Source organism: Plectrocnemia conspersa, unplaced genomic scaffold (assembly GCF_051122295.1).
Source record: "Plectrocnemia conspersa isolate PC_06_02 unplaced genomic scaffold, ASM5112229v1 ptg000013l, whole genome shotgun sequence".
NCBI lineage: Eukaryota > Metazoa > Arthropoda > Insecta > Trichoptera > Polycentropodidae > Plectrocnemia > Plectrocnemia conspersa.
The window spans coordinates 31,541,521-31,605,000 of record NW_028277177.1 but is presented as its reverse complement, the minus strand read 5'-3'; the positions used below and the strand labels follow the sequence as shown (position 1 = coordinate 31,605,000).

Sequence of the window (63,480 nt, the reverse complement as noted above, 5' to 3'; positions counted from 1 at the left end):
GAACGCTAAGCAAAACATTTATCTTATTACTCTTCGTTAAATCTTTCAGTGCGATTAAACAATCTAAAAAAACCTCTGACGTACATGTGTTCGGGCAGGGCTCGTCGTCGGCGGTTCGCGCGATCTCAACCGGGCGCGGGAGACGGGGGACCGCGCGCTGCGGTTGGAGAGGCCCTCGGCGCTATTAGGCGCAGTAGGTAGTAGCCGTTTGTAAGTCTGTGTTTACCTTAGCGCTGATTTGATTGCCTTCCTCCGCTGATGGACTGCTCCTCCGTTACCTAAACTGTTTACGCTGTCCATTAAAACGAATTATGGACTGCGAGATCGCTTTCTACCTAAGCGAAAACAACCCAAATTATGCCATTCTTATTTCGGTCGTCCGCTGCTACTTTACGGCCAGATCTCCGCTGTAAACATCGCTTTTTATCGTACCTCCTCTGCCAGATCCGCTTCTGGTCGACTTTTTCGGAAGTTTACGCCTTTATGGGACCGCAGATCGAAATGTTGACTCTCAGCTAAGTACTTCGGTTCACAGATCTGTTTTATCGCTGAAATCGATCAAAGAAGTATCGAAACGGACGATCGTTCCCGTATACTTGACGCACAACAATGCGGTTGATTTTATTTGTTTTAAAATTTTTCGATCGCATCGTAAAAAAATAAAAACCGTGGATTTCATTAGTAGTGTAGTTTAAAATAACAAGTTCCGGAACGCTACCCCCTTTTGGATGATCAATGATATTTTCAGGGCTGTGGAGTCGGAGTCGGAGTCGGAGTTGGAGTCGTGGAGTCGTGGTGTTTTGGCCGGAGTTGGAGTCGGAGTCGGAGTCGTGAAAAATGAGCTACTCCAAGCATTTTTTAAATTATGAAATTTATGAATTTTTAATTGCGTAATAATGAATGTGTATAGCGTATGAATATTAAACGTATAGAAAAACACCAAAAATACCTGATAAGATTAAACTTTTTTGAGTCGGAGTCGGAGTGGAGTCGTGTTGTTGGTAAATATCGGAATCGGAGTCGGAGTCGGAGTCGTGTTTTTTTTTAACGACTCCACAGCCCTGGATATTTTAGTCAATGTGAACCCTGTTTATTTTGTTTGTTGCGTTGTAGTTATATTTGGGTTGAGCAGTGTATAAGATATTTCAAACTTAAATAAATAGTATATTCACTCACCCCTAGATTTACTTTTAGTTCCAGAAAATATCGCGTAAATCGAGGCAATGAATGAAAATTGTAATAAAACTATAGAATAGTATTCACATTCATTTTTACCGTTCCTTTAACTTAAAATCTTCAGCGACACGCGTGCACCCCAAAAATAAACTCAAGACATACTGCATGAGCAGTGAAAGAGGTTCCAGATGTAGGTCAAGTGCAAGAAATGACAGTAAGCTATTGCATTTAGAATCTAATATGTATGATTTGAAGTTTTTAAAAAAAAACGCTTATTGTTTTTTGCGCTCTTGTATTGGTCAAAATTCGGTTTTGAAGTCCTGGCCGCGACAAGTAACAATAAGGGACGCAATCGTAAATCTTTAAGGAAGTGGCGCCCAAACTTTTATCATATAAAACTTTGTGCTTATGCTTCTGGGTTGTTAGAGATCTAAATAAATTTTTATTTATGCACTTGGGTATGATTATTTTTTTATATAAAATTATACGAATGAAAAGCGACGGTGATGACATAATTTTATTGCTTTTGACGTAGATTTTTGACTTCTGAGAAGGGATAATTGTTTTTTGCGCTCTTCTATTGGTCAAAATACGGTTTTGATATACCCGGAGCGTTCTTAATAAAAAATTCGATTATTCCTGATTTTCAACTATATGAATATTCGAATATTTGAATCTGAAGATAAAACAATTTGTATACTTGAGCAGCACATAGTCGTTTTTTCTCCAATATACTTGAATGACTAGTAACGCTCTAAAATCCATAGTCCTTTATGCGCCTTTATTTATTTTCGTAATGCGAGACAATGAGACGCTTCTTTTCAATAAATAAAATGGTTTTACGCCTTCGTGAATAGAATGTTTTTCGGCCGTGTCTACTATAACCGAAATTCACAGGAATAGTTCGTTAAATAAATCAAAGTATTGGAAAGGCCCAAGCTTTATTATATTTTAACGCGTCGCAAATTTTTGTAATGTTCGTGTTACGTTTTTGTATTTGTTATTTTAATAGGCAAAGATTTTATTTCAATCAGTTCAAAGCTTTAAAGTAATCAATGTTTTTACGGTAATCAATGAGATCTCAGTTTATGTGAACCCTATACTCTATTTGCGTTAACACAGCCAGTTCGAGAGCTATCCGTTTCATTATTATTCATAAGTTTGGGTTTACGCCCCTACTATTACATCTAAAGCAGACGATACGGCTATACGTTTAATGTACTTATCATTACTCCGGCTATATTTATGAACACATTTATAGAAAAAAATTCTATGAATGTGCTTAACAGTATATTCAAACAGAGTTTGTAGCAAATCTTTGTAAGAAGATCTGATTTTTCTTTTGCAAGAAGATTTTTTTGATTTTATCAAGTCTACTATTAAATTGTAAATTGAAAATTCGGTCCCATTACAACATTGGATTCGATGGCTTGCGATATTTATATATATATTATTATGCATTTTCTTTGTAGTTTCAATAAAATAAATGTTTTTAATTTATTTTATTAAAATATCATTTTATAATATACAACATAAAACTTTAAAGAAATAGCTTTCAATAAACCAAATATATGAATTTGTATAATATTATTTTTAAAACAATCAATCATAAAAAAAACAGTATTTTTTCAAAGAAAATATACAAAAAAATACATTTGCTCGATAAAAAATATCGATGATATTTAAAAAAGTTGGCTATAATCCACGCTTATGACAGAAACTTTGCTAATTATAGTTTTGAGATATGAATTAAAAATGTTTTGACAGCAAAACATTGAACCTTCCTCAAATATAAATTGTTGCTTATATTTATATTTATATAGAAAAGTCATCGACTTCTAAGTAAAAAATAATATTATTTTTATAATTTATGACAGGTAAGAATTTAAAATATTTATTTAAGAGTTTTCCGACCTTCGTAAATGTTCAGAATCCGCATCGTTGACTGGACAGAGGGACGCTTAAATAAAAGTGGAGGGAGGAAGGGTGACCGTTTTGATAGGAGAGTCTGTTAGATTTTTTACGACTCGCGTTCGAGGAAAGGTTCCAGGAAAAAAGAGCGATCCGAAAACCGGCAATGAAACTCTGTCTAAATAGCTCGTGGCCATTGTTACTCCAAATAGAAAAACGTTTTAGCGTCTGTCCATCTCCCGGCTTACAGATCACGTCTCGGCTAAATTGCTTCCACGAATATATCTCGCTCTATACCGCTAGTACCCGTGTAAGAAAGACAGATACTTTTACGTCGACACATGATTTAAATTATTATTTACAAATTTCGATACTGACAACTTTGTGATACGGTATTTTATAATTTTTTCGCTTACGAATTATACCTAGAAGTATTAACTTTTGCAACTACCCTTAGTCCCTGTTTAAAAATATAATTTATATAAATAATGTACCAAAAAATAAAGCGGATTTTTATTATGTCATTATTAAAAATAATTTGAGAAACTTTAGGACCTTTTTCTTATCGAAACAAAAATCAGTTCATGATAAATTTTTAGCGTTGAAAATCGAACAACATCGAAAACCGAAAACTTATTTTCGGGACAATAGAAACAGAATTTTCACTTAATTTTACAGTGAAATCTCTTTGTAATGAATACCGAAATAACTATGATATAAAAATAGTAATGTAATATTTTATATTTACGTATGTTTTTATTGTATTTGCTTAGTATATAAACAATTAGCTAAATAAATTAATAAAATAAATACATTTGTCCATTGGATATTAATTTGTTGCCAGCAAGATTAAGAGAGAGTTTGATGAATATATGTAATGCGGTTTGAACAGGCCTGCGCGAGAAATCCTCTCGACTGAGATAAATAAATAGACTTTCGACTTTCGTTTCCCCGCACTTGCAGAAAGCTTAGAAAGGCCGCGTCGGGGAAAAGGCAATCTCTCGAGCTCCTTTGAATCGCCCCCGACGACAAAAACTTAACCACTAATGAGCTGTGCGCTTCGCACGTGATTCTTTTGAGCGAGCCTTTTTATGCGAAAGCGGCCAATTTGCGAAGAGACTCTAACAAGCCTCGATCGAGCCGCTAAAACAATCGATCGGATCAGCACCTGGCACAATCGCTCGCTAATGAACCTCCTAATGCCCCGTCTATACCCCGGGGTATTGAATTTTAAACCGGACGAGTGGGAAATAATGGAAAAGTAGTTTTCCGGTCGAGCGGGCGGGGGACTCTCGGCCGATTAGCGAATTAACCCCGCCTTTGTGCTCTTCCGCTTTTCTTTCCTTCTCCGGAAATGCCTACTTGTTCGACAATTTCGCAAATTGCTCCGTGAATAATTTCAACGCGTGAAAAACCCACATATACAACTTCCCTCGTCGTCTTATTTTACGAGAAGACTGCACAAAATTTAAAATGTATCACAAATCTTTTTATGTCAGACCGATCTATGCAAGAACAAGCATACAAAACAAAGCTAAATTGTATCTAAAATTTTGTTTTTTAGTTACATATAAAAATAAAATTATTTTTATATCGGTAAGGTCGGCATACCATAGTCCGAATGGTTTTGTAGCGTAGCTTGAGGATGCCAGCTGAATTGCCACCCATCCACAGTCCTAGGGAAGAATTTATTTTCAGTATTTATACTGATTTTTTCTCTGAAATTAATACAATTTTATCACTAGAAATGTTTGCAGTGCTGACCTCGGTAGGTTTAAATTTTAACGAAAAGATCTCTATGTATGAAACGTTTAAAAGCCTAAACTACATCTGAATAAAATATTAAAAAAATAGTTTTTTGCTTCAAAACAAGCGATGTATAAGTTCGATCGGACCCCCATACGAGCCATTTTGAGACTTTCAGATGAGTTAACGCTCTTAACTGCTTGGTTTTGAAGATTAAAAATTAAATTTTTAAATACGTTTTGTATGAAAAAATATATAATTTTTTTTTACAAAATGGCGGCCAATGTAAAAATTAAAAGTGTCATAACTTTGCAAAATGAAATTCTACTGAAAAATGTGGTAAACAAAAAGTGTTTAGAAGCTTAATTTGCATTTAAAAACAATTTTAATTTTTTTTTTTAATAAAAACGAGTATTACGGTATATTGACCGGGCCCCCGAACGAGCTTTTGTGCGACTTGGCATATAGTTAACGGTCGTATTTGGTTTCTTTAAAAGATATAGACTTGAATTTTTGATACGAAATAGAGCTTTTAAATATACTTACGATACCGTTTAAAAATATTAAAAAAAAAAAAAAAAGTATGTTGTTTCCAAAACACGTTTAGTGTTATGAGTCGATCGACCCACCATACATACGATTATAAGACTTGCAATATAGTTAAGGTCAATGTAAGCTTATTTATACATATTTAAAGTTGAATTGTGATGAGAGTATAGAATTTTTAAGGATCCTGTATATGTTTGTTAGCAAAATCCAATGTGTCAATTTTTTGCAAAATGGCGACAAGTATAAAAACTTAAACACTCGTAACTCAGTAGGTTTAAATTTTAATGAAAAGATCGCTATAGATGAAACGTTTAAAAGCTTAAACTACATCCAAATAAAATATAAAAAATTTACATTTTTGCTTCAAAACAAGCGATGTATAAGTTCGATCGGATCCCCATACGAGCCATTTTGAGACTTTCAGAAGAGTTAACGCTCTTAACTGCTTGGTTTTTAAGATTAAGAATTACATTTTTAGTATCGTATAGAACTACCGAGCACTCCCTATACGTTCTGTATGAAAAAAAATATTATTTTTTTTACAAAATGGCAGCCAATGTAAAAATCAAAAGTGTCATAACTTTGGAAAATAAAATCTTACTGAAAAATGTTATACGCAAAAAGTGTTTAAAACCTTAATTTACATTTAAAAAAAAAATTTAATTATTTTTTTGAATAAAAAACGAGTCTTATGGTAAATTAACCCCCATTAGTTAGATACATTTTTTTGCAAAAACCCAACTATGTTACCAATGAAAACTAATCAGAACGCCATTTTTTAAATTATAATAGTTCGGAGTCGGATATCGAAATAAATAGTAAAGATATAGCTGATGATTATTTCATTGATATAAAGTTTAAAATCAAAAATGAGGTAAAAAGAATAAATATACTAAATATACAAATCTTTTATATAAATCTTTACTGACAATTACGCCAGCACTTTGTATATACAATGTGGCCCAGAAGTCGCAAACTAGTTTGTTTACTATAATTTCTAAAATATTGACTTGAATACAAAAATGAAAATTAAACTTTTTTAATTGATCGATAAATATGTCAAATATTACATCACGTAGGTGACCTCCATTTTCTGCTTTGATAAAACTGTTCTTTTTACTGGATTTTCCATTACCTTCCTTAGTATTTCGGGCTGTATTGCTCGTACTTAATGCTTAATGAGTGTTTTTCATTCCATCAGCTCTGCAAGTTTGATTTTTCAAATTTTCAATACGCTAAGCTACTGAAAGATGCGTCAAACTTGTCACAAAGTCTGCAAAAAATATATGCGAACTAAAAAACAGATATTTTACTTTGCTCTCAATATCTACAATATAAAAATTTGAATTTAAAACAACCTTAAATTAACACACCCTAATTGGTTAGATGGTTGGGTAAAATCTGGGTGGAACTTTTACAGCCACCTCCTCGCTTGTGATTTCTGGGTTATTTCATAAAAAAATTGTGAAACGGGTGAAGAGCTGCAAAATTATGTATTGAAATCAAAATATAACGTTTAAAATTACTCACTCAATATAAAACATCACAGTGTGTCTATTTGTAAAATGGTAAAAATCCTAATCTTCACCTAAATTTGTGAGATTTTTTACGTATAAATTTTCTGTCATCAGGTAGCTAAAATTAAGTACACCTAGGCCTCGTATAACACGGTCATATAGCTCCACAAAAACGCCGTGTTATACAAGGTTTGAAGTTCATACAAAAATAGGGTTATTTATTAAATAAACACTTTCTTATTTATCGGTAAAACTTTAATATGTAACATATAATAGATCATTCATTCATCATCACTTACTTAAATTTTTATATGTTCGACTCTTTTTCGAGATCGGTTGTAAGTTTTCATCATCAGACTCTGGAGTATTTTTGGATTTGACCTTTAAAAATCTGTAATAAGCGATTGTTTACTTTAGCATTTCGTTATAAGGGTCTGCTGTAATCCCCTCTTGAACTTCAAACTACTTTCCAATATACGATCATTTTCTATAAAAAAATGTTTTAATTTATCAGCCAATTTCAAGCCGTCATTTGTTGTTTTTAATGTGAAACATTTAGCTACTTCGCTGCAACTGCTCTCTGAGTCATTAACTATGGTAGTTTCATGCAACATTTCGACTAATTCTTCTTTGTTCAACGTCGACCTTCCGATATCTTGAATATCCATATGAAATCCTTCTCCACTAATACCACGACAAATGTTAATTATTCTTTGGTATTCATATTCTATTGGTGGTACAACATTTTCTCCAGGGACTACTTATAGCCACAGCTTTTTCCAACAAGAATTTAAAATCGATTGATTTATTTCTTTAATGGATGCAGAGACTATATCAATACAATTTCGAATATAATTTATTTCCAAGCTTGTGTAACTGTTAAATTCTCATCTTGTCATAGCGCGATCCATATGCGAATAAATCAAACATGTTAAATAATTTTTAATTGTTGTTTTTTTCTGAAACCGTGTTATACAAAAATATGCTACAATTCATCAACCGTGTTGTATAAAACCATGTTATACGAGGCTTTGGTGTACTTGAACGCTATTACGTGTTTTTGTCATTTTTTCAATCTTTATGTCCTTTTCGCGAACTGAAGATCCAACGTATGATTTTCTTCAATATTTTCCCGTTGATTAGCATACAAATACGCAACATTTGATTCGATATCCTATAGAATTAAAAAAAATTTCGACACACCTTATTATAATGCGCTCCTTCAATTCTTGTATAATCTTAGTAGCTTATTACAGTTAAATGAGATCTCGCAATAACAATCAAATCGTGATATTTTCATGGAGAAGCTTGAAGCCTTTGAATTTCGATATAAACAGCTCTGAAGGTTTTATGAATCAAACGTGTAAAAACTGACACGAAGTTTCGAGTGATGATGAAATACTTGGTTGAAATGATGAAAGAGTCATATAAGGCAATCGCCTAATCGTGAGAAGACATGTCCTGGTATAAAATCACATCGAAAGGGCTCGTCCGAAAGAAGTCCTGAACGAGAAGTTAAAACGCAATTAGGGGCCGCTAAAACAGCAGAGCGTTGTAGAATGCGAAGATAAGTGGTTAACGTTATGTAATCTGTGAGTGGCTCTTGACGTCACGCGGTGAAGAGTTTAATCGGAAACAATTTCGGCGATCAATTAAGGAATTACCGAATACTAACCGCACCCAAGTAGCCCTCGGTGCAACCGGGTCAGCCATTTCAGATTCCATTAGCCACTTCACCCACTTTTTTAAGTGGCGGCTCGATGCGAATTATCATAGCTCGATGGGAATTCGATCGGATCTAAACGGCTACACACTACTGACTTCTGGCATCGCTAGGAAACTCATTACGGTAACTGGATTCGGGATCGGAACGTAAACATTGGAAATGTGCTCGACATCCGCGCGCAACGACTATTTTTATCGTCTTCGAAGACACTTCTCACCGACACCAATTACCGCATAATCTTTATCGGTTCGCACGCATTATGGGAGACCGCTGTGATTTAAAGAGATGCTGACTAATCTATTTTTTTTTGTGTACGTTAAGTACTCGTATCAAATTTTAATTACTAACATTAAATCTATGAATGAATACTTTATTGCGTTAGACACAAAAATAAATTATAATAATTTGTTTATATTTTGAGGCATACAATAACACTATTACTTCTAGAAACAATGTATAAAACTACGATAACTTGAATTACATTGAGCATGAGCTCGAATAAAAATTAGAGGAATTAACGTATAATATTCACCCGACGGTAAACGGCCCTAGAAGCCAATAAATGTACCGCATTGATTAGATGTTTTTGTATATATATTATTATTTTTAAATACTCGATCGTATAGAGTGGCTCGCAAACTATTTTCATTTCCGACCCCCCCCCCCCCTCCGTTTTCTTTAAAATTATGTCGCGCCCCATGGATTACGCCCCATGGTTTTTTAATCGTCATCGCAGTTGAAGTAAAATTATTTGTGGGACTTACGCTTATGATCCTAGCTCGTTATAGGTATGAAAAAAACATATAATTTGATGAAACAATATTTTTATCAATGGGTATAAATATTTTTTTATTTAAAATATTTTAATACGAATTAAATGTGAGGTATGCGCTTGTAAACAACTCATTTAATCTGTATTCGAAACATTTAGTCATCCTCTGAATACGTCCCACATCTCACTCATCACGTGTTATTTGTCTGGCAGTCGGTAAGAGACTGAGAGAGTACGCGATCTGCGTTGCGTCGCTTGGTACTCCATCTGCGGGCTGTCACAGTTAAGACGTCTATGCTCGAGAACACTTCTCTTATACGAGCTATCTGACTTCTCAAAAAGCTTACTAGATACTATGATATTTTCGGTGATAGTTGCAAATTTTTATTTTTTTATTTTTTAATGGCATACTTCAAAACGTCATTTCGTAGAGTACGCTCGGGATAAGGATGCCGGTTTGTTATTGTGTGCGTGTACATGTATATGAGAGGGAGAAGCGATGTAGCGTGTACTTCGTTGTCTCGCTTTCTCTTTTAAGGACAGTCGCTGATTCGTCAACGCTGGTATTCGTCATTAAAGTGCAGTGTGGCACAGAAGTTCGATCTTCTCTAGTGATTTATTTTAAATAATTTTGTGTTGATATTGGTTTAATCCAGATATGCCCACTGTCCCATGGGTAAGTCACTAAATCGTGCCACTGTTTTTTATTTATAAATGAAATTTTAAGAGAACAAAATTTCTTGGGCATATCTGGGTTAATTGATATCAAGGCTTTAAATATACACTGTCAGTTATTCATTCTCATACCCGTGGATTAAAATATTTTAATTATTTTTCCATTAATCCGTACGTTGTTGGTTTTTTTACACTATTCTCTGCAAGGCTTAAAAAAGTTATTATTCTTATCGTTGCGCCAATGATAATTTTTTAATTTATTCAATGGATTCTAATGATTTAATAGAGTCGTTGAGCCATTAAACAATCTGCGAATAATTTCATTCTCCATTTTGTATCTTTTTGCTTTTGAAGAATAGCTAAAGACTTCATTAATTTTTTGACTAGTGAAAGATTTTGAATTTTGCAAATATTAATTAGTGACATCAATGTCTGGTTTCTTCGATTATATAATATATTTTTAATTGTCCGTTGAAATTTCCAACTTAGCTCAGATGTATGTATGTTAAATAAACATATATTTTCTTTTAAAATAAAAAAATTAAATATTCTGAGCGAAATTGTTTTGAGCCACACAGTTCACGCACACAATAACAAACCGGAATCCTTATCCCGAGCGTACTCCAACTGTTTAAATTTATATTAAATTTTATAGGTATGTTTTGAGTATATTTATTTAATGTGTAAACAATTAGCTAAATTAGCTAAATAAATTAGTAAAACAAATAAATATATTTATATTAATATTATATTATTATTATGTTATCATATATATTGATATTAATATTAATTGTAATTCATAATTATCGGTTAAAAAGTATTGCGTGAATTTAAATTCAGATAAAATAAATATTATACTATGAAAGTCTTACATATTCATAATAATATTTAATTTATGACTTTATCTTATGTATAATAAACATCGTAATGAATGCATAGATATTGCTCATGTGAACTAATTTATATATAAACTAATAAATACACTTTGTACATTTTAAATTATTTAAAAATTTAAAAGTTTTGATTAAGTCTATCTATATGTTACAATATCTCCTCTGATCCGTTTACTGTAGCGACGTGACATTTGCACATGCTATTTCTATGTCAACTTTGCTACTTTCAACTTTTAATTTTTATTTGTTAAAGAAGAGTATATGCTACTAGGCGCTAGAATATCTATACAAAAAATATATTTATAGAAAATTTGGTTTTGAATCTTCTCCAACACTGCATTTAAAATGCATATATCCTCGTCCTGGGTTCATAGGTTGATCTATACGCACTGCGTTCACATTCACGAGAGTTAAAATTTGGGCAAACGCAAAGAGGAAGTAGCCGAGTTTAATTACGAAAGCTCGGTATGCGTATATGGAGCGAAGGATCCTTTCAGGCTCGGAAAGGACCACCGCGGTGCGGCGCCCGCGGTTTATGTGTCATGCGATGTTTGTTTGGTTTCGAGACAGAAGGCGTTAAGTTACCTCGTTGAAATAACACAGGGTCGAAACGAGCCCCCGCTTTATACATTCGTCGTCGAAAATTAAAAGCTGCTCGCTTATCTCTCTAACGAGACACTCTCGTCCTAATTGTCTGAAGTAGCCGTGTGAACGGGTCACTCTAATCGGTCGTAACTGCGCGAGTGTAAACACGACAGATAAAATCCCTCACTGCACTCGAACTTTCCGAAGGTAAAAGTCGACAAAACTCGAAAAGTGAGTACGATTTACATTTGAATGAGAACCGTAGCGAGCGCCGGGAAATTGGGCATTCAACGTTTCTAAGAAGTCCTATTATGAATTCAGATTATAACCCCGAGAACACTCTCACGGAAAGATTCGCCTTTCGTCGAAACTTTTACGTAATAATAACGAGCGCAAATCATTTCTATAACGATTTATTACTTTGGTGAAATTACACAGTACTACGTGTGACGATTTAACAATAAATACACGCACTTAACTATTACAGTATATCATACACAACTTCTTAATCTAGTGAGATGAAACGATCGAATCGGTGCTTCGATAGCGAGCTTGTATTATATTAAGATTTTGCACTTTTCTTACAACAAAGATAAAATAACTCGATCTATTATATATGTATAATTATTGATTTTATAAAATTCTGTAAAATTTAACATGCAAAATACTCATTGTTAAAGTTATACATTTTTACGACTATATGTTGTAACATACTCTAGATTTTTAAGTACAAAAGTTAAATTATTCATAACGCTACAAAACAGATTTGATATGATTTCACAAAATCAGATTCTGAAACTTGTATTAATAATAATAAAAAAATTAAAACCAGCATTTAATTTTACATATAAATAACATTATTAAATCTTTGTGACAAGAAATTCAAATAAGGAAATGACATATATATAATTTTAACAGAATAATGATATGTAATAGCTTATAACTGTAAGCAACAATAAACTAAAATATATTCATTACTACAACAAAAAAATCTATTTACAAAATTATAATTCAGGAATAAAAAATCGCAGAATTCAGCTTTAAATTAATTATAATTTGTACGCGTTTTGTCTAAGCAAAAGTGCTCTGAAAATTAAAAGCGATTCACTAGGAAAATAACCAATGATTCGATCAAAATCGAGCTATTTTATCTTTGTAGAAAATTTATTATTGCAATTTATTCAACGTCAGTGAATGTGCATTTTATATTTAAATTATTGCAAACGAAGCTTTCTCCGCAATTGCCGATTCGTTCTTAAAAAAACACTTGTTCGAATCCTAATGCTGCGTTCACACCCACGCCGAATAATTCTAAAAATACAACTATGCCTAACGAATGGCAAATTATATTGAATAAAAATGCTAATATTACATTGAATAATTCTATGAAAAATAACAATGTAGAAAAATGCTTTTATTCCATATTTTTAGATCAGCGTTTTTTATTTATTTCAGGTTGTTCCATAAAACTTTGCGTTTTAAAAGATGCGAGTTAAGTGAGTTAAAAATTAAAATATGTAATACTTTTACTAAATAAAATAAATTATTTTTTATATCTGATTCGAAAAATAATATATTTTTGAAAGTTTTTTATATCTGTTTCTGTAAAATATATTTTTTCATATAGAAACTGTTGCAGAAATATAAACAATGTCTGAAGAATACGGTGGGTCAAAAAGGAGTTCCAAAAAAATCCATTCATTTCTTATCATATTTTTGGATACATGATAGCGAGCTCTGTTTTGTTATAAAATTACCCTTCTTTAATTTATAAGGAAATGTATTATCAAATTAGCTGAGCACAATATGTGTCTGTCGTAATTGTCTGACTTATAATAAATTATGCCATATACATAACATTATCTTATTGGAGTGTAATTCTGTTCTTGGGGCTAGAATTATGGGTTCACGTGTGTTAACCCTTTGAGTGGTATCGCCGTACATGTACGGAGATCTATCTTTCACTGTTTTGAGGCATCCCAGATCACATACACAACTGAAGAAATAACAAATATTTTTTTAAATTTGATTTAATAGCAGTAAATTAAAGAGTACGAAATAAATGGGTATAATAAAAAATAATTTATATTAATTTTATAATAAATAATGAGAGCTTCTGAATTGATAAAAAAAAATATTCTATAAAAAATATGTAAAATAAATTATCAAAATTTAATAATAGAAAAGTGTTAAATTAAAATGTTGAGAATCACAAATTTCTTTCTATAATTTACTGCAATATAAAATAACAACATGGATAATTATGAAAAAATACGTAAAATTAACTCGCTCCCACAAACAAATTAACAGATGTGTATAAATTAGCTCACTACTCAAAGGGTTAAAGACTATCTGACTCAAAAATAAATCTTTCTGTTCTAGGATCATTTATTTTTAGCATAGCGAGGTTTTCCTCAGCCTTGTGAGATATTCTGCAAATAAAAACACATGCTCAACCTTTTAAATATCTTTGAACTGATGTAAGCAACACATTGAGCTATTGTGCTAGTTTATGTATCGGTAATATCAGCAGCCCTAATATCCTCACTAACAACCCCTAAGGACTACTTATGTAGATATTCAATTACAAAATTTTTAGATTCACTTTTAACACTTTCTAAATTTAATGGCATTTAACTGTTATTGTCACATTATAACAGAGTTAAAACTCACACTTAAGCAAAGATTATTTTATCTTTTCTGCCATTGTTCGATTTAGTTTTGAATATATTGAAATAAAAAATATTCCGTTATTAAATAGCATTATTGATACAACTACTGTTAATAACATAGAAAGTATGGGGAAATTTTCGTTAATTTATAAATGCAAATGTAAAAAAAATAATTATGGAATAACCTGATACAATTTGCTTCTAAATATTCTTTACATCATATTTTAGTGACTTTTTTAGACAATATTTAAAAATTTGCACAGCGCAGCTTAAAAGTTTTAATAAATAAAAGGCAATTTAAAATAATTGCATTACGCTACCTGCTTCTAGTTTATGCAAGCTTCACAACATCTGTTTTATTTGGAAATATAATGATTCTGAAACTTATGGATGTTTTTTAAGACCACAACAAAAATATATATATATGATAATTTAAATTTGGTATAACGGCTATAATATCTACTTAATATAAATGTATTTTTTTTTCAAACATTGTTGCGACGCAACAAAATTATTTATTAATTTAATTTCATTTGTTCGAAAATATTTCAATGTTATTAAAATTATTAAATTTAATTATTGTCTTTTTGATGGACTTGAAATGTAAATAAAGGGGATCAAATACGAATTTAGAAGTGCGAAGCGCAAAAGTAAGGCAATCTAGGATCAGATTTTTAACATCTCGCGCGTAACAGCCGCCGGCGGGTTTAGATGCCGTGCGAAATTTTTTTAAATGTCTGTTTTAATTTTAAAAAGCGTAAAAAATAAATAATTCGGGCAGTGCAAATTTTTCGACATTTTTTCAAAAACATATTTCTGCGAATCACAAAATATTACACTGTGTAATGGCTGTGTAGCGCAAAATTTTAAGATACTCATTGGGTGCTTGGCAGCGTGTGCAATTTAATTAAGAGGTGCGAATTAATTTTCTCAAAATAATATTATCAGAAAAATATAATATTGCTTTTTTATCCAATAATCCGCATTGGTGTAAACGCAGCATAACATTCTTTAAAATTACATCTAAGCTTAATCTTCTATCTCGATATCGTTGCAGCTACTGGCTCTACTGGACGCACTTTTGCACTCTTCCGGCACTTTATCGCGTTTTCTTCTCGTACTGTCTTTTGATTCAAACGTTTTTCTTCTAGCGATGTCCTGCAACTCTCGCTGCACTTCGACGTCGTCTTCTTCCCTCGGCGCCTCGCCGGCGGCGGATGGTGCTCCGGAATTGAAGAAAGACCCCGAGGGATAGTAGAAGTAAGACAAGGGAAGGCTCGGGTAACCGTTCAAGTGTTGGCCATAGATGGACTGCATCATCGCGTGATTGTACGATTCTTGCAGCAGGCTCTTGTATTGTCCCTTGGGAAAGTCGCCGTTGTTGTACATTCCAGCGAAGTGTTTCAAGATGGGTGCTTGAGAAGACTGTGGGCCGGCGAACGGAGATTTGGACTGATTCTGTTCTGGGAACTGCTCCAACTGCCGATTGTCCCTCACCAGGACCTTGACTGCTACTTTTCTCGCGTGATGGTTTGCGGCCACAGCGGCCGCCGCGGCCAGCAGTCCGTTCTCCTGCATCTGGATCTGCTTCCTCTTGGTCTTATACCTCCTGTTCTGGAACCAGATCTTCACTTGCGTCTCCGTCAGTTTGAGGCTCGCGGCCAAGTCGGCTCTCTCTGGTCCGGACAGATACCGCTGCTGGTTGAACCTCCTCTCTAGCTCGTAGACCTGAGCGTGGGAGAAGGCGGCCCTTGACCGCTTCTTCCTGTTCTGACTGTGTCCCGGAGAGAACTGTCCTATGAGAGGGGTGGACATGTTCAAGGCGCCGGGTGTCGAGACCTTTTGCTGCCCTCCATAATGGTGGTGGAGCGTCCTCGGATAGCGCTCGGTGGAATCGTACGGATGAGTCCTGGGGAAGTTTTCTGTCTCGCCTTGCAAATAGGGCGGAGAAGCGATAGCCGAGGAAGATCGAGAGTCACATTCGTCTGAAATAAGAGATGTTTTAAAATTATTTAATTAAAGCGACACTTAACGATCTAGTGATTTTAGTTTGGATCGTCGCCCACCCTCAACCCCAGCTCGCGCCCTAATTGAGGAAATCTGTACTGTCGGTGCCAGGCTACGAATCGCATTCGATATTACACTTAGCGTTATTGCCCTTAATGACGCATTATACGTTCGTATTAATATGAAATATTATAAAATTAATATTATAATTTGTGGGGTATATATTAACAAAAATAAACATTATTACATTATGTTTATTTCTTTAAATATATACTCATTTTAAATTTGAATGCATCGACTATCATTTAGATGGGGGCAGGGGGGGGCGTTTGACCAGATAAATGTATGTCATTTAATGAAACATCCCTGATTCTAAATCATAAATTTTTGGGTTATCCCTAAAAAAAAATCTAAAAAATATTATTGAGTCTATCTCAAAAATATTTTTAAAATGCATCATTTCAGTGAAATCATATCGAAATACATTTTCACCAGTAGATATATATTTTTACCAGTGAAAATAAAATGTATCTGACATGTGTTAGTAAAATTAATCCATATGTATCATTATTTATTTACGTGCGATGTATAACTGTTACATTGAATGTGTATATTTTCACTAGTGAGGTTCAAAAATATTTTTACCAGTAGATATATTCCAGTTGCGAGAATATTAATTTTAATATTTTCGCAATAACATTAAAAATCTTTGAAAGAAAATATGTAATGCAGTTAAAAAAGTTTTGTAATAAAAATAAGAATAGATTTTCATTAACATAAAAATATTTTTTAAAAATATTTAAAAATGGTGTTTAAATTAATTCTGAAAAAAAAGGAAATTTCTACGATTTTTTAAAATAAAATGACATTATAAAAATGTAAATTTATTTTTGTGACAGCAGAGGTGAACAGAAAACAGCTTTAATAACCGCGCCAAGATGTATCTCGCGTACTGTCTCAGTCTCTTAGTGACTGCCGGACAATCAATATGATGAGAATGGCGTGTGACGTGTCCAGAGGATGATTTATGACTTGCGATTTTGAACAACAGATCGAATACCTTGGACACATGATACGAGATTAAAAATGTGAGTGTCTTTATACTTTTAATAATAGGAATATTTTAAGGAAAAATAAATCGAATCGACGAATTCGATCCCTAGTGAAAAATGTATTGATAATGCGCTGCATGGATTCTTATAGTTAAGTTTATTTAAATGTAGAACTCTACTTATACATATAATTAAAAATATATATGTCTTACGTATTTGATAAATAAAATAAACATTGGTCAAAAAATATATTTTATCTAATTAAAAGAGACCCATGGTGTGCTAAACAGCGGTTAGTGTGCACAAATTTAACGAACAAAGCATCTTTGCCCTCCTCCTCCGCTCCTTGCTTCTCGCCAAGATTTGAAATGTATATTTAGCATATTTTTTTCAATATCAACATAATCTATTAAATTCTAATAGCAATATTGAAATATTGCTATTATTATTTAAAAGGTTATGTAAATACCGGCCATTGAAAAAGTCCACAGCATCTCAATTTTAACAAGAACATATGTGTAATTTCTGGAATTTCGGCAAATAAAACAAATAATGTTTTTCCTATTTGTTATGTTTATATATAGCTCTGAAGGGCTAATATATTTATAAATTCTGACTATATGGATATAATCGCGATTTAATCAAATTATTAAAAATATTATACTTTGAGAAGCAACTTAAAAAAAAAAAAAAAAAATTTGAATCAGTGCGCAATTTTTCATATATAGATTTAAAATTTATCGCTTAGTTTTTTATTGAAAAAAGTTAAATAAAATATAATCCTAATATTTGCTTTTATAAAAATATGAAAATATTGCTAGAGCAGCGTCGCATCGCGATTTATTATTTTACAATGAAAAAGGTTTACCTCATTAGGTAATTTTATGTGCAAATACTATATCGAATCGAAGCTACTACGATGTAATAGTTGTTTTATTCAATACACTTAACACTCGCACACGCGCATCGAAAATTATTCGATATCTGCCGCGTCATAGGGTTACTTAATTTACTTAATGTATCCTTTGTTAAGTTTATTACTTATTTACGTGCACGATACTGTGCCGCGCGCCGTTTAAGTAAAAAGCCTTTTTCTTGCTAAACAAAGTCATTTTTGAAAGCTTTTACGTCGTTTACCAACTTTATGCCTTTAACGAGTGTGTGCTATATTCGGCGATAAATAATATCATACATTACACTGACTAATATTTTTAATGGCTATAATATCAACACTGAACGTTATATATTACGGCAAAGCTTAATACGAAATTCTAATATAGGATAATATTCTTCAAATTTCACGTTTAATATAGTTGCATTATATCCGATAATTGAATCGAGAATTAATTTTATCGAGCGTATTATATATATATAAAACATATTTAATTATAATATTTTTAAGTATTATTCTTAATGTTTACTAATAAATTTATGCATTATATTATTAAAAACATTTTTTAATGAAATAATATATTATTTTAAATTTAAAATGTACTGTGCTTGACAATTTTCAATTGCAGCGCAAAAAGAAATTTTATATAAATAAAATACTGTACGTATTATTAAATATTATACAACATTATACAAATGCAATTAAAGTGTGAAAAAACTATGAATTTTGCGTAATTGAAATTATTGTATATCATAAAAATGCGACTTTATTATGATATCTTAAGACAGACATCAGCAACTTTTTTTATCTTAATGGCAGAAAAAAAATTAAAACGCTGTTTAATGTAAGCTAGCAGAATCAAATCTAACGGATCGTATTGAATCTGATTGTCTTATTAGTCATATTGATATTTAAATCCGCCGGAAATTTTATGGATTGATTCCATCTGACAAAATAATGTCGAATAATGTAAACGAATATCAAACAATAAATAAATATGAATTAATTAAATAAATATCTGATTCTAACTTCATGAAAAACCAATGAGAAGCACCGCTTTTATTATTAAATATATTTTTTATTAAAAAAATATATTACTTAAAAATAAGAAAGATATAGTATATATATCATATATATTAATATACATATAATAAATTATTATATTTAATATTTATTATAAAATTTGATTTTAATCCTATGATTACATAACTCTCACTAATAAATTATAGCATTGTAATTAATAAATTAATGTATATATTTCTTAGTAAATCTGCGACAGTAATAATTAAAAAAAATTGCTTGCTTATGATCAACGAAATATATTGCCTAAATATAGTATTTAAAATATACTGATAAGGAACAATTTAATGGTGCATTAAATACATATTTTATTAATTTGCTATTTATTACCAAACTAATATTAATATAATTTATCAGTTAGGCTATGCGATAATGTTCCATATTAATAATCAGTTGACAATATAATTAATACAGCGTCTCTATATTTTTTTGTATATTTATTACTCTCATTGATTTATTTTTTATTGAATATCAAATTAATACTTTTTTAAAATAGGTATTAAAAATATAGTAGACTCATACTAGAATTAATTAAAATATTATATTAAGCCGTGTACCTGAATCGGTGTCCAATTCGTTCTTTCTGCTCATATCCAGAGCTTCATCGGATTCCTTGACGGAATAGGATTTGTGGTGATTGTCGTACTCCTCGCACGAAGTCTCTCCGTGGTACCAGTCGTCGCAACTCTTTTTTGCCTTATTTTTACAGCCAGCTGCACAAACGATTGTCGATAATTTGCGATGCGACTGTTGACAGCTTTTCCACTCCATCTCCGATTTGCTCTTGTTCTTCGTCAGGATGTCGTCGATCGAAAAAGGCGTGCTGCTGCACTTCTTCGAATCCGACTCCAAATCCATGGTAATTATTCCAATCGACAATCTCGACGAAACATCGATTAGCAATTTGGAATACGACGCCACTGACAATGTACACCGTTCAACTGACAAACCGTAATTGATTCAGCTATTTCAACATTGTTAAAGAACAGCTTTGACGCACGTCGAGAAGCTTTAAGCACGGAAAGCGTCAGGGCTGGCAACTCGCGTCCTTATATATATTTAATAAAAGTCTGTCGCTCATCTGAAATTATTAAATCATAAAATGTTTTGTATCATGTAATTCAATTTTTTTTCGATTAAATTGTAAAGGATTTTGCATATATTTTCACTTTAAATTATAAACTAAAGCGTTTTGTATTATATTCTTATTTTTTATGTTTATTGTTTTAGTATATCTGCAAAATTATTTATATTATAGAAATAAACATAAAAATTCTTTCTATACATATGTATGTATAGAGAAAATATAAAAAAAATATCAGAATTTTATCTGAAGTGTTTCTTGATTAGAAAATTAATAGCAAATGTAAATGTTAATAATTTAATTTAAGAATACTATAAAATCGCATAGTAAAAAGATTTTATTTATTTTGCTTTCAACCACAGTGTGACAAATCACTTCTTGTTGTACTTTTGTAATTTTTACTCTATGAAGCACTATTTGAATTTGATGAAAAGTGAGTGCAATAGAGTTGCGATCGCGTCCCTAATTTTTAAACATTGCAGTCAAAACGTCAGTGAGAATGCTTCTTAAACGTAATATTTTTTTGTATATTTTTATTTAAATTTATTATTTATGGAGTTTTTTTTTTAATTTACTTACAAGTTTTTTGCAGGAATCATACATATTATTATTAGTTATAAATCAGTACTCCTACCAATGCGCTTTTAGTCATTGAAAAATCTAAAGATTAAAATATATATCGTATTCTAGAGCATGCGTTATTGCAGTGAGTCCTTTACTTATCATAACGTACGAATTTTTATTAATATTATTGAATATGTAACTTTTAGACTGTTATTTGATTATAAAACTATACAAGTTTTATTACCTGACTTTGCTCAGGCTAGATTCAAACTCGCTTTTTATTAATTATAATTAATTTTATTCATCCTTTTATTACAAATGTATTTCAATAAACAATATTTTTGTCTCTTGTTTTGCAGTAGCACGTAATCAGTTGGCAACGTGTCGCTGTTCAGCTCAATTTTCTGCCTTAAAGTTGAAAATAAAAATAGCACAGTAACAGCCAGAATGATATGTGCAAATGCCTAATAGCCGCCAGATGGAGTGCCATACAACGCGACGTAGATCGCGTACTCTCTCAGCCTTTTAGCGACTACCGGACATGCAATGCGCGATGTAGGATAACGTGTAACATATCCAGAAGATGACTTACGGTTTGTGATTTCAAATACAGATTCGAACTTAGATCAAATTCATATTGAATTCGTGATTGAATACATTAAAAAAATATGTATGCCTACAAGCATAAATATAACTAATGTTGCATAAATGTGTGTGTTTTATTTAGACTTCTAACAAGCTAGAAGCATAAGCGCAAGTCCGACAAATAATTCAACTTCAAATATGCTGACGATTTAAATTTATGTACTACGACAAAATTTTAAATAAAGTAGGGGAAAGAAATTTAATAAAATGCTGTCTGTTTTTAAAAAATAAAATTATATTTTAAAAGCTTAATAATTATTATGACTAATTTTTAAATTATATTATGTAATAAAAAAAAATTCTACGAATAAAAAATATGTTAAATTTGATTAATAATACTTTTTGGGCTGGTGGGATGCTAACGGTTCGGTGTTTTTTGCTCAAACTAAAATTGCGCACAGATATTTTGATCATCTGATTCTGATCAATATACACATATAATGTATATTTAAGAATACGTTAATACATAATAAAAAAGAATGTCTGTATGTATAACAGATTTATTTACAAATATTTTAGAATTATTTTATTATTTAATTTACATTAGTATGATACACTTACATTTTTTATTATTAAAACACATTTTTTTATTTATAAATAAAGCAGTTCATAATTCAGAATTCATATTAAAATATATTTGCTAATCAAACAATAACATATATTCAGAATTTTCGTATGCGCAATAATCCAGTCACCAATGCTAACAACATAGTATATTTACTTTCAAAAGTCAATGCACAATAACATCGTTCGACGCGTGATCATCCGTGCTTTTTGGAAATGTTTTACTTTGTGATTGATCTGTGTAATTACACAATGCGAAATTGATTAATTGTTTTCATGGTACGATTATTTTATAGCATCTCCTACAGTTCTTAAAATATTATTTGTGTTTTTTATTATAACTCTTGCTCTAATTTGCGTGTCCTTTTATATTTTATTTATTTTTAAAACTATTATTGTTTCATTTATTTTTAAAATTCGTTTCATTTGTTCCATTTTTTTCATTGATCCAACGACTCTTGAACAAAACCTGTCATTTTTAACTTTGCCTTAGACCTTAGACTAAAAATAATGGTTTTAGGTTAAAAACTATTTTAAGTCATTGTTTAATGCATTTTTAATAATACTAAAAATAATCTTCACACCATTTAAAATTGCTTTAATTTTGATTAGTGTCAGCTACGAAGAGCTAGTCAGGTTCGTATCATTTAATTTTAATTATCTTTCTTATTATGTATTATTATTTATTTTTGGGTATTGTAATAATAAATTGTAACGCATTGCATTTAAATAAATAAATATCAGTGCAAATATGAAAATAAATATGATTCCCGAAATCTATTTATTATTGTATTTTTAAACATTTATAAGCTTTAATTTTTATGAGAATGTATTACAATCAGGTTTTGACTTATCTTTTATTTTATTTTTCAGCATGTGGATTGTTTTTGCTCATGCTATCTGTGATTTTGAGTGAGCGATTTACTGTGATGTGTATAACAAATTACGTTTTTCCAAAGCGGTATTTTTTTAATCAACCAGATTTCTCCTGCTCTATCATCTTCATCATAAACATCCGACACCATCATCTATAGGTGTGAAGTGGCAAGAAACAATTTTTTTACTTCAACGCAATTGTTATATATCACGGAAAACAATATTGATCGTGAACGTATTTGGCAACCCTGTCGCTTCAGACACACGTGTTCGAAGTTCTTTCCCTGAGAGCATTAGAAAGAGCGCACTATACGTCGGGGCAATCAAATTAAAACGGAAAAAAAGAGACGAATATATCTATACGTGGGTGGGTTTTCCCCGCGAGAAGCTTTTAAAGTATTCTGTTACGATTCCGAAACTCATTATACTAATATTCAACGTTCGATTCTCTATCGTGTATACGCACATGTGAGCGTTTTTCTTCCAACGCTCGTCAGCATATAACGAGTAAATAATTCATTAAAAAATCTGTCCTCGAGATTAATACGTTAAATGTACAGTCCCTCACCTTGATTACCTCCCATTTGAGAGGTAACGCCCTTCCCCTTATTGCGCAGTTCGCTTCGAAGAGAGCTTGGGTCGTCGCTAGCCTTCTCGCTCTTCTCTTCCCGTTTCTGAGCCACCGTCTTTTTCCCGCGACGACTCTTTAATAACCGCCGACCAATGAGAAGTGCTTCGCCGCGTGTTTATCCAATCGTGCGACGATGTTATTTTTTTAATTACCTTTTTGCGTTAATTAGCCGTCGAGTGTCATAAAATTATGTAGTGCGTCATACGAGGGCGATAATTTGCCGGCATTCAGAGAGAACTTGTTCGCCCAATTTTTCCAGTCGAGCGCTCCTTTGGGGTGCTGCGAATAATTCGTCTATTAGGAACCATTGTTATGCAAACAGGCGCACTTTTCGACTGGGGTAAGATGCGGATCGAAGATTGCGACCTTATAATCTGATATTTCAATCTATCCCGTCTATCGACGAGATATTCCGTTTAACTGATGACCTATCTAAAGAGCTAGGCCAATTTGTGGATTTTTCACATTTTTTACTCGTGTATTTTTAGTGTTTAAATTGTGAACAATATACTATTTTATTGCATTTTTTTTAAATCATCTACGTAGTTGAAATAAATTTCTTGCGACTTGCGCTTATCCCTGTGAACACACAACTTCATGAATCAAAGATTTTATTAATGCATATGGATATAAATATTTTTTAATATAAAATACTTTAATTCACGAATTTAATGTGAGGTATGCGCTTGAGGTATGCGCTTACAAAGTATGGTTCTCTGTTGTAAATTGATTTGGCGGCAATCGCTAAGAGACTGAGACAGTACACGACCCACTTCGCATCGCTTGGCACTGATGGTTATTAAGGTTGTTTTCTGTTCACCTCTACTGCTATCACCGAAATAAATATAAATTTTGATAATATTATTTTATTTCCAAAAATTATCTTAAGCACAAATTTTTTAAATATTTTTTTGTGTGTTTTATTCTCCAATATATTATAAATTAATTTTATTTAAAAACATAATTGCCCCTTCTAAATTAAATAAAAATCGCTTAGCAAAGGCCACACTAGATTTTTGTATATTATGTATGTTACATCGAGTCGGTGAAATCACTTATTGCGTGAAATTGGCAAAAAAGCCTGTTGCGTCATTCATGAATTAAGCGAATTATCTGTAGAATGCACGCATTAATCCAATGAGATAAGCGCTTCGATGCTGCTTTTTGGAAATAAGCCAAATGTAATTTTTCATGAAACGTCACATTGATTGAAGGGACCAATTTGTTTGTTCCTGTCAAGAGTATGAATAGAGAGAGTACGCGATTTGCGTTGCGTTGCTTGGTACTTCATCATAAAATACTGTAACTTCATATTTTTGCGCAAATAAATTTATTTGAATTTCGCGATTGCAAAACGGACTCGTAGTCAAAGGCATAATTTTTGGTATTTGGTATTTGCTCCCCCCTCCCATTGGATTTGACCAGAAAAATATAATTAAATACTATGAATTTTAATGAAATAAAAATATTAAAAAAATAAAACTAAACTTTTGCCCCCCCCCTTCCACCTCCTCTTAAAAAACCTGAATTGACGTACCTGATTCTAAACCAGAAATTTATATAATATGTTGAAGTCATATTGGAATACATTTTCACGGGTAGATATATAATTTGAATATACATTAATGACATATTCAAACCGCTAGTTAGAATTTTAAGTAATCTATGTATTTATTATGGATGCTAAATTAACATATAATATGTTGTTAACGAAAGATTTTGCTATGTGATTAAACGGTAGTAGTAATATTGTGTTTTAAATGAACACATAGGAGTATTAACACTAGACACAGAAAAAGCATTTGACACCGTTAGACGACGACTTAACCTATAAATATTTAAATAAGATATCCGAAATTAAGTATATACATACCTGAAAGAGCTGTATTGTTAAGTCCCGCAGGGTAGTTTTCTCGGTCCGTTTTTTTATTAAATATACTTATGACATTCAGGTTTACAAAATACTGACTTCTAATAAAATAATTATTCAGGTTTAGTAAGATTTTTTTACTTTATTGCAATCGGTTTAAGACCGCAATAACCAATTGTGACGGATGTTGTCAGCGAACACTGGTTCTACATTGACAATTTAAATAATAATATTATATATAAAGCAAGAAGAAACTGAAGCATTAATTTGTATAACACGTAGATAACCCTTCCCTTCACCTCATATAAGTGAAAAACACTCTAATCTAAAATTAGCATTGTAGTCCTAAAACCGATATTTAATAAAAAAAAAAAATATACATAACATACCTTTCTATATGACCTTAAAACATTTTATGGTAGATTTTTAATACTAACAGTTTATGAACATTGCCGTAAATATACAGAAAATTATTATAAAAATGCCTATACATATTATATCATAATCTTGCATAAGAGGCATAATTTTTTTAGTAGCTTCAGGTATCGAATTAAGTATTTTGTAGTTATAAATAATATGTGTATTTTTTATTTTATTTTGCAAAAGATTTTCGTACATTTCATTTCTTTATGTTTATATTACTATAAGTCTTATTTTATGTTTTCAATTTCCTCCTGTGTACTAGGAAATAGTTATAAACCAGCAACTTGTACTGAATTATTTGTATTTCCTGTATTTTTAATCTTATAATAATCGTCGATTTGTCTTAATTGTGGTATATTTAAATATGTCGTTATTTTTGTATTTATTTATTTACTCGTGAATTAGATTGTATTACGGCTAAAACGCTTTCCAAATATTTATCGTGGAGTAAGCTAAGCGTATAATCGGTCATATTTGAGTTGGCTGAGAATAAAGTAAAGTTAAATATTTACGTAATAAACTTGACATCCCCTCTATCGGGGAGCACGTGTGCCACGTGCACCTACGCGGTTATTTCCGAAGACTTTTCGCTCTTTGCTCCGACTCTGTTATAAATAAACAACTTTTTTAAAGCGTTTAAAATTAACGAAAAACCTAAACACGAACGCTAATCGCTGGATTCAATTTCCTATGTGTTTTTCTTGCACTGAATATTGCCGTTTATTTTTACTTCCTGACGTTCTTGTAACAACTTGGCGATTTCTTAAGTGATGACTTTTCATTTTAAATAGTTCGTATTATTGTATTTGCTGAAATTCATTCATTAGGTTTAGTTTTATATATTTAAAAAAATATTTCAGTTCACAGCTATTGAATTTAAATTTTATATACCAATATAAATAATTGTATATGCAATATAATAAGCATTGCTTATTCTTGTGAAATTTTTTTTGAGTATATATTAGTTATACTATATTAAGCTATTAAAATAATATTCCTTACACGTCAAAGAAAAATATTTTGATTTAAGAACTCATATCTAAAAGCTTCTATTATTATAAATAAACTTGCATTACTAAAATTATAAAAAAAATATGGCAAGCACAATACGTTATACGTGATCTTCCGTACTGCCTCCGCTCGAGAGCCTAACTAAAGTTTACTAGACCCATGCGTTTGGTTGGCCCTGAAAGTCTTAAACTTAAACACTTGTGGGTTATCTCATGCATTTATTGAGTTCGTCCCTAAATTTTCATATTTTTTATAACATTTAATTTTCGTAAAGTTGTTCTTAATTGATCATTTATATATTTTATTTTGTTTTTATTAAAAATCTTTTTCTTAATGCGTCATGATGCTTTAACAAGAAATGTTATATTATTGAAATAAATATAAAAAAATAGATAATCACTATCCCATGTTTTTTTTCTAGCTCCTCATAACTATTGCCAAAAAAAAAATTGGGTTTAGCAAGCTCGTTGAGAAGCTGCATGACTCGTGCAAGAGGAACGGTTAAGAATAAGGCCTAATACGCACTGTTTTATAATGTAAGTTTTATGATACATTTTGTTTCGGCAGCTACAAAGCCTCGAAAGTCGCTCCTCGTGTGAAAGCAAATTTTAAATTTAAATATATATATCTCCCACAATTTTTTTAGATGCTAAATTCTCCGGCTATTTAATTTCGCAAAACCCATTTACGGATTAAGTAAGTAGTAAGAGCGGTGCATCGAAAAGGGTCATACATAACAGTCCGAAAGTATTATTTCACAATCTAAGATTTTTTCCTGTAATAGTTAGGACGTTTTACGTATTTTTACGATAAGCAAATTCATATATTACAATTATAACATGCTCACAGACAAAGGGCGATATCATCCATAATAGATTTGTAAAAATCAGTATTCTTAGCCGCCGCTGAAATTAATTTTTAAGTACTTATTTAAATCAAAATTTTAATTTGCCGATTGAAATTTAGGAACACCTCCTCGTCTTCTTACTTATATTTTTTATTAAACCTCCGCTTTTTGTTTCCCAAATGCAATTATAAATGTATCTGTATTATGTTAATAAAATTAATTTAAAGCAAGAAATAATATAATATAATATAATTATACATATTTCACAATAAATTTATTTTCGTTATTAATATTTATATAAAATTATTGTAAACAATTCGGGATTCAATTTCTACGATGAGTTTTTCTGTGTCGTAGCCATTTTGTGCGAATGATAAATAAGTCGCCTCGAAAGTCGCTCTTCGTGTGAATATAGGTTGCGGCAACAAGCAAGTCGCCTGTGCACGCTCGAGCGACTCGGCGCCTGCGGGCGTAAGCACCCATTTAAAACCATATATAGTACAGTCGCCGGCGACTAGTCGACAGTGCGTAATAGGCCTTAGTATCATCGTATAATATATTTTATATCGATCAGAACATTTGTTCTAAGCTTCGGCATACTTTAATTAAAAATCAAGTTTCTCTACTAATTTTATTTATTAATAGAATATAATATAAAAAGCTCTTAAATATTTATAACTTCTGTTTTAAGGGGCGAATTGAATACACACGTGCCGACATGATGCGAGCGAATCAAAATAATGGGGTGTGATTGTAACCGCAATTACAACACTTTTTCTACTCGCATCACCCCCTTTTTTTGATTGTCGCAGATGAACGATTTTTTTAAATATGTAAATTAATATTGTTTTTTACAACTTTTACATATATTAATTGTGTAAATGAATGTCGTGTTGCTATACGTATCGTGTGATAATATCGATAGTATGATACAGCAATATTTTTATCTAAAGGATAAGATTTATATGACTAAATTTTACAATGATTTAATCTATAGAATATTTTTAATCAGTATAATAATTTTATTTACATGATATATATTTAATTAATTTAAATCTATTTTGAGCTCTACGTTATAATTATAAAATTATGAAAGTATATAATTTTTCGTAAAATTATCCTATTACTGTATTATATATATTTATGTTACATTGAATTTGTATTACCAGTTATATTTTCATATTCGAATATATTTACCGGTAGATATATATTTCTACTAGCGAAATTAAAATTTAACCAATAAGGGCTACTGAAATTATATGAGGACAATTTAAATGAGCAACATATAAAATTTCAGGAATAATTATTGAATATATTTAATTGCAGTTTAGATTCAAGACTGTTTTTATATATCTTTATTGCGGGTAAGCCCAAGAATTTCTTGTTCAGAATCAGGGACGTCATTTTATCTTTTTTCAAGGGGGGTGGGGCAATGTTGGTGAGTCGGTGGTCGTTTTTTTTAATATTTTGATTTCACTAAAATTCATAGTATTTCATTAAATGCCATTTTTCTGGCCAAATTCAAGGGGGGGCAAATGCCTCCATCTGTCTAATATTTTTTTTATATATAAAAATATATTTATTTAAAGCTCATTTTTTACCCCCAAATCATTTATTTTAGCGCTTACTACAAATAAAATGTTTTTTATTAAACATATTTATTTAATGCTCATTTTTTATTATTGTAATGCACAAACAATTCAAAGTATTTACTTAAATGAACATATCTCTTAAAATAATACACTGTTTAATTGAACCCAAATTATATACTACACTAAGCTGCGGTTAAAACTTTATTTGACAGTTGCGAAACGTACATTTTCTGTTTAAACCCAAACCTAATCAAAACCAATTTGGTCTAATGAAAGTTTTTATTCATGAAACTAACACTAGTTTTTAAATTTTCATTACGGTTATTAATTTAGGTTAGTTTTTTTTAGATATTGTAGTAATTTGTCAAACTATGTAACGTTACAATTACGTCACAAATAGCTGTTTGTGAACAAATGCTGTTTTACTTACACTGAGCAATGAAATTGTTAATCAATTGTTTGCTACATTACTGTATGAATTAGTAAATTTATATTTATACTAGTGAAAATAACTCTACTGGTAATACAGATTTGCTGTAACATATATAATATACTAATAAATGGTCACATTTTGTTAGAGTATATATTTTTAAAATTATAATCTTGTTTCATCATTTTATACATATTAATAATTCGGCAGATGTGCAATACTATAAATTTTATCATTTAATAAAATCTTTAATGAAAAAACACGTCCTTTCTCAGTCAGTTATTAGTTTTCTTCAAACGCTGCTATTAAGTCAGCACTTAGCTTAACTACATAATATGTAAGTTATAAAAACTATAAATAGTAATCCTAGCTAAATTTAAAAAAAATAACGTTAATATCAATGATAATAGATTACAAATACATGATAGTTTTAGAGTAAAAAAAATAAAATAATAAATAATAATAACTTTTTTACTAACGACATCTGTTATGTATAAATGCAACTTAAATACATTTATTTTGAAATATTTCACCAGGATATTGTATTTGGTTTGAAACTTGACTAAATAATAGTTATTATAATTACCGCTAGATGGTTATATTAGGTGTTAATTAACAATGTTTAATATTTCTTTTTATACAAATAAATGATGATATGGTATGAAACGTGATGTTTACGCTACCGTATTAAACCTAATGCGCGATATATCAATCGCTTTATTGTTTCTGTCCATTAGTTTCGATCTCACGCTCGTGAATAAACAGACAGATCGCATTTCACTTTGGTTTTTGATGATGAACACGACTTCGGGATTACCGGCGCATGAATGACGCAATTGTCTATACGATAATTTTCAATAAACATCCCTCTGTGGGCGCATTTTTCGCGACATCGATATGTTTGCTCGATACACAGTAATCACTGTCACGGGGGTAGATCGCAGAGCCATTAGAGGGACAGTTTGAAACCGATATCCCACACACGCTCACGTTTATAGACAATTTGCATTTAGGGCAGCTTCAACACAAAATCGCTATTAGTTTCACTTAAAAAGTGAGGCAAAAAACTCCGTTGCATTGAACCGCCGATGCGGGGCAAAAAATTAAGTGCGCTCCTGCTAGCTTTTGGAGTTCTCAAAGATCCCTCTCACTTATTCGTCTTCGACTGATTGTTATTAATTACCAAATTTCCGTTTAAAATATTCTAATTAAACGTTATTATTTTTTTATCGGATTATATTCAAAACAGAAATTGAGGCTTTATAAGAAATATTCGTCATAAATCTAATACATGATTGAGAACATTGATTGCATCTTTGTCGAATAACTAAGGAGCGATTGTGAAGCATAAAATTAAAATATGCAATTAAATATTATTTTCACGGCATATTTAGGTTTAATTTAAATTTTATGACCCTATATATTGTACATCTTATTATTGCATCTTTAAAATGGCAAGTGCGATCACGTTAGTTCTGTCTCATGTACATTACTTAAGATTTAAATTAACTTAATGACAAAAATAAATAATAATAAATAAACGACCGATCTATAAGTATATATTTTGTAATGTTGTGTTTGATTAAGACAATATAACATACAATAAGAGTTTGCAGTTTTTCAAAATTATATCATGATTCTATCCAAGAATTTTGATTATAAATTAATTAGTGATGTCATGAATAATCAATATGAAAATGTCATGTTAATTCTTTATTTTTAACAATATCCCACGTATGTATAAGTTTCATAATAAACATTCTAATAAAGTTTGTGATTCTTAATTAAATTGTTTCTCATATGCCTTATGTTTTTTTCGTATTTCTCTCTAAGTATACATTTTTTCTTAATAATTTGATTCGAATTTAATTGGTAATAGTTTTGCAACTTTCTTTATAAATTTTCAATAACTAATATTAAAAAATATTAATATTCATATTTTTTAATCTGAAATAAATAAATATTTGTATGTAGTAATTTAAGAATGAGTGATTTTAGACATGGGGTAAAATGGTGGGTGACATCTGGCTATATATTTACAAGGCGAATATGACAGGTAGTAATATAAAAAGAAAATGGAACAAGCTTGTTCTAGGGTAAGATTTGTACTAATTTATTGTTTACACGTTCGAGTCGGGCGCCACGAAGTTTTTTGAATCGCGGCTCACAACACAACGAATGCGTCACGCCCATAGGCCAGACCACCTTCCTTTACTGATAACCTTAAAAGCTTCCACCAGATCATCACCAGACTACAGCGGCTCCGGAAAGTACAAAATTAATATCTCGCTCGTTAATCACACGCTCGGTTCGTTCGATATTTGCACCGACTCAATTTCTTCTAATTTTAATATAAAATAGTATCAATCACTATAGAGATTAAATTTAAATTATTTTAGGATTAAAAGAATTTGATAAAACATGTATAATAGCGTCGTTGTATATATATGAGATTATCTATCGATTAGTACAATGTTTGGGACCTAAAATTAAATTAGACTGAATCATTGTTGTTTAATGGCTATAGTTCTTAAATGTGCTTTATATATATGTATATGTATATTGAATTTTCAGCTCATAGATTATTATTATTCAACAATAACTTATAATATTGTCTGTGAAAATAAGTTATGTGACTTGTCTGTTTATACTATTGAAAATATAACTTCATTGTTACAGTTGCGAATCGTCCATTTGCTATTCTAATACTAATTATAGTTTTTGCACTTCTATTAGATTAATTCATGTAGGGTTTGAATAGCAAATGGACACTTTGCAACGTATATTGAATTTCATAGACATTTTTAAACCAGCATATAATTTAAAATAGCTCTTGACTTAAAAAAATATTTTTGTAGACTTGCAACATCGTCAATCGAAAAATAAATAAAAGACTTTGTAACACATAGGCGGTAAAATATGCTAGCGATTATTTGTAGGCTATAAATTTGTAATGCGATTAATTTACGCGGCGGTAAACTGATAGCGATTAATTGCTGGCGGTGAATTTCGGGTGATAGTTTTTTCTAGACTCGCGATTATGAGCATTGGTATATAATATATATTTTCTTTATATTTTTAATAATTATTAAAAAATGCGATTTAATATTATTTAAACGTCATTGCGCGAATATATATTATTTTAAGGAGTATCGCCGTACATGTACGGCGGTCGATTTTACTTTTTTAGGTACGCCAAATATACGATATTTTCATATAATATAATTGCTTTATATTTACATATATAACTCAAGAAATATTATATAAAACACATTATAATTATGTAATGATTTCTATACATAATAATATTAATAAATTAAAGAGTACGAAAAAAATATTTTATTTTAATTTTTTAAAAAAGTATTGAAAGCTGTGTTGATATAAAAAAATCCACAAAAGCCGAATAATATATAATAAATATGTAAAATAAATGAACTAAATTTAATGATAGAAAAGTGTTAAATAAATTATTAAAACATACTAAAACAAAAAACTAGTAAAATAAATCAAAGCAATTATAAATAAATAACAACGGAAAATTATGGAAATATACGTAAAATTAACTCACTCTCAGGTGTATACTAACAAATAAATAAATGTTTATATATTAAATCACTACTCAATTAATTACTCACTACTCAATAAATTTGAGGTACTAACTTAAAAAAAATTGCTTTTAAATGACTTTATAGTTATTTTAACTATGTATCAAAATTGAATTTAAAATTTATTTTCTCCAAATAAAGGTTGGACTAATAACTTAGAAGTCACGGGTTCGGGTCCCCACAGCAAACTCTAATTTGTATGTATTAAAATACGCTATGATTAAAAATCGGCTTTAGCTGCAAAGTAACATTTATTGCTTATAAATTATAAATTACAATACATAATAATTTATAATTAATTATATAGATGTTACCTTTTCTTAGACTTTCAGTATGATGATTAAAACTTACCTGTAGATATTGTTTGTGTTTGCCTTGATCCAGTTTCTACTGACTTTAGCCCGCTATAACGCATTAGGTTTATGTTCTAATAAAAGAATAATCCATTCATAGTTATTTCTGCATTATTTAATTTTGCAATCATCCGATTGTTATAATGATGTTTATAGAGATATATATAAAATAAAATGTTTTATTAATGTTATCAAGAAACGATAATTAAACTTAATTACTTATAAATACTTACAATAAATTTTTCATTCTCACTTTTCAATTTAATGAAAATAAAAGTGCTTCGTTTGAATATATTTTTTCATACTATAAAATGAATTTATTATTTAATAAGCATCACTTCATCGCGTAGCCTCTGTGTATGCACAAACAGATGTGAACGGATGCTGTACTAATTGTAGCCAATTCCTGAAATGAATTTATAAAAAGAGCTTATCTTAATCGAGAGCGAGATGGCTCCGGTCGACCCCCGCGCGTTTGGTATATCTCTAACCTTTGGCATATTTCCATCCATCAAATCGAAAAATAAAACTATCGAGAACGATTTACAATTTATAAACTTTATTTTAAAACATAATTGCCGATACATGCTCGTTAAGTAATATAATATCAGTGCGAAATCTTATAAATTAATAATGTTTGGCTTGTCGTTCTTATCTAGATAAATTACACTATATGTACACTCTCAGATTTATACAAAATTTACACTGCAACTATTTTCACGCCTGGTAAAATCCGGCTTCAGGGAAAGCATTAAATTCCAAAGACCCGAAGCTTCGATAAGGGCCTTGATAAGCGCCGCTGTTATAATCGTGCGCTTTTTCGCCCTTGACTGAAATTGGGACAGTTACTTTCCTGCCTCCGTTGGCAAAGTTAAACATCCCCGACTGCAACGGCTTTTTTGAGATCTTGCTGGCGTCGACGGTTTTGCTGACCTTCGACGAATCGTCGGAGGAGACGTCGGAAGTGAGTCTTTTGTTCTTGTATCGCCTGTTTTGGAACCAGATTTTTACTTGGGTCGAAGAGAGCTTCAAGCCTAAAGCCATCTGCTCCCTCTCTGGTGCGGATAGATACTTTTGCTGCTTGAATCGCTTTTCTAATTCGTACACCTGCACTTGAGAGAACAAAACTCTAGGCTTTCTCTTCGAGCGTTGCTTGCCGTTTTTCCTCAATTCGGTCTTTGAGCTTGTCACGTGATTTTCTGAAACAAAAAAAAAACATATTTAAAATTAGTACTTCAAATTTGATTTTGGTGTTCATAATATTCACAGTTGCTCTTCAATCCTTATGTAATCATTAGTTTAATTTAATTTTTAAAAATACATAATTGTAAATATTAAAGATGTAGCTTTAAAATACAGTATAAAATAGATTCATCAATATAATAATTTTAGTTTAGAAAAAAAACTTGATAGTAAATTTATTTTTTAATTTAAACTATGTTTTATATTTATTTTTATGTAGTTATTAAAATATCCAAAATTCAGATTTGTTGGTGATTAAAATCTTATATGTAATTTAATGGTTTTTAGATTTTCATTCTGTTATCATTATCGATTAAATTGTTATTAAAGAACACTAAAGGGTACATGGAAAATATTTTAACCGATGGAGAATCATCTCATATTAACAAGATGAGTTGTCAGCTCTGTGCATATTAATAGAAAAAATATGTACACAAATGTAGCATTAAAATTAATTACAGCATTAAATTTTGGGCCGAATAATAACAACACCCTTAGAATTTTATTAACTTTGCCTTTATCAGTTGCATTGTGGATCTTAAATAGTTTTATCAAATTAAAAATCAACAAACACTATTAAAGTGAATTGGTTATATTGGCTATCAATAAATTGTGATTTAAAGAACAATAACGAGATTTTTCAAAGAAAAAAGCGAAACGAAATTTTTTAGACTAATAATGTTTTATTTATATATTATTCCCAATTGTGTTTTTTTTAACTAAATTTTTATAGATAGACATTATCTTTTAATTGTTTATATTTTTTCATTATTTTTAAAATTATTGTCTATAGTGTATTTTTGCAATAAAAATTTTAAATAAATATTGCATTTTTTTTTATAACTTTTTAACTTTTTTTAATTAATTTTTTTATTGCTTTTTAAATATATTGTCTATGAAAGTTTTTTGAAACCAAATTCATTCTTTTGTTGACCGTTAGGGCTAGGACGTTTGTACTTGCCGCTACCTATGGCTGTCGCCATCCGACTCCTTAATATGCTGGCATTGCACATTGATCTATTATATTTAACCCTTAGATCTTGTTTTCGGTGATAGATCACTGTTTTGAGGTACCCCAGATAGTTAAATATTTACGTATATAACTGAAGAAATAATAAATAAAAAACAGTCTATTTATATAACATTTTTTTACTTTTATATAATGTTAATTATTATTACAGAAAATAATATCAATAAATTAAAGAGTACAAAATGAATGAACATTGAAAAAAAATATTGCGAGTCACTGAATTGCTATAAAAAAATCATAAAAGCTAAATAATAAATATGTATGTATAAAAAAAATTAATAATAGAAAACTATTTAAATGAATTATTAAAACACACTAATACAAAAACGTAGTAAAAAAATCAAAGCAATGAAACGTTGAGAATTATTGATATTTTTATAATTTACTATAAATGCAATATAAATAACAACAAAAATAAGTTATAATGAGTTAATTTATACAAATTAACAAATGTGTATAAATTAACTCACTATTCAAAGGGTTAATGTCAGCTATGACGAGATAGTTCGGTTCGTATCAATTTATTTAAATATGTGTTATTTTTGTGTATTTAAATAATACTATTTATTGTTTTTGACCATAGTGACGCATTGGTCATAATGGTATTAATTTAATTTGAAATAATAAGTAAATATTGTTTATTGTACGATTTTAAAATACATTTTTAAATAGGTACTTATTGTATTTTATTATTATTAGTTAATAACTTTTTATGATTAATTTGTGTTAATATTATTTCATCAATTTGTTTAAAATATTGCTTATTTTAAATAAAATGTTTAAAAGCATATTATATTACTTTTTATATGAATATATTTTATTTTCTATAAAATAAAGTATTTATTTTTTAAAAACACCTACAAAAATTCGCTGTCAAAAAATTATGTTTTAAAAATAATTACCCCAGGGCGGCAAAAAATCAGGATCGGAGCCCATATAGATTAATATAATAAAGAGAACAGTGTGGAACGTTTTTGAAGCATTTATCATCAGTCGCAAGTAAAATTATACATTTTGTAATAGCTGGTTTTAACCTTTTGTGCAGTGAGTTAATTTATACACAAATTAATTTAATAATATACACATGGGGTTATTTTTTATAATTATTTTTGCGGTAATTAAATATTTATTATTTTATATTGCACATATAGTAAATTATAGATAAAATGTGATTATTACTACATTTTTGTATTAATATGTTTTAATACCTTACTATTAAATTTTGGCTATTTACATTACATATTTTTTATATATTATTCGGCTTTTGTGTATTTCGTGGATTCAGAGGTTTTCAACATTTTTAATTTAAATAAAATATTTTTTATTATGTTTATTTACGTGCTCTTTAATTTATTGAATCAAATTTAAAAAAAATATTACATAAACATAATGATTTGAATTAATTATTTCTTCAGTTATATATGTAAATAGATAACTATCTGGGGTACCTCAAGACAGTGAAAGTTCAACTACCGTACATGTATGGCGATACCACTCAAATGGTTAAAGCTGATTAAAAGTATTAACTAATTATTTTTACACATTTTTGTTTATAAATGCAATGTATGTTAAAAAATAAATAAATAAAATTTATGTATGTATATATTAACATACTGTCTGTTTTTTATAAAATACAACAATATTTTTGAGCAGTTAGTAAATATTAAGGATATACTATTTTAAATGTATAAATTTTATTTTATGTAGGAAATAAATATAAATCCTAAAATTATGTTTTTGAATGTGACGTTAAAAGATTTAAATGCAACTTTACTGTGATATCTAAATTGAAAGTACAATATTAGTTAAAACTAATACTTTTTACTACTTCCAATTTATACGTCTTTCATATACCTTTCGTTGGTTTTAAAGGGTACGATACTGGTTTCTGTTTGCATTGTTATTTTTAATAAAATTTCCACGATTATAAGATACAGTTGCACAATATGGATTAGATACTAAATTATTGAACGATCAATGAATAGCAAATGACTTACTTTGCATCGTATCCGGTATTTCCACGTCGTCCTCGTCGATTCTTCTAGGCTCGAAAGGGCTGCACAAAGAATTCAACTGTCTCACGTGCTGAGAAGTCATTCCAGGCGAAACGGTGGCATTCGGAAGGCTCGCTTCCAGATCCTTTCTATCAGAGACGACGGCTACCAGAGGACTGGTTCTAGGTTGATCGTCTCGCACCGTCAGATCCGGCTCCGTCGGTTGGGCGTAAAAATCGCTCTGGTAATATGAACTATTGGCGTTGTAATGAAAGGGTTGCGCGTATTGCTCGTTGATTGGATTCTGAGTCGTATACTCCGGATGATAGTATCCTTCGTACTGATGCAGGTAGTTGGAATTTGCGTAATACATATTGCCCCGCTCATTATATAAATGGTTGCAGCCGTGGTTGTACACGTCTTGGTGCTCGTATTGCGGGTGGAAAGCTTCGCAGTTCTGATAGAAAGTGTCTTGGAGAGGCTCGAACGGCTCCCTGGGAAGGTCCTCTTCGTGGTCGAAGGCCGCCGGAATCTTGGAGAAGCCTTCGCTGCTCTGGTCCACCAGGTTCAGGATGTCCTTGACCGAAAAGGGAGTGTTGGAAGGGTTGGAGGCGTCCGCGTCGCTCTTGAAAGGCTCGTCGACCGAAGGGTAGACGATGTTGTGTCGGTTTCCGTAATACGGCGGAGGTTGCAGCATCTTACAGAGCGTCCATAATGAGCGTCCAAATTAGCGATCAGCCTTTGACAGAGCGTAGGTGCTAACTAATTGGAACGTCAAAGGTCCCAAAAGACGAGCTCGGAGGAGGGTCTGGATAAAAATGTCGGGGTCTCTGTCTCGGTCGAGCGTTTGGCATCCGGCGCTCTCTATCTTGCACGTATTGCAAACAAAGGAGGGTCACTCTAACCTTCCAAACGTCCATATTTTTTTAACATTAATTTAAAATTCATTAATTCAAATATCGTAATACATTTTCACCGGTAGATATATATTTCTACTAGTGAAAATATAATTTGCTGCTCTAATCGTGAAAAATGAACCATAAGTGGTGATTTTAATTATCAGTTGTGAAACAACTTATTAAGTTCTATACGCCACCAGTAAATTTTATTTAAAAAAAATAGATATAAGGCGACACCTAAAAAGAAATCAATTGCTTACAATTTAACTAATGTTTATATTAGTGAAAATATAACTTACAGAATATAAAAATACACATTCACTGTAATAGATGCCAAATGTTCATTTGCTGTTAAAAATGACTAAATTCAAATTGACCTAATGAAAGCTCTTAAACTAACTATAGTTTTTCAACATTAGTTAGAATAATTCGCTTAGGTCAGATTTTTGCTAAAATAGAAAATAGACGTTTCACAATGATTAAATTGAGTTTCGTTGACATTTTAAAGCAATATATAAATTCACTAGCGCCTATCAGTTAAATTATATATTTGCTAGTAAAAACTACCTAGAAAAAAACATATAATACTAGTGAAAATGTTTTCGTATTAATAAAACAGTTAGAGAAACTATATTTATACTATAACTTCACTGAAAATTATTATGTTCCATAAAGATACTAACATATATCTAGTATATTAAGCCTTATGAAATCCAAAGGTTATGAAATCTAACTAACAGCTAATAAATGTAAGATCAAAAATGCTACAAGGTGCAGATAAAATAGAAAATATCGTGCTTAGCCTCTTTTTTAGCAAAAAAAATTAATGCTTGTCTAAACATTAGATAATTTTCCATTTCTTATAAATCCGCCAAGGTATTTCCAATCCAATGATTTTTTCTAGAGTTGCACCCATCAAAGAGATCGGGCTCTAGGGATTTGTCCCCTTTCCTCTCCTCTCTTCTAGGGCCTGAATATTAATTGGTTTGAGTTAACAGGGATTTATTTCAAAGGATAAGTACAATAAAAAATATGTATGTATTTTTGTGTACAAATATCAATAAAATTGAATTAACAGTAATAAAATATAAAAAAGCAAACAGCTATCGAATATTCAAAATGACCAATAATCAACAAATATAAATCAAAAATTATTTTAAATTTAAATAGCTGAAAAACTGTTGATTAGTTACAAGTAAAAAATGGTTTACAAACTATTTTTGCTGACTCGCCAAAATTAGTCATAAAATTGTCACAAAAACTATTTTTAAAAATCTTTTAATTAAAAATAATAGATCCTCAAAAAGTTTTTTCTCAACTTTTTCTCTATGAATAATTTGCCTAGATAAATTTAAGAAAATTAAAATGTACCTAATAAAATAAAAATGTATTACATTCAAAAATCATGTATATTTATTTGCAAATAAAGAACTTGTTAAATTTAAAAAAAATAATCGTATAAGTTGGGTTGGAAAAAGTTTGAAGAAATTTTGCTATAAATATGAGAACAATAACTAAATCCTGCTTAGTTCAAGTTTTTAAATATAATACTTTGCTTTCAATAAATTTAATAAAACTTGTAGTTTTTTAAATAATTTACTTTGAATACTAGAAAATATTTAAATAATTAATTATATTAATATTGTGGTACATTAGTAATTCATTTAAAACTTAGACGTAAGCTCTTCATTATAAAATATTTTAAAAAAAGGAGTTTAAATAGCACATTAGGCAAAAACGCGGTAAATAAAAGTTTCAGGATTTTTTTCAAGTAATATTTTATTTTTAATATATATCATCAATAGTTATTTGGCAACACAGATATTAGTAGCAAAGTTTGTTATACAGTGTAGAATATAATAAAGTATGTATAAAACCTTTAAGGTGACCCTCTATCTGGATTCTTGTTCACTCTGTTTCCTCGCACAAATTGATGATACGTCTCCCTTTCGTTCGATCGTGGAATTGTGGGCGTGTTCACGACCATTCTTTCTACGCATGAAATAATTTTGATTCATAATTATATTTAAAAAAACTATGAGTCAATTACTTTTATTTACTATTTTTATTGTTAAATTAGATGTGTTATATATAATATTTAAGAAATTAGCTAAATTAAAAAAGCTGAATCTGAATTAAATCAAAATTTGATCGATTTTATAATATTTTTAAATATTTTTAAAACAATATGAAAAAATCAAGTGATTTGGAATAAATATAAATAGTGTATTTTGATTGGCAAGGTGCGGACCAATCGGAGGTCCGAACTCAATTTTGATTACTATCTTTCAATTCATGGGACGAACCTTTGTCTCCATTGTTAAAGTCTACATTTATCACAGTGTCAAAAGTTTCGTCTTTTACCTGTTTTAAATTTAAATTATGTTGATTTTAATTATGAATACATAAATATTATTTAATTTTAAATATAAATAATACTTAAAGTAGTTATTCACACTTTGTTAAAATTACTAATTTTCAAATTTAATCTATTCTCAAAATTAAAGAAAGAGCCGATGATTTTAATAATCCAAATACTACGATTACTAAATTAGTATGATTTTAATTTTATTCTGCTATTTCATTAGAGAACTTTAAAACCATATTGTAGTGTTGCATAAAATATGTAGTCACGACACGTTTAATATATTTTCTTCTCGAAAATTAATTATGGAATTCCTCAACATTTAATCGCGTAAAAAAACATTTCACGATTTTCCTTTCAAGCAAGATTTGCAATTTTTCCCTTGAGAAAAATTGAAGTACTTTTTTAAGTACTTTAAAAATTGAATACCTGAAAATTATATATGACTGCAAGGTATTATATAATTAGCCGTCAGATTACATCAAAATCATGCCAGTAAAATAAATATTATAATATAAGGTGTATTTTATTGATATTAATCTATAACTTATATATTCATATATATATACAAAATTAAAATCAATATTTTTGCTATAAATAAATAAAATACTATCGTATCTCCAAGCATAAATAGTTGTGCTTGTAAAAATCTTATTGTTATTTTTTTTTTTATTTTAATTAAATTAAGACCATCGTGATCTAACATATTACCTTAATGCGCCCCGATGGGCAAAACACAATTCAAAATATAAAAAAAAATATTTTGATTCCCATTTTGTGTAAGCTATACTCCAGTAAATTATTAAATGTACTTATTTATTTATTTACAAACTTTTATTCTAGCCATCCGTTAAGTCCAATGCGTTACAACGAGGTAAATTTTTACAACTGGATAAGTCTGCTGCCGTAGCTCGAACCCGCGACCTTTGGGTTATCAGTCTAGATCTTACGGACTACACTAATGCTAAACAATACATATAATATAGGAGTAGATCCAATAATACTTTCAAAATATAGCTAAAACAATACATATTTCCAGTGAAGTAGCTAGGGTATGTGCCACCCAAGGCGATCCTTAAAATTGCCCCCCCCCCCTCCATACATTTTTTGCAGGGTCATAAAATCAGCATTTATTAAAATAATAAATTGATTATTATTAAGCTCTTGTTATTCGTGGAATTATATATGTTTTAGTGCAATAAGAACCACACTAGTCGATACCATCGCGAATATGCCGCCCCCAAGCAAGTGCCGCCCGGGGCGGACCCCCCCCCCCTCCGCCCCCCCGATAGCTACGCCACAACATTTTTCAAATAAAACAGGATCCTAAATATCAGTATTTTTCATATCCAAACTATCTAAGAATCTATAAAAATAGAAGGTGTAATCTAGATCTCCTCATTAGCGGATTTGATCAGGGGCGGGAGGTGAAATACTTTCCCTTCTGAGTGAGAGATAAGAGCATAGATAAGAGCATGCTGACCGCATGCTCTTATCTCTCACTCACTCTCATCACTTAACACGCAAGCGATCGAGAGGAAAAGTATCTCACCGCCCGCGCCTGGATTTTATATATTAAATGATATTACAACAAATCGCTATAAAAAATAAAAACAATTTTATGTAAATTTTCTTTAATAAATATACAAAAACTCTTGTGCATCATGAAAGTTGCACAACTGATTATAATTCAAATTTATATGCTTTTAAATATTCAGTTAACTTTAAAGATTGTGCAAATTAATCGAATGATCTGGTAGAAAAGATACACATAGTTTTATTATAATAAAATATAAAAATCAGTAAAGGCATCGCGATAAACTAAATTTAAATAATTTTCAATTTAAGGGCTTTTTAAGTGTGAGTGAATTTTTCATATCCATGAACTCTTTTTATTTATTTGTAGCTATTTTTTAATAATATTTTTTAACCTACCAAATATGTTAAATTCATTAAAAAAATTTAATATTTTGCGTATTTTGAATTATAAAATATTTTATTTCATTAGTTCTTGAGGGTTTGGGGGTGCATGCGAATTGATGGCAATAAAATAAAATAAATTTGTGGGAACAGTCGTGACGTCCACTGGCGCCGTCTAACGGACGGGTCATAGGAGAGATACAAAACAGATGCCCTTTGCCAGATAAACTCCGGTCCTGCAACCGCACTAAATCATCACGCAGTTTTGCCACGGAAGCTTTTAATGCACGTGATCGATAACATTATCTTTACTCCGAGCTTCTATTACAAACATATAAACTCTATTGTAGTAATATTAAATATGTTTTTGATAGCATCAAACATGGTCCCTAAAAAATAATGCTTTAAGAAATATTCTCAGAATCAAAATCTTTAGCGAGGAAGCTGACTATTTTTTTTCTGTTGAAGTACTCGAAAATTTGCATAAATTATTTGCATACTTCAGTTTGCATAAATAATAAGTTTATTTGAATGTTAAAATAATTAAAAGTATGCAGAATAAGAGAAAGATATGAAATTTGGTTTATGCTAATCAGTATAGAGATAGGTAGAACAATATAAATATATCGTTATAAAAATTTAGCAAGCGAAAATAAAGACATATCAATACATAAAGAGCAGTGAAAATGATTGGTATTGTTAATATTTCATTATTAGAATGATACTTGTATATAATTTAACTATATGGTCTCTAGAAGTCTATAAAAAATTATCGCCCATAATTCACCACCAGCAATTTACTATCAGCAATTAATACATAGCAGTTTACCGCCGCGTCAATTGATCGCGACTTTTACAATCTTTGATAGTCTGAAGTTGGATCGGTTTTCTTTTTAAAAGAATAAATTAAAGAGCTCTTAAAATTATGATGCTTTAAACTCCGAAGCGAATGTTTAAGTGTGGATTTTAAAAGAAGTGTCGAACGAAATATCTTATGAGGCGATTGTTGGTTACCCACGTTAACATATTTTTATCCAGATTTTGTTTTCTGCTCCTTTCGGTGGGACGGCCAATTACAAAGAGGTAGTTTTTTAAAGCAGATTACGAGAGCAATCCTGAATCACGACAAATTATTTTAATCTTGCTGATACATGCCGGGTACTTTGCCATAATTGTCAATAAGGTATACTCATGGTGGTGTCCTATTTTAACAAAGAAGCCCTTTTTGTCTTAGACATCTATAACCCATCTTTGTATATTACATGTCGAAGCTGTCTATGTCACCTGAGATTACCATTTAATATCATAATATTTATATTCTCACCTTTATGTACCTGCTGTTTCATTTCAATTGTTGAAAGGAAGGGTGCTTCGATTGATAAAGCAGACATATCATTAGCTCGATTTTAATTTAATTATTTATCACTTTATTCATCTGTGAGATTAGGAAAATCAATAATGTTCGATTGGAAATATTATTATTAGGTATTAGTCATCTATTATGGTTCTACTTTATTTAATATTACAAATATATCTAATAATACCGTTATACTTTTATTGAAAATTTTAGCTTAAAATGTATCAGTGTCTACTTAAAGTTCCTTTTTTTATGTTTTATTGCAAAGTTCGATATTTAACCTAATGTATATATTTACTTCTTATTATTTTACATCCATCATCACACTTAAATATTTAACAATAGCAACCATCAATTAAGTTTTATAATTCAGTACTTGTATACTCAAATAACAAAATAAAATATCATATGCAGATAAATGGATTTTATATGGGGCCCTTTACTGAACACAAAAAAAACTTAAGAAATACCATAATTCATGTTTTGAATAATCTCTTAATCAATTTATTTAACACTTATATTTATCGCTTGATTAATAAATATAAACGTGAAAATCCAAATTGGCATGTTTGAGAAACTGCAGCGGTCATCCAGACGACAGAAAAAAAATGTTTTGCCAAGGGCGTCCATGAGGGAGTGTGCCACCAAATCGTGCATAAAGTTTGCCAACATTGACACGTAATTTATAGCATTTGTGTCTACATTTCCGTCTGCAAATCATAAATTTCTATATAAAAAAAACGATAAATTGACGAAAGCGCTGTGAGAATTTCACTTCAGCCTGTTACATTTCGTTTGTAGCTAATAACAATTATTGTGACACAAATTGCTCTCGGGTTGGGTAACTTTCGAATATTATAGGGTTTATTTACGCTATGCGTCAAATAATTTCATCCACTTGAACGCGGTGGTTGCTCCGTTACGAATCGTCTATTTATTTGGCTTAAATTATTAGATCTTCCCTGTGAAAGAATTCAATATATTGGTTCTTAAAAAAATGTTAAGTAATTTTGAAGCGTGAGAAAATTAACATTTAATATTTTAATATACAAATATAGATATTTAACATATATTTAAAATAATAAAAATTTATTTTATTTAATTTAATGAAATTAAGAGATTTGCTGAAAAGCTGAAAAAATACATGTTTCATTTCTGAATCGCTTATTTTGTTTTATATAAAAAAAATGTCACAAAAAATCGTAATCTTTTGAAAAATAATTTTAGTTATATATCAGTAGAATTGATTTTATATATACTTTTAGAGCCATGCTATTTAATTATATATTTACACGTATTTATAAACGACAATGGACGATGTATCTTCCTCTTTAGGATGTGTTTTCGTGTTGCTGCATTAGAATTAATCGGAAAAAAGAATGTAGTGTTCGATTATTTTGCTTTCAGACTGAATAAGGGTTGTAGTCACTAATGAACCTTTTGCAACTACTGCGAAAAGTGATCCAATGCTTTAAAATCTACATATAATATATTACACTTAAAAAAATATTGGCTACTATATTTTTGCGTAATTCTATTTTTTCACAATCAATTTATTCTAGCGATCAATAGTGTTATATATGTTGTAGTATATTTCGATAATGCGCACATTATCTAGGCAATGTATGCACTGCCAATTCACTTACAATACACACACAAAATAATTTATGAACTAGATACCAAGTTATTGTATGCTCTCACCGATCGGTGCTTGCCAAAGTATTCAAAATGTTTACCTAGCATACAATGGTGTTGCCATATTAAATATTTTTAATTACATACATTAAAATTAAATAAATAAATTTGAATAAAAAATCATTTTAAACATTGTTTTATTAATTAATTTAGAAAAAACAACTAAAATAGAAAAAATAATATATAATTTTGCAAAATTATTTCAGTGAACATAAAATATACGTATAAATAGATTAATGTTGTCGTTTTTCAACACGTTTATATGTTTTAATAAAAAGTGAGCATTAAATAAATATATCTATGTTCAATAAAAAATATTAGATCGAACAACATTTTATTTGTAGTGTGACCTAAAACGAATAACATGTGCAATGAAATTAATAAGCTGTGCATTAGCGTTGATGTAGCCATTGACCGAAGTTAAGCAGTATTGCGCCTGGTCGTTACTTGGATGGCTGACCGCTTGGTGTCGTTGACTATAATGCGAAATGTTATTATGTAAACGTAACAGTTTTTTATTGAGTGCGAGTGAGCGTTAGTCAGAGCAGTGAACACCCCATGAATAACTCTCTGCAAGGAATATATTTTAAAGGAAGATTATATAAATTGGCAACAACATTTACCTTAGATAAATGGTTTGAAATACCTATTAAATATATAAATTATTTAACTCAAAAATTTTTATTACAATCATTTATTAGGTAAAATATTGCACAACATTTATATATTTAATAGGTATTTTAAACCATTTGTGTAAGGTAAATCTTGCTGTCAATTTTAATGATCCTCCTTTTAAATAGATTTGCTGCAGAAAGAGAGTTATTCATGGAGTGTTCATTGTTCTAACCAACGCTCACTGCAGCTTGCTTGCACTTAGCCTGTTCAACGCTAATTATTTTATTCACACTATAACATTTTTTAGATGGACAGGTCACTTTTATATATTTTTATATTTTCATTTTTACATTCCATTATGACATTTAGAGCAAAAGTAATAAAAAAAAATGTAATTAGAGGAAAAATATAGATTCGGAGAGAATTCCGGGCACGTAAAAACTGTATTTCTTCTCAATCACATGACATCTCTCGACGTAAATATTCATTAGTTACCAGATTATTTTATAAAAAAATTCACAAAACACTAAATTGCGGTTTTCATATTTCGCGATATTTAAAAAATATTGTTTAGTTTTACGACAAAGAAACAATTTGTAAATAAACAGAAAATTAATATAAAATCAGGTAAAAACCATTGAATTAACATTAATTCTATTTTAATTTGTTAAATATAGATCAACATTAATGAATAAATATTTATAATTCACATTAATAACATAATAAAACATCGAGATAGATCTGTTGATAAAAGTCAAAACTATTTTAATATATTTAGCAAAGACTACAACCTTATTTAATTAAATATTTTAAAGAACTGCTTTAAATTTGTATTTCCTTCCATAGATGTCTCTAGTATATTTTAAATTCTCGACTTGTCCTAACTATAGATTAATTTTAAATTGTAAATATTATTTTTATTATGGTTAATAATATTTTTTTAAGAAACGACCATATGAAAATAAAAGCAAAAGGAGGAAATCGAAGCGAATGAATGAGGTATTGATTCTCGATCTCGAGCACAAAAGATCACGATGGGAGTCGCACTTCGGCAAGTCATCCTGTCAGACAAATTTCTCTGTTATCGGCGGCCCCTTTGCTCCGCAGATCTCAAATTAAAATCGTTTGTTTGATTAGGTCGATTCTCCCGGGAGGCTTCGTCAGTCATCTCGTCTCCTTTCAGCGACTCAGTGGCGGCGCAGCGAGCTTTTAAAAGTGAAATATTTCCGAATCGTCTCGCGAGAGAATAAAAACGACCCCGGCGCGAGCCGCCCGCGGCGTCGCTCTCGGTGCACAATAAAGGATTATGATTCGATAATTAAATAATAGTGACAGGTGAGTCATAAAAACAACAATAAAAAGCGGACGCGTGATTAATGGTGGCCGAATGTATACCTAATATTTCGTTGGGTCTATTCAGCGTCGAGCGCGCGCAAGTTTATTCAACTTAGCATTCCAGAGGACCGGATCAAAAAAACCGAAAAATGCCTGTTGTAAATCATGCCATTCGGACACTCGAGGAATGGTCTTTGTTACACACCATCACGTGTTTACTTATCCGCGTTTAATTTTCGATTCATCAGCGCTATAATGCGCGTCCGATTCGACACTCTTATGATATGCCTTTATTTGTCATATTCACGCGTGGGTGGATTATGTTGTTTTGAGCTGAAAGTTCATATTTATTAATAAAAAATATTAACCACAGAATATTACTATCTCTTTCTTCCGATAAATACGTAAAAGATTTATAACAATATAATTTAAAAACTCAGTAGCGGAACTTCGTATTCTGAATCTTAACCCTATGAGGAGTATCGCCGTACATGTACGGTGGAAAATCTTTTACTGTTTTAAGGTACCACAAATATATATATATATCTGAATAAATAATAAATAAAAATCATTATAATCATACAATATTTATTTTAATTTGAATGTAAATGATTTCTATAGAAAATGAAAACAATAAATTTAAGAGTTTTTTTTTATAAAAAAATATTAAAAACCTCTGTATTGATATAAAAAAATCCACAAAAGCCAAATAATATATAATACATATGAAATATAAATTAACAAAATTTAATAATAGAAAAGTATTAAAATAAATCAATAAAACATACTAATACATACTAATATAAAATAATAATAAATAAAAACCAACATTATTAATTATGAAAAAATAGGTAAAATTATAGGTACTAACAAATTAACAAATGTGTATAAATTAACTCACTACTCAAAGGATTAATAACCAGATATTAGTTATCCACAAAGTCACTTACAAAATTATTTACATAAGTAAATATTTTTGTATCACTGGACTGCAAATAGAGTTAAATTTCATTAAAGCAAAAAGAAACATTAAAACCTCGCGCTATACGTCTCTCTGAAATATTTATATTTCGTATGAAATATACCTGAAACAGTCGAGATGCAATTATGCAATGCAATGAGACAATAAAACATGTTACTCATAAACTGACATTTATGTGTAAGAAAATACCAATGTTTAATTGACAGCGCAACGCGAAATCTTTTAATGGCTTATTAATTAATGGTGAGGCGTTTTATTAATTAAATTTTATTAAAGAGCTAATTGATTGAACAGATTTTGAATATATTTTTTGATACATTGAAAATTTGTTAAATATCTTAACCTACAAACTGCCATTTTATGTACAGAAAGCTGATGTTGAGTCACCCTTGCTGTTAAAAAAGTTTTATTAATAAAGAAAAATTTAATACAGTTGTCGTCAAACGTTTCAAATGAATTGCTTTAATTCGCCTACGGAAGAAATAAAATTATAATTTTAACTCCATTCGTTGTTGATATCTACACAATGACAATCTTTACTAGTCTTTTCATCAGTCATAAGCTGGCAGATTTTTTGTAAAGATAAAAAAATATATTATATATCTGATAAGACTGCAAATATTAAATTTCCAAGAGTGGAAATAAGCTGAAACTCTACTGAAAATGGAAAACCATCCCAGATGAAAAATAAACGTTTTATTAATAATATAGCGCCAATTTCTACCTGATGTAAAATGTGTTTTTAACGTATTTTTAAAATGCTGCGAGCATTGAGAATGAAATGAATCATTTATATCTGGATTTTGGAATTTTTATTAAGCATAATAAATAAATAATATTTAATCATTATTACGTTTATTAATTTTAATAATTAATTTATTTATTTTCATAGTTAATTTTACTTTACATAAGGTTTACGTATTTTATTTAAATTTATCTTTATTTTATTACTATTTGACAAGTTTATATCTTTAATTTATTTTTATGAACTAGAAAATAGTTATAAAACAGCAATTTTAACTTAATTTTAATACATGCATTTTCGTGTATTCTTAATCTTATAATAAATGTTTTTATATAAAAAATAGAGGACTACTTTATTCAAATTTAGACTCAACATTGCCATTAACAGTTGACTGAAAATTTATATATATTTCATAAATATAAACAAATGCAGGTACGTCATATGAAGATGGAGGGGGGGGGGGCTGGTGAAGACATTTGCCCCTCCTTAATTTTTTCCAATAAAATTATTGTCAATAAATAAAGTACTATAAATATTAATGAAACTAAAATATTAATAAAAAGCGTAACGACTGGGAAACTTTCCCCCCCCTCCCCAAAATAAGCTTATATGGCATCTCTGCTTCTTAATCGAAAATTATCGGGTTCTCGAAAATCTAAAAAAAACGATAAATATTTTTTTAAATATATCATTTCAGTGATATTGAAATATATTTTCACTGGTAAATAAATATTTTTACCATTGCAAATATAATTTTTTTGGCAGGTGCTAGTAAAATTACATGATTTTAACTTTTCCATGCGTAGTAATATATACTTTTAACAACGTTTTTTTACCTTATGCTTTTTGTCATTGCTCAACCGGGCGTTTGTCCCGAGCAATATTTGCATCGGCGACCTATATGTATAGTATAATTTTAATAACATCTAAATAGTGTTTATTTTTATTTTTATGCCTTGGTAGCACTTCTTCCAGTTTAAATTAATAATATTTTTAATGTAAACTTTTTATTTTTTTTTGAGATATCTAAATATATATTAGTGCATTATACAACAAAACTGCTTTGGTTTAGAAGTCTAAGACTACTTAAAAAAATATTTTTCCTAATAATAAATCTAATTATAATTTTATCTTTTCAGCTGATTTTGCTATTAGAAAAATTTGACAAAAATGGCACCGTCTGACGGGTCTATATCCTCCCACGCGGTACGAATCGATTGTGAGATGCGATCGATATCGGTTGATTAGTGTAGGTTCGGTTCGAATTCCGACGTACGGGTGGTACGGGTAATGATCGAGACCGAGCGCATACCTCCGCACTTTATTTATTATACTTCGATCCACAAGACTCGGATTGAGTCGTCCCGCTGCAACTGCGCTCAATTAATTCCGTCTCACCCCGACTCGTACCCGATATCTTTATAATGAAACCGGCGTTTATTTATTCAGCTTCAGCTGAAAAGGGGCAATTAACAAACAATATCGAAGACTTACTTCTAACATAAACAATCTCCTAAGTTAAAAATTCTATATTTTTATTTATATCATTAATATATATTATAAACAACAATGGTTCTAATCTGAACCCCTGTGGTACACCGTAAGGTATTATATTCTCTTTGGAATAAGCATAATTTATTTTCTCTTTTTCAAATAATTTTCAAACCATCCTAAAACTATTTCACTTATACATCTCTAATTTCTTTAACATTAAAAGCTCTCTTAAAATCAAAGAAAACTGCTCCAATGATTTTGTTAGTCGTTTGTCACTACTTGTAATGCAGTCTTGAAATATTTTTTTCTGAATCCCAATTGTTGTTAGCATAGAATATTTTATGAAATAATATAATCCTTTAATTGTTTGACTACTACTTTTTTCATACAAGTCAACATATTAATTGATCTCATTTCTTCGACCTTTTTATTATTTTTATTTTATTTATAGGTATAATAGTAGCGACCTTTAAATTATCAGTTCTTTATTTACAAAATAGTATAATTTATTTTCCAGGATTTCCCATTTTACTCAAATTGTATTTACATCCAAATCAAAAGCCCCAGCTCCTCTTTTTAATTTAAAAATTAAGTTGTGAAGTTCTTCTCAAAATAATGATTTAAATTCTCCAAATTTTACATTACTGTATTATACTAATTTATTAAACTGTATTGAAAGTATGGAATTTGCAATCTCTTTTAATGTAGTATGTAGGTATTCATTTTTCTGCTATCATATGAAAATCTTTATGTATATTTTCAACAATCTTTATATTTATTATGTTGTCGTTTATTTTTTTTATAATCAATGCTTTGACTGCCATATTGATACATTGTTGGTATTTTATTTTTTTAAATTAAATTAAAACCATCGTGACCTAACAGGTTACCCCAATGCGCCAAGATGGTCGAAAACAAATTTTAAATTTATAAAACAAAAAAAAACATAAATAGAACAATACTTAAAAATAATAAACATAACAAAACATTATAAAATATCAAAATCAAATGATACAAACTGGATCAGCTCCTCGTAGCTAACATTAAGCAGGTCAATATGTAATGCCAGCGTATTAAGGAGCCGGATGGCCACAGCTATAGGCGAGTCGGCAAGTGCGGACGACCTAGCCCTAACGGCCATCAAAAGAGGACGCGATCGTGATTCTGGAAAATGTTCCGGAACCCAAAACTTGAATTCCTTGAGAATAGCTGGATTGCCGACAGCACCTTTTAGTAATTTGAAAAAATGCTTAGCGACATAAAACTTTCTGCGAGAGCTCAGCGAATCGTATCCCAACGCTCCTAAAAGAAAGGCGTTGGATAATAATCAAATATCCTTTTGTAAAGGTATCTTAAATACCTTTTTTGAATTTTTTCCACTAAAAGGGAATATGTGGCTATTCGGGGATTCCAAATTATAGATTCCGATTCAAGAATGCTACGAACTAAGGTGTCATAGAGGATGCGAATAACTGACGGATCGTCAAAGTGAAAGGCATTCCTCATAACAAAGCCGAGCATCTTGGAAGATTTATCACAGACGCCGTATATGTGTAGAGAGAACCTCCATTTGCTCTCGAAAGTGATTCCGAGATCTTTAGTGGAAGTTTCTCTAGTCAAAATGTTACCACCGAGATGGTAAAAATAAGCTGATGATGAATGGGATCGAGAAAATGACAAGGTATGGCACTTTCCGACACTAAAGGGCAGACGGTTAACGGAAGCTCATCTCCACAGAGAGTCTAAATCACTTTGTAGAGAGAATGAGTCCACAGCAGATCGAATGCATTTATATAATTTTAAATCATCTGCGTACAGAAGAAAACTTGAATTTGTAATTGCTGTATTTATGTCATTAATAAATAACACAAAAAGCAGAGGGCACAGATTGGATCATTGAGGAACCCCCGAGGGGTAAAATATTCTTTCGAGAATCGGCCACCATAGGTTACAAACTGTCTACGATTGCTTAAATAATTCGAGAATAACCGAGTTAAATTATCCGAGCAACCGAAGTTCGACAATTTTTTTAATAATAACCTATGACAAACTTTGTCAAAGGCTTTCTAAAAATCTGTATACACGACGTCTACTTGAATTCCCGCATCGAGAGAAGCTGTCACCGTTTTGGTGAACGACAGTGAAACGGGCAGGACGAAACCCGTGCTGTTGGTCTAACAACTTGCCGAAAATGATTATAGAGATATTTATGAATAATTATTTTTAATTATTTAGCAGGAGCTGACAACACTGCGACTGGTCTATAATTATTTATATATAATTTGTCACCCTTTTTATGAATAAGGGTGACTTTTGTGCATTTCCATAGATCAGGAAATGATGATGTCTTGAGAATTAGATCATAAATACATTTTAGAGGAGCAGCGAGACTGACTTCGCAACCCTTCAAAATAAAATCGGAAATTAAATCAGATCCAGAAGAACGCCCTGTCTTTAATTTATTAAATCCGTATTTTAGATCTGAGTGCTCAGTTTCTTTGATGGTCAGTATTGAAGACCAAGAACATGAAGAAGGAAGCGACTGAGCAGAAGGCGAAAAATATTCCTCGAAAACAGAACGAAAATATTGCGCAAAACCGTCAGCAATGTTTTATCGTCGAGGTTCATCACTTTCGACGTGTTTTCCTTTTTTCATTAAAAACTTTTTATATGATTCCTCTCTTCTCTTAAAAGCATTAATGATCATTAAAAGCACGGTTTTGTGTTGAATCGATATTCTGTTTTAAAATTTCATTGACTTTTTATTTTACTATCCACAATATTCTTACAAATATTGTTTCATATAATATTACAAACAAACTGAATAAAACAATATGGAAATAGTTTTAATTTTGTATCGCAAATTACAGTAGAAAAAAATCAACAATTAGAGAGTGCGCGATTGTGTCAATACGTCCGATCGGAATGTTTATATATTTCCATCGGCCTAATGGCGATATTAATTTACATAACAGTCATAAGCGATCGCTTTGGCAGATACGCCTTTTTGTCCGACGTGTTCGGCCCTTGTAAATATAAATGTACATAAAATATAAAATCTTTAAATATTTCATTGGCATCGTTTATCATGCGTCGGCCGACCGTTAGGGTTAGCACAAATTGCTAAATATATTTTTTTTAATTTTTCCTTTGCAATTTTCGTCATATCGCACGAATTGTCTATTAGCGTTTTTCTGTGCAGATGACGCGGACTAGTCCTCTATGCTATTTAGCCGGCGACATTGTCAGGAAGCGAGCGTTTGCGTGTTATGTTAAGTGTCAGCCCTGCGGCTAATAAACGAGCATGGAGTATTTTCATGCGGAGATATCTCTATCGGCCCCACACAATACATTCTTGGGTCGGCTCGGATCGATTATGTCTTCAAACATGGCCGGAACATGTCTGCGGAATCAACATGCCTAATAATCTCGCCCGACTCTCCCAATTAACCGATTGAACGGACCTTCGAATCGAAACTAAAATCGTACGAAAACTACCATTTTCTACAGTGACATTTTAAGAGAAAGTACACTCACTTAATATAAATAATTCTTTAAATATTTAAGCTGCAGAATAACGATTTAGGTTCAAATAACATGCTCTAAGCAAAATAAATAATCTTAAAATTGTAACTTTAAGATTAATTATAATATATTATAGATATTATGTAGAGTACGCTCGGGATAAGGATTCCGGTATGTTATTGTGAGCGTGAACTGTGTGGCTCAAAACAATTTCGCTCAGAATATTTAATTTTTTTATTTTAAAAGAAAATATATGTTTATTTAACATACATACATCTGAGCTAAGTTGGAAATTTCAACGGACAATTAAAAATATATTATATAATCGAAGAAACCAGACATTGATGTCATTAATTAAATATTTGCAAAATTCAAAATCTTTCACTAGTCAAAAAAATAATGAAGTCTTTAGCTATTCTTCAAAAGCAAAAAGATATAAAATGGGGAAAGAAATTATTCGCAGATTATTTAATGGCTCGACGACTCTATTAAATCATTAGAATCCATCGAATAAATAAAAAAATTATCATTGGCGCAACGATAAGAATAATAACTTTTTTAAGCCTTACAGAGAATAGTGTAAAAAGCCAACAACGTACGGATTAATGGAAAAAATATTAAAATATTTTAATCCTCGGGTAAGAGAACGAATAACTTAGTGTATATTTGAAGCCTTGATATCAATTAACCCAGATATGCCAAAAAATGTTGTTCTCTTAAAATTTCATTTATAAATAAAAAACAGTGGCACGAGTTTAGTGACCTACCCATGGGACAGTGGGCATATCTGGGTTAAACCAATATCAACACAAAATTATTTAAAATAAATCACTAGAGAAGATCGAACTTCTGTGCCACACTGCACTTTAATGACGAATACCAGCGTTGACGAATCAGCGACTGTCCTTAAAAGAGAAAGCGAGACAACGAAGTACACGCTACATCGCTTCTCCCTCTCATATACATGTACACGCATACAATAACAAACCGGTATCCTTATCCCGAGCGTACTCTAGTTTATTTTAAATTTATTAAAATGTAGAAGATGTCGATCTCTACGTTATAATTTATATTAAAATTAAAATTAAAAAATAATGTATACATTTTTTTATTTAAATCATGAAAAAATCGTATCATCATATTTCATAACAAATGCTAATGTTATCAAAAAAAAAGAGTTGAAACATTAATGATAATTAATATTGAAAAATTATGATGATGTTCGACGAATATAAATCTTGAAATTAATTTAATTGTGATATTGTGCGGTGTGATTGATGATTGCCGAAATAAATTCATCAATCTTTTGTCGGCGAATGTTTAAGAGTTTGAACGGTCGTCTCCGATAATTGTACGGTTAAATCGTCGTTTTGCGACTCGGTTCTCACAAACGTTAAAAATATAGGTTGTCAAAAGCTAGTTTTAGGGTCTCATCGCATAATTGCTCTAGTCCGCCCACAATATAGTCGAACGCCGTAAATTATAGATTCCGAACGCAAAAAAGTCGAGTAGAATCGTAAAAATGTCAGAAGCGAAATTCTATAATATCCTAATAACTTTTTAAATTGGTTAAACTTAACGGCCGTCGCAACGTACAATTAAGTAAATTGCAAAAATTATACTGCTTCTTGAAAACGCGCCCTTTGTATAATGAAAATACTAGCTATTTATTTTTATTACTTTCAGTGTATGTTTTATTGTAACCTTTAAACATAAACATTAACAAGTAAAATAGCTCAAATCATATACAAAAATAATTAGTGCTTAAAATAAATATTACAATACACTAACCATCCATAACGAATATTAATAAAATACATATGTTCTCATAAATAAAAAGCATAAATAATAGAAATGATATCGCGGTTCGTAAAAATATGAGCATTAAACTGTAAGGGTTTTTGTATATTTTCCCCCTTAATTATAACCATAAACATTTTGTTTTATATTATTATTTTTTTATTGCACTTAGAAACTAATTGTAAACGTCAAAATGGTCCGTAGCATATATATTATATATAAATAAAGGGTTTATATTATTAAAAAAATGAGCATATACCAAAATATGAACATATTTAATCGATCTGTGTTATGCAAAATTATGAGTGCAAAGCGCGAGTTTATGAACACTTCCTTCGATACAAACGCCGACAAGCATAAATGCAAAAATATTATTAATTTTAATAAACTTGAATTAAAAAATATACTGAAGGGGAGTAACAATTTTTTTTATATACATGAAACATTCACATGCATACATATCATATATAAGTATTTTTATTAAACAATTATTGTTTAATAAAAATACTTTGCAATAATTAAAGTCGTGTAAAAAACAACGTGATTTATTTTAATATGTAATTTTAGATAAATTAATTAACGACTCGACGCTTTGAAGTATATTTTTAAAGCACAAACTACAAAGACAAAATAACATATTGTCGAAGACGAGCATCGAAAAATGAAAGACGGAGCGCGGTAAGCGCAAAGAATAATGTTTGCAGATTAATCACGTCCTTTTCTCGGAACGTCTCCGTCGATATGATAATTATTATTGTGAAAAAAGATCTTTCGTCTAAATTATACGCCGAGTAGAGAGACCTTTGTCGAGAGCGATGAGAAATGATAACGAGCGCACAAAGGCGACAATTTGTTGGTCGGCGTTTTTTCACCGAATCGCCGAAAATCCTTCATATTTTTTTGTCACCGCGCACAAAAAAATCCGAGAAGACGCGGGTAATTTATCGATTTTTTCTCGAGACTCGGACAACAATACACAATAAATTCTTTGAAGGCGGCCCGAAAAACGTCATCGGACATTATTTAGGGTGTCGTAGTCTCTGGTCGTTTATTAATTTTTGAGCAGTTCACCTGTCACCAGGTAACCATCTCATATCTACGACCCTGTCGTTGTTTCGCTAACCTTACTATTAAACCTATATGGTATTATATTTTATCGCGTGACGTAACTTTTACAGGTGGTGCGATAATAATAGTAGAGAATTTTCATGGGAACGCTCAACAAATTGTGAAGAATGATGCTGCTTTATCATCTTTGCCCGGTAATATTTCTTCTTATGTTTAATAATTGTTTAAAGTAATTTTGAATTACAATTCAAACTTTTTGTTAAGGCTGTAACAGCGTTTCATAAGTGTTGCATCGCTAAAAACTTTAAGCATCTGGGGAAAAATCCTCATATATATTTTTTTCTCCTTTTGCTGTTTCGCCAAAAATATTATTCGGCATCTTCTGGAAAACAACTTGGATACGCATTGTTGGTCTTACCACAAATTTAATATAAACGACGCGTTTCTTATATATAAAGAACGCAATTCAACGAAACTAGGTGTGCAATATATTGAATGTATATACTACATAAATATTAAATCTACATAAATAGAATCAGAGAAACCTGCAAATTCGAAAATGTCAATAAATATTACACTTCTCATATCACTTTTGGAACACAAATACAGAAGTGTATACTTTAAATTAAACTAAAATAGCAATTTATATGAATATTCAAAATTTTTAATACAGAAATAAAATAATCTAAACTATCAAGTTTGCCAAATTAATTTGGCAAAATAATAGTTTATTAGTTAAAAAAAATGGCTACACATTTTATAAACGTTTTTAAATTTATGTCGTTTTCTTTTTATTAAATTTATCTTAGTCCACGAGTCTGAAATAGTTGAGTTCTATGCGCAGGTGAGTAGATTAACATGAAAATTTTTTGGTGCCTAAGATTTTAATCCTTTTCTAAAAGGTTTATCATGAAGATTTTGATGATCACATATTTATGTAGGTCACCAATATTTATTCTTATACTTTAACATGTATTTATTTATTTGTGACTGGTCTTAAAAATTCAGATGGCTGTATCAAGCGGCAGAGTCGAATTGGAGAGTCTTGAGAGTCCATCAAAAAGTTGTCAGTTCGAGAGTCTTCGTAGTTGTACATAGTAGACGGTCCCCGGGTGCTCCCACCCGCTTCCTCATAATCGAGTCGGCAAGAGAGAGGATTTAGAGGTTAAAACCACAAATATAGATGTATACAGTCGAGTCGGCAAGTCATGAGAATCCATTAAAATGTTGCCAGTTCGAGAGTCTTCGCTGTGGTCGTCGATGATTTGATTGGTGATATGACGTAGTGTCGCAACTTTTATAACGGTCCTTCGAGGAAGCTAGGACGAGTAGCAGATGATGGAAACTGAGAGTTAATATCATTAGGTAATAGCTGCTAGGGTGACCATCCAATAATTACAAAGGACGGTTCAAACAATGTTTTGATTTAAAACTTGTGGTAATAATTGAGAATTTGGTTTTTGGCTCTCGTGTAACATGCTAGAACTGTGATGTAAAAACGATACGTGTGCTAAAAGGTTATTAAAAGTTTTCAAATTAAATTTAGGTTATATACTTTGCTATTTAAAACTATCATTAAGATACTTAAAAATAATATGAAATATATACGCAACAATTTTTTTAAGTTTCAGGAATTTTACTGATTTTAAGAAATTGACAAAATTTTCGGATGGGCTACAAATATTTACGGCACATATACGGGGGGGGGGGGAGACAAAAGATTTCCAGTCAGTCCTTGCTTTTTAATACTGAAATTCAATTAAAATTCATAGTATTTAATTAATTTTTTCTGGACAAATTTATGGGGGGGGGGACAAATGCTTCCACCTGCCCCCCTCAAATGACTCGATTTTGATTAGAAAGACTATGCTATATATTTTTATAAAATATGCTGAGTCACTAATCCATAGAGATGCATCGAAGTTTTTACCTGAGAAAGCACTTATTCGAGTAAACCATAAATTCTATAGGTGTCACATGGCTTGGGCAGTAATTTCAACTTTTAAAATAAGCACAATCATATATTTGAAACATAAATAAAATAATGATTATGGTAGAATCCTAAATATAATATATTCAAGACAATTAAAATATATTTGACGAAAATTATAGAAGAAGCAGTTTAGATTGGCGATTAGCAGCTAATGTGATAGCGCCTCTTTGATCTAAACCAGTTTGTTCAATTCTCTTCTCGTTTCAAAGGCTGCAATCTCCAGATTGAATAATAAAAGCGCGTGCCAATGAAACTATATAATAAAATTATCATATCGCAGCGTTTTCAGAATAAATAATACAATAATAACCGGCAAGATAAATCATAGAGTCGAGGATGACAAACGACCGCCGTGGGAATCGAACCCTAGACCTCTGGATCAGGTAGGACTGTGCCACTTTTTGCCGATCTGATTTATGTCCGGCGAGCAAATTAGAAGAGCCAGGTAAGGTAGTCGGCGGGTGCCATTATCGCTTGACAAATGACCTCTGTTTCGTTTAAGTAATAGCTTTAAGGTCCGAAGATTTTTTTACGCCCCCCGCCGCTGCTAATAAATATAAATTATTGCCGAGGCGCACGATAATATTTGGACCCGACAGACTTAATTGCCGATAATTCAACAAATAAAAATTTGCCTCGCCGAACGCATAATTATCCGCTCGATCATCTTTCATCTTCAGACGATTTTTAATTGAATATTATCAATGCGACATTAGCGTGATCTATGACCCTCGATACATAGACTACTATTTAATAAAGAGTTAGTTAAATAAAACTTATAAGATTAACACTTTATAACAACGTATTCAAAAATCACAAGAAGTAAAATATCATCAAGTTTTCGAGAATGTTTTCTAAAATAAGAATTAAAAAACAACAATATCATATTTGAATACACAAAGATTGATTGTTTTCATCTTAGTAAACCACGGCAAAGACAATATAAAGTAAGGGCATTAGAGCTTTCTTGTGACCCTATAATGTAGCTGAGCAAAATTTGGAACGGATGGCATTCAATTAAATATTTAATGGAGTAGTGCTGAAATCTAAGATAGTCCATTATTATTTTTTATATATAATACACTTTATTTAGTTTCGTAAAAGATAATATGGATGTAGTAGTAAAAATTGTACTTAACATATTTTTCATCCTGGATAATATAAAAAAAAATTATAATGGAATTAATATAATAAAATAGTACTTCTTTAATTGTCGTTTTAAGAATCGCACTATCGACTTAGAAATCACAAGACGCGCGACGGCAGCATCTCAAAGAAGATTCACAGGAAATGAGTATATACAGCCACGCGTCTTCTCTAATGAAGGGGCACTACTTGTGAAATTGACGATTTAACTAAGGTAATTTTGTGGATCGACCTAAATTACATATTATTTAAAAACCGATCGTCAAGGGATAACGACGTGCTATATGCGCAGCGGGCGAGGCAGTAACAGATGGAAATTGAAGAGATAGAGACATTAGCTGGCGGTCCGTTTGTTGTGTGTGTGTGTCGATTTAAAAAGACTTAATCGATCGGAGATTAGAAACGCCGGGAAACCGGCTAGCGTCTCAATGGCCCGGATAATATAGTAATTTAATTGCCAAATCATACGCCGGACCGCGCCGTAAATCACTAATCACCACTATTGCCACAAATGGCCTTTTAATTGTCGGCCGTTACGTTTTAGAAATCGTGTGTGCTTTTAATTTCGAGATTTACATGCGCTATAAACGTAATTGTCGGCGAGTGAGACATGAAACTCTAAATATTAGTCATATTAATTATATAAAAAAAAACAATAAATTTCTATTGTAAAACAGTAACCACTTAAATGATTTGGATGTGAGTTAAACCTGTATATTAGAATTTTTTCAGAAATTAATGCAGTACCTTCCAAAGTTTTTAGATCTATATACAAAGTTTTAGAGCAACAAAATTCACGACTCACTGGTTGACTTTTCACGAAATTATTTTTCAAAACTTGATATTATGATATGATTTTTGTGCTACGAGTATAGCATTTTTTTATGTACCAATTCATCGAATATTTTATTACATATTTTAACATTTTATGCAGATATTTTCTATTATTTAATGTAGTGATTTTTAACCTTAACCTTAACCCACACAATATTTCAAACGACATATGTTTGGAAACTACTCATATAATACTTCGCGTCATATAACAGTTACAATTATCTTGCGGTGGGTCATAAAATTAATTTATTTTTATTTAAAGTGTGGATTCCTAAAAATATAAAGACGTTTATAAAATAACTTTATTATGAGATGTGAATTTTTGTACTAACAATAAAATTTAATTTTGAAAAAATTTCTTCAGTGAAATTTTTCGTTCACTTTTTTTAATATAGTAAATACCATATTTAACATATCATTTAACAGTTTCTAGTATGTATACCATTGTCAATAATCTAAAGCGTTTTCACCACGACGACGACTTATTATTTTAAATATGGATTTTTAACTTCTGACTTCTAATAAATGAGATTTGGATAAAGTATATTAAAATCGTATTTTGCTCAATAGGAGAGCGCAGAAACAATTATTACTTCTCAGAAGGCAAAAATTCACGTCAAAAGCTATAAAATCGTGCCGTTGCCGTCGCAGTGGGAACGCTCGGTACGAGCGTTCCCACTGTGGCGGTGACGGCACGATTTTATTGCTTTTGACGTGGATTTTTGGCTTCTGAGAAGTGATAATTGTTTTTTGTGCTCTCATATTGGTCAAAATTCGGTTTACACGTGCTTAATTTAATTGCTAGATAACTGAGAGTTCCCATTACGACGGCTACGAAATGATTTACTATTTTTGTAAATTCAATAAAATAATCGCTCGCAATTTACCACCAGCAATTAATCACTACACCTTACCACCGCGTCAACAATTTATAGCCTACAAATGATACCTAGCATATTTTTTCCCGAGGCAATACATTTAATTTATATATGATAATTGGTAATTTTAAATTGAATTATACATTTCTATACTTATATAAATATATTCTTTTAAATTGACTTTTGTATTTCTATACTTATATAAAAATATTTTTGTAAAGATTGCATAAACATTAATTTTGAAATTTTTCAGTTTACTATGGCATACTTAGTGTTGAATTTCTTTAATTTAAAAAAATGCCAAATCGAGAATTGTAATTTTTCAAAATATTTTATAAAGCATTTTTTAATATATAAAATAAAATTTGTACGAAAATCAATAAATTGTGTAGATTTTTAAATATTCTCTTGTACAAAATAATATTTCATAACAGTATGTATTTAAAGTTGAAAAAATAAATTTGAGCCTCAATTTAGACGTGAAAATTAGATAGAATACTACAGAGAGGATGCTAGCCCACTTTTTACGAATTAAGCAACAAGTTGAAAATGTACTAAGTAACCTTAATTTCAATGATCTGTAGAAAAAAAGAGTATTTAAATGTTGCTGAAGGCGTACTAAAAACTTTAGAGAAGGGATAAATTACATGGCTTCTTGAACACACATCCAAAATGTTTTCACGCCTTAAGGGAAAGCATGGCCTTCAATAATGCTAATATACGTAGGTTCAAACCTACTATTTCTCGCACACCTTCTTATACAAAGATCAGTTTTTCCATGGTGATAATCCATGATTAGCGTCTCGGGACGGATT

At 30.5% G+C, this 63,480-nt stretch overlaps 2 protein-coding genes across 2 annotated transcripts; both read right to left on the bottom strand.

Annotated features, from left to right (window-relative positions):
• Positions 1-13,821: 13,821 nt before the first annotated feature.
• LOC148227860 (uncharacterized) lies at positions 13,822-20,179 on the bottom strand. Its single transcript, XM_088202520.1, has 2 exons — positions 19,811-20,179; positions 13,822-16,207 (listed from the first exon to the last, which is right to left on the bottom strand). Exons 1-2 carry the CDS (start codon positions 20,109-20,111, stop codon positions 15,252-15,254), a joined length of 1,257 nt encoding a protein of 418 aa, XP_088058646.1. The 5' UTR covers positions 20,112-20,179; the 3' UTR covers positions 13,822-15,251.
• A 14,106-nt stretch (positions 20,180-34,285) lies between these two features.
• On the bottom strand, positions 34,286-38,759 carry LOC148227859 (uncharacterized). Its single transcript, XM_088202403.1, has 2 exons — positions 38,018-38,759; positions 34,286-34,947 (listed from the first exon to the last, which is right to left on the bottom strand). Exons 1-2 carry the CDS (start codon positions 38,709-38,711, stop codon positions 34,466-34,468), a joined length of 1,176 nt encoding a protein of 391 aa, XP_088058529.1. The 5' UTR covers positions 38,712-38,759; the 3' UTR covers positions 34,286-34,465.
• Between the last annotated feature and the right edge of the window lie 24,721 nt (positions 38,760-63,480).

What these genes read in the sequence shown, in the direction of transcription:
- LOC148227860 (XM_088202520.1), bottom strand. Translation starts at nt 20,111, where the DNA reads ATGGATTTGGAGTCGGATTCGAAGAAGTGCAGCAGCACGCCTTTTTCG. An exon ending in CGAATTGGACACCGATTCAG is followed by an intron (nt 16,208 to 19,810) that starts GTACACGGCTTA and finishes CTCTTATTTCAG; the next exon opens with ACGAATGTGACTCTCGATCT.
- LOC148227859 (XM_088202403.1), bottom strand. Translation starts at nt 38,711, where the DNA reads ATGCTGCAACCTCCGCCGTATTACGGAAACCGACACAACATCGTCTAC. An exon ending in AATACCGGATACGATGCAAA is followed by an intron (nt 34,948 to 38,017) that starts GTAAGTCATTTG and finishes TTTTTGTTTCAG; the next exon opens with AAAATCACGTGACAAGCTCA.